Source organism: Oncorhynchus mykiss, chromosome 12, assembly GCF_013265735.2.
Source record: "Oncorhynchus mykiss isolate Arlee chromosome 12, USDA_OmykA_1.1, whole genome shotgun sequence".
Taxonomy (NCBI): Eukaryota; Metazoa; Chordata; class Actinopteri; order Salmoniformes; family Salmonidae; genus Oncorhynchus; species Oncorhynchus mykiss.
In genome coordinates, this window is record NC_048576.1 from 64,514,229 (window position 1) to 64,584,073 (window position 69,845).

General features: G+C 43.3%; 2 protein-coding genes across 3 annotated transcripts; one reads left to right on the top strand and one right to left on the bottom strand.

Annotated features, from left to right (window-relative positions):
- Positions 1-8,609: 8,609 nt before the first annotated feature.
- On the top strand, positions 8,610-23,171 carry c1qtnf6a (C1q and TNF related 6a). Of its 2 annotated transcripts, none has more exons than XM_021624561.2 (3): positions 8,610-8,685; positions 19,420-19,650; positions 20,375-23,171. In XM_021624561.2, the coding sequence occupies exons 2-3, from the start codon at positions 19,431-19,433 to the stop codon at positions 20,920-20,922; spliced, it is 768 nt and encodes a 255-aa protein (XP_021480236.1). In that variant the 5' UTR covers positions 8,610-8,685; positions 19,420-19,430; the 3' UTR covers positions 20,923-23,171. The 2 variants fall into 2 exon arrangements, with proteins under 2 accessions (XP_021480236.1, XP_021480237.1); XM_021624562.2 differs by having other exon boundaries at positions 8,632-8,685; positions 19,426-19,650.
- A 7,100-nt stretch (positions 23,172-30,271) lies between these two features.
- Positions 30,272-43,807, bottom strand: LOC110538027 (beta-1,4-mannosyl-glycoprotein 4-beta-N-acetylglucosaminyltransferase). Its single transcript, XM_021624563.2, has 3 exons — positions 43,440-43,807; positions 33,719-34,019; positions 30,272-33,617 (listed from the first exon to the last, which is right to left on the bottom strand). The coding sequence occupies exons 1-3, from the start codon at positions 43,463-43,465 to the stop codon at positions 32,301-32,303; spliced, it is 1,644 nt and encodes a 547-aa protein (XP_021480238.2). The 5' UTR covers positions 43,466-43,807; the 3' UTR covers positions 30,272-32,300.
- Positions 43,808-69,845: the final 26,038 nt, after the last annotated feature.

The following is a 69,845-nucleotide window of genomic DNA, read 5'->3' on the forward strand; positions in this document are numbered from 1 at the left end:
GTTTGGGAATGTTTTAATCGTTGCTATGAGAACGACATCATCAATGCACATTCTAATGAACTTGCTCACAGTGCCTCACCAAAGCCCTATATACTACCAACAACTGCGACCTGTATGCTTTCGTTGGCTGGTCCTCGCTACATATTCGTCACCAAACCCACTGGCTCCAGGTCATCTATAAGTCTTTGCTTAATAAAGCTCCGCCTTATCTAAGCTCACTGGTCACCATAGTAACACCCACCCATAGCACGCACTCCAGCAGGTATCTTTCACTGGTCATCCCTAAAGCCAACACTTCTTTTGGCCGCCTTTCCTTCCAGTTCTCTGCTGCCAATGAATGGAACGATTTGCAAAAATCACTGAAGTTGGAGACTTATATCTCCCTCACTAACATTAAGCATCAGCTGTCAGAGCAGCTTACCGACCGCTGCAGCTGTACACAGCCCATCTGTAAATAGACCATCCAACTACCTACAGTTGAAGTCGGAAGTTTACATACACTAAGGTTGGAGTCATTAAAACCTCTTTATCCTACCCCCTCCTTTTTCGAACATTCTGTTAAAAATCGCGCAACTTTTCAGCGTCCTGCTACTCATGCCAGGAATATAGTATATGCATATGATTAGTATGTGTGGATAGAAAACACTCTGAAGTTTCTAAAACTGGTTAAATCACGGCTGTGACTATAACAGATCGTGTGTTTCATCGAAAAGCGCAAGAAAAACTGCTCTCTGAAAGCTAAAAATTATTTCCATGCGTCACTTTCATGGGTTGTTAAAAGGTCACAAAATTAATTATGGACCTGCATGCAATTCCTACAGATTCCACACGATGTCGCCATTGTCGTCACTTTTTTCTTGGTAAATCCAACTAACTGGATTCAATTTCTTCCGGTCTCCACCAGGATGTTTTGAATGTGCACATTGGCAGCCATTGATTTGAAGACGAGGAGCTATTGAATATACATCGCCCTGTAATCATTTTGATAGATTATAAACGTTTACTAATACCTAAAGTTGGATTACAAAAGTATTTCGAAGTGTTTTGTGAAAGTTTATCGTCGACTTTTTTAATTTAAAAAAATGACGCAGCGTTTTAAAACTATGTTTTTTTTCTGAATCACACAGCTTCCATAGAAAGCTATTTTGGGTATATATGGACCGATTTAAACGAAAAAAAGACCCAATAGTGATGTTTATGGGGCATATAGGAGTGCCGGCTAAGCTAAATCTTTGTTTACGTCGCATTCAGGCATTTTGGGGTGTTGCATGCTATCAGATAATAGCTTCTCATGCTTTCGCCGAAAAGCATTTCAAAAATCTGACTTGTTGGCTAGGTTCACAACGAGTGTAGCTTTAATTCAATACCATGCATGTGAATTTTGATGAACGTTTGAGTTTTAACGAGTACATTTAGCATTTAGCGTAGCGCATTTGCATTTCCAGGTGCCTAGTTGAGACATCTGCGTCTCAAGTAGGAGCAAGAAGTTAAAACTCGTTCGTCAACCACTCCACAAATTTCCTGTTAACAAACTATAGTTTTGGCAAGTCGGTTAGGACATTTACTTTGTGCATGACAAAATGGATTTTTACAACAATTGTTTACAGTGTCACGATCGTCGTACGAACTGGAAATATACTCAGACCAACGTGCAGCGTGATTTTGGTTCCACATGTTTAATAAAAGGAAACTCACAAAACAAAAAACAGAAAATGAAACGTGTAGCAAATGCAGTGCTCCCAGGCAACTACACAAAAACAAGATCCCACAAAACACAGTGGGAGAAATGGCTGCCTAAATATGATCCCCAATCAGAGACAATGATAAACAGCTGCCTCTGATTGGGAACCTTACCAGGCCAACATAGTCATACAACAACCTAGATAACCCATCCTAGTCACACCCCGACCTAACCAACATAGAGAATAAAAGGCTCTCTATGGTCAGGGCGTGACATACAGACAGATTATTTCCCTTATAATTCACTGTATCACAATTCCAATGGGTCAGAAGTTTACATACACTAAGTTGACAGTGCCTTTAAACAGCTTATACAATTCCAGAAAATGATCTCATAGCTTTAGAAGCTTCTGATAGGCTAATTAACATAATTTGAGTCAATTGGAGGTGTACCTGTGGATGTATTTCAAGGCCTACCTTCAAACTCAGTGCATCTTTTCTTGACATCATGGGAAAATCAAAAGAAATTAGCCAATATCCCAGAAAAAATATCGTAGACCTCCACAAGTCTGGTTCATCCTTGGGAGCAATTTTCAAATGCCTGAAGGTACCATCTGTACAAACAATAGTATGCAAGTCTAAACACCAAGGGACCACGCAGGTATCATACCACTCAGGAAGGAGACGCCTTCTGGTTCCTAGAGATGAAAGTACTTTCGTGCGAAAAGTGCAAATCAATCCCAGAACAACAGCAAAGGACCTTGTGATGATGCTGGAGGATTCCGGTACAAAAGTATCTATATCCACAGTAAAACAGTATATCAACATAACCTGAAAGGCCGCTCAGCAAGGAAGAAGCCACTGCTCCAAAACCGCCATAAAAAAGCCAGACTATGGTTTGCAACTGCACATGGGGACAAAGATCGTACTTTCTGGAGAAATGTCCTCTAGTCTGATAAAACAAGGGTGGAGGTTTGCAAGCCGAAGAACACCATCCCAACCGTGAAGCATGGGGGTGGCAGCATCATGTTGTGGGGGTGTTTTGCTGCAGGGGGGACAGGTGCACTTCACAAAATAGATGGCATATGTATATATTGAAGCAACATTTTAAGACATCAGTCAGGAAGTTAAAGCTTGGGCGCAAATGGGTCTTCCAAATGGACAATGACCCCAAGCATACTTCCAAAGTTGTGGCAAAATGGCTTAAGGACAACAAAGTCAAGATATTGGAATGGCCATCACAAAGCCCTGACCACAATCCTGTAGAAAATTGGTGGGCAGAACTGAAAAAGTGTGTTCGAGCAAGGAGGCCTACCAACCTGACTCAGTTACACCAGCTCTGTCAGGAGGAATGGGCCAAAATTCACCCAACTTATTGTGGGAAGCTTGTGGAAGGCCACCCGAAACGTCTGACCCACTGGGGATGTGGTGAAAGAAATAAAAGCTGAAATAAATAATTCTCTCAACTGTTATTCTGACATTACACATTCTTAAAATAAAGTGGTGATCCTAACTGACCTAGGACAGGGAATTCTTAGGATTAAATGTCAGGAATTTTAGGATTAAATGTCAGGAATTGTGAAAACTGAGTTCAAATGTATTTGGCTACGGTGTATGTAAACTTCCGACTTCAACTGTAGCTAAGTCTGACTGTCCTTTAGCCATGTCTTTATGTTTTTTTGTGAGTGTGCGATAGGTGGTGCAGTTATTTGTCTGATGGCAGTGTTTTCCAGACACGGGAAGCTCCCACAGTGTAAGCAGTCTGACTAAATGTGTTTTTCCTTAATTACGGGAATTATTCATTCACTTCTCATGCCAGTCTAGTCAATCAGTATTTTAAGTAAGGGTATCATAGCATTTAAGTACAGTTTTGCTGCCTCTGTAGTCAAACAATTTCATATGTATCGGAAATTAGCTTGGTTCAATTTGGATATTTTAGTTACCTTCTTCACCTGCTTTTGTTTCTGGGGGTACTTTTACCACCTTTTTCTCCCCAATTGGTAGTTACAGTCTTGTCCCATTGTCCCAGAGCCATGCGTCCACCCGAAACACGACCCCGCCAAGCCGCACTGCTTCTTGACACACTGCTCGCTTAACCCGGAAGCCAGCCGCACCAATGTGTCGAGGGAGACACCGTACTGTACAGCTGTTGACCAAAGTCAGCATGCATGCACCCGGCCACCACAAGGAGTTGCTAGAGTGGGACAAGGACATCCCTGTCAGCCAAGCTCTCCCCTAACCCGGATGACACTGGGTCAATTGTGCGTCGCCTCATGGGTCTCCCGGTTGGCTACGTCACAACTCAGGATCGAACCCGGATCTGTAGTGACGCCTCCAGCACCGCCACGCCAATCGGGAGGCCCTTTCACCTCCTTTTTGAAAGAGAGGTTGGAATCAAGTATGATGTCAAGGTACTTAAAAACGGATACCCCCTGGAGCTTCTCCCTTGACACAGACCTCTGGCTCAGTAGCATCATTTGGCCTCTTTGTGAATAACATGCTAACTGTTGTTTTATTTCTCACATTTAAATGCAAACTTGAGTCACTGAGCCACTTTGTAACATGGACCATTGAAGTGGTGAGTTCTTCTGCAGCCTGTTGTTTGCTCTTTGCATGCACATCATTTTATGATTGACAGGGGGGTCATTTCAAACTGTAACCCATTGAGCAACAGGTTATTACTTTGGGATATCAGGGGATATTGGACAAGAGAAGGCTACTCGTAGGTAAACATACATTCATTGTCCGAGATATGAAACAGAAACAAATCTTTGTATCTCAGCAAAAATCTTTCTCAAGTTTGTTGAATGCCACAACCATATGAACTACTGCATTGATGTCCATGTTTCAGTAGACACTCCAAAGAACAAACACACAGACATAAGATCAAATAATGTTTGCCACCTCATAAAAAGGAATGAGTTCTGACTGGTGGAACACTGACTATGTCCCAAATGGCACCCCATTCCATATATAGTGCACTACATTTGGGATGCAGCCTCTACCTTCTGGTTATTGGTGGGCAATTCAGTTGAGCAGAGACAAGGAACGAGTATAGAGAGGGTTATGGAGGTTCTTATGAGATGAGAAAACGAGAGGTCAACTAGGGGTTAGTGGTTAAGGCCTCGGTGTTTCAGAACAAACTGTATAAAGGTCAATGATATGACTGAAGAGGCTCATGCTGAAGATTTTCATTTGCAATCTCACCATCCCCAAATATAAATAATTTATTGTACATCTGGTGTTTTTGTATTATTTATTCTTGTAGGCCTGGAATAAATCCGTATAGTCAATGAAAGAAAAATAATATTGAGGTAGTTTAAAACATGGTTTGATATGTGATTTATCAGTTATCCTCCCTTCAACACATTACATTTGTGGAACAATTATGTTTTCACAGCTGAATGTCTTTGGAACGTTGCAGTTTCCTCTATTAAGATTAGAAGTAGTGTTGACATTGGGAGAAAAGAAAGATACAGAGAAAGAGATGATGATGGTTGAGTAGCTTGCAGTTGAAAGGTCAATCAATAGTCTAAATGAAAGCATATAGAGCTACAAATAATATTTGTCTTTAAAATTTAGATTTTTCTTGGCACTTAAAAATTGAAAGAGGGAAAGAAAGAGGGGCAGACGACATGTGAAGCATGAGCCTTCCTTCCTGACTTATTTCCTCCCTCATTTCCTTCCTTCCTTATTTATTTATTTATTTATTTATTTATTTCCTTCCTTCCTTCCTTCCTTCCTTCCTAGATAGAAATAGACATACCGGTACTGTAGACACTGGTAGTTCAAGGGAGGACAGTCAATGTCTTAGAGTCAATAAAACCTGGGTCAGATGTGTCCGTTAATGGCATGGAGTTGGAAGAAGGAGAACACCCTTGACATGATTACATAACAGTCTGTGGAGTCTCTTTCAATCCTGGACCCCTAGGCGGTAATGCACTCCAGATGTGCTTGTGTAACACGTGTACACCAATCTGAAAGCAACTTCCGCTCTCACAGCAATGGCAATGACAGTTCATCCAAAAACTTGCGGAAGGTAAATAAAGATAAAAAATAAAAATAATAGGCCTATTCATTCTCACTGTGTAGTGCAGGTAGACCGTTGTGCCAACATGGTTATGCTGTATCTGCACCAACAGGGATGGTAAGAAAGTGTAAAAGACCCATTTCACATGCCTGTATAAATGTCTGTGTCTATTGTAATTGCCTTAAAAAATGACAATCATAAATGTGGTCTACGTTTCAGTGAGTCAGACATTCCAGTTAAAAACAGTAGTCCCAAGGGAACATGGAACAAAATCTGTCTGATTCAGCTAACAAAAACCATTGGGCCCCATAAATAGTCAAACATATATTGTCTCTGCTAAAAGTTAATGTCTGTGTGCGTGCGTGCGTGTGTGTGTGTGTGTACGTGCCTGCCTGCCTGCACATGGGCATGTGTGTGTTACTGTCCCCCCCCGAAGGTTTCTGCCACCAATTTCTCCCCAGCTCCATGTTCCTCCCTTCCAATCCTTTCCTTCCCTCAAGCTAGCCTACCTCTCCCCTCTGCCCCCCTCACCTCCCGTCTCCACCCCAACAATAACACTACCCCACCCTGTCTGTCCCTGACTCCATGTGTAAAACCCTGTGCCCCCTTTCTCCTCAGAGTGCTAGCTCCCCTCCAGGCCCTCCACATACTAACATCTGCCTCCTCCTCTCCTTTGTGGCTTGAGCTTTCACAGATGTGAAGCAGCAGAAAAAAGAGCAGGGGGAAGGAATTCACCACAGCAGAAATACAGGACTGGACTGGAAGGATGGCAGATAGTACTTGCAAAGGCAATGGGGTTTGTTCTCTTGAGTCTCCCACAACTATTATACAGATGTAGTGCAATGTAGTGTGGGGTTTGGGTAGGGTAGTGTGTGTGTGCGAGTGCGTGTGCGTGTGTGTGTGTGTGTGTGTGCGTGTGCGTGCGTGTGCTTGTGTGTCCACTGTTTGATTGGTTTTTGGGTATCAATAAAAGGTTCCTATATCTGTTCTAATTCATTTCTTTAACAGAATGTAATAAATTAGTGTTCTTAACCAAACAAAGATGTTCGATAATGAATCCTGCAAATGAGGGTCTGGTATAAATAGTGGAACTTAACAAAGAGAAAGAAAAATGATCCGACAACACTTAGCCTATTTGTTTGAATTTAATGTGATGCTAATAAAACTATTATTACTGCTCTTGATTGAGAAATACAAAAATAGTGTTCTGTTTATATATATATATATATATATATATATACACAAAATTGAATGTCATCCTGAATGTCTAAAGATTTGTTAGGCTTTATCATATGTTCAAACAGAACCTCCAGACATAGACAATACATTCCATCCGCTCTACATTGTCAGAGCCCTTAAACATTCCCATCCTTTTTCATGAGTTATCGACTTCGAATGATCACGGTCATGTCATAGCCTTACTTCTCACAAGCTATACATGTCATTTTACATTGCATGGAAAGACATTCATGGAGAAACAGCAGCCATTCAGTCAGAGTAAACAACATGCATGTGGGCAAAGTAGCCTTCTTACTGGAACTGTTGAGAGTCAATGTTGCTATTGTGTCCAAAAGAGAGAGAGAGAGAGACCTTCCATAACAAAGGCATCCCCTACAGAGAGATGAACCTGGAGAAGAGTCCCCTAAGAAAGCTGGTCCTGGGGCTCTGTTCACAAACACAGACCCCACAGAGCCCCAGGACAGCAACACAATTAGACCCAATTGTAACAATAATTACTTGACACATTGGAAAAAATTAACAAAACAAACAGAGCAAACTAGTATGCTATTTGCCCCTAAACAGAGAGGACACAGTGGCAGAATACCTGACCACTGTGATTGACCAAAACTTAAGGAAAGCTTTGACTACTGTATGTACAGACTCAATGAGCATAGCCTTGCTATTAAGCCGTAGGCAGACCTGGCTCTCAAGAGAAGACAGGCACACTGCCCACAAAATGAGGTGGAAACTTGTTGCACTTCATAACCTCCTGCCAAATGTATGACCATATTAGAGACACATATTTCTCTCAGATTACACAGACCTACAAAGAATTTAAAAACAAACCCAATTTTGATAAACTCCCATATGTATTTGGTGAAATACCACAGTGTGCCATCACAGCAGCAAGATTTGTGACCTGTTGCTACAAGAAAAGGGCAACCAGTGAAGAACAAACACCAATGGAAATACAGCCTATATTTATGTTTATTAATTTTCCTTCTTGTACTTTAAATATTTGCACAACATGACTTTTGAAATTTCTTTTTTCTTTTGGAGCTTTTGTGAGTGTAATGTTTAATGTTCATTTTTAAAAATGGTTTATTTCACTTTTGTTTATTATCTATTTCACTTGCTTTGGCAATGTAAAAATATGTTTCCCATGCCAATAAAGCCCCTTAAATTGAATTTAATTCAATTGAATTGAGAGAGCGAGAGAGAGAGAGAGAGTCATTCAATTTTCTTTGTGGAATTAGATTCTGGATATTTATTTGTTTTATTTGTTATGCTGTACATAGGATCTTAGTTTGATTACTCTTTTGTTTCTGAGAATATGCAAACTTGAAGTGTATTTGAGTTTTAAAAAGGCTTCTAAAGTTTGTAATTTCCACTTTGAAATGTAAGACTTGATTTGCAACAACTAGAAATGTATCAGCCCCTACATAAATGTCCATTCATTACAATCCACATAATAATTCACATTTCCAGTTTCTGCATGATTATTTTCGTGCTGGCTCAAATTAAGATCGGTTTACCAGTTTTTGATTAGTACTTGTAGCTATTCTTATTGTTGTCGATGTTGTTTTCATTGTTTTATGTGTATCACTTTGCTGTGGCAACATTGCATTTGAATTTTAGAGAGAGAGAGGCTGACTCAGGATTCTCCCCCTCCCCTTTCCTCCCCTCTCTCTCTCCTTTCTCTCTCCTCTCTCTCCTCAGCTGATCAACACCACTTGAAGAGACTTCTACAAGAGGTAAGTTACTGCATGCTTTACTATCAATCACATTATCTGTCATTCTGCGGTAGCTTCTGCACAATGCCAAGAGTGCACGTCTCACGCAGTTCCGCATCTTTAATTTGGCTACATTAAATGTAATGTCTAACTGATGGGCGTCGTCAGAACTTGCAGAGAGGAGGATAGAGCAGCACCAGAGGGCTGGTGAAGTTGCATATCAGCAGCCACAGCTAGTTTCAATAGTTGGCTGCCTCTCAACAGGACCGTACAGGCATGGCCGTAATTACACATGAGGACACGGAGTAGCTGACTGTTTTTTAGGAACTCAGTCAGGATCTCAAATTCTGGTGAGAGTTAGAATAGTGAATAGACAAGGTGCAATTTCGAAACTTGGTTGTGCATCAGCAGTTTTCCTCTTGCTATATGTCACTCACTGACAGTCACTCAATTAGCCCGTCATAAAACATTTTTGGATTAGTCTAGGGTATAATTACAATCTCAATTGCATACTCCTTGCGTCCTCTCTCCTTGCCTCCTTCTCAAAACCCATTGGAGGAGAAGGTCAGAGAGGAGGGATCTCTGCCTTTCTCAGTCAATCGGTTTCGGGAAGGAGAGAGGACGCGAGGAGTGCGCAATTGAGAATCTACCAAGTTAGTCTAGCTAGCTATCTAATTTTGTAGTGATCGGGCCGAATTACTGACAGGTAACGCTGGGCACGAGCCCAGGGGCCCTGACCTCCAATTGGCCCCCATTGATTTTGTGTGTCACTCTCACTCAGATATCATATTAACATGACATAAGTCATGGCAAAATAGGTAGAATTGCAAGGAATTAGCTTTAAAAAGGCAAAAATGTATTCCAACCCCATGGTAAAACATGTAGAATACCTCTGTCTGTATGTATTAAACTATAGTTTGTTATCCAGGTGCTGAGTTAATGTGTAGCGGCTAATTGTATAGCTAATAGGCTATGTGTTTGTTGGTCAACTGAGGTACATGAAGCTACAGCTACAGTCCTTTTTGCTTGTTTTTGCTGTTTTCTAAAGAGCATTTTAGACTTTTTAAATAGTATAGAAATGCAGTAAATGAGCTTCAACGGCTTAATATTTTCAAAATTTCACAGTATTTTTCCAACATCATTATATATATAAAAACCAAAAAAATGCACTATGCAGAAACCGCTCCGCCATTTCCTGGTTGCTAAAATTTGAATAGTTCGCCTAATTTCAGTTTATGTGACAAAACAAGCAAGTATAGAGTAGAGAATTATTGTACCATTTAAACCACTGTGAAATACACTATATACACAAAAGTATGTGTACATCCCTTCAAATTAGTGGTTTCGGCTATTTCAGCCACACCCGTTAATGACAGGTGTATAAAATTGAGCACACAGCCATGCAATCTTCATAGACAAACATTTGCAGTAGGATGGCTTTACTGAAGAGCTCAGTGACTTTCAACATGGCACCGTCATAGGATGCCACCTTTCCAAACAAGTTCCAAACTGCATCTGGAAGCAATGTCAGCACAAGAACTGTTCGACGGGAGCTTCATGAAATGGGTTTCCATGTCCTAGCAGTATCACACAAGCCTAAGATCACCACGCGTAATGCCATGCATCAGCTGGAGTGATGTAAAGATCGCCGCCATTGGACTCTGGAGCAGCGGAAACGCGTTCTCTGGAGTGACGAATCACGCTTCACCATCTGGCAGTCCGACAGACGAATCTGGGTTTGGCGGATGCCAGGAAAAGTCTTCCTACCCCAATGCATGGTGCCAACTGTAAAGTTTGGTGGATGAGGAATAATGGTCTGGGGCTGTTGTTCATGGTTCAGGCTACGCTCTTTCGCTCCAATGAAGGGAACTATTAACGCTACAGCATACAATGACATTCTAGACGATTCTGTGCTTCCAACTTTGTGGCAACAGTTTGGAGAAGGCCCTTTCCTGTTTCAGCCTGACAATGCCCCCGTGCACTAAGCGAAGTCCATACAGAAATGGTTTGTCGAGATTGGTGTGGAAGAACTTGACAGGCCTGCAAAGAACCCTGAACTCAACCCCATTGACCACCTTTGGGATGAATTGGAACTCCAACTGCGAGCCAGGCCTAATCGCCCAACATCAGTGCCCGATCTCACTAATGCTCTTGTGGCTGAATGGAAGCAAGTCCCTGCAGCAATGTTCCAACATCTAGTGGAAAGCCTTCCCAGAAGAGTGGCTGTTATAGCAGCAAAGGGGATACCAACTCCATATTAATGCCAATGATTTTGGAATGAGATGTTCGACGAGCAGGTATCCAATTAATTTTGGTAATGTAAGGTAAGGCCATATATGGCCATATTACTTTTCCGTTTGGGGCATCTTGCTCCGAGATGCTAATGTACATGATTTATCTAATGCAGATTAGTCTACTGATGCATTCCACTGGCTTTATTAACATGTTCTCAAGTCTAGCACACCACCAGATAATATAGCTTTAAACTATCAAACTATCCTTACTATCAAATTAATGTAGTTATTTCTTACCCTTCGGTAGTAACAAAACATTTGGCACATAGCTAGCCTGTACAATCCAAAAATGATCAAGATACAGTGCCTTGCGAAAGTATTCGGCCCCCTTGAACTTTGCGACCTTTTGCCACATTTCAATGCTCTCCATCCAACCTCACTGAGCTCGAGCTGTTTTGCAAGGAGGAATGGGAAAAAATTTCAGTCTCTCGATGTGCAAAACTGATAGATACATACCCCAAGCGACTTACAGCTGTAATCGCAGCAAAAGGTGGCGCTACAAAGTATTAACTTAAGGGGGCTGTATAATTTTGCACGCCCAATTTTTCAGTTTTTGATTTGTTAAAAAAGTTTGAAATATCCAATAAATGTCGTTCCACTTCATGATTGTGTCCCACTTGTTGTTGATTCTTCACAAAAAAATACAGTTTTATATCTTTATGTTTGAAGCCTGAAATGTGGCAAAAGGTTGCAAAGTTCAAGGGGGCCGAATACTTTCGCAAGGCACTGTACTTGTAACGCTTGTCGTCTGGGGAAGGAGAGGAGGACCAAGGTGCAGCGTGGTAAGTGTTCATATTTTAAATATTTTAATGAACACTGAAAAGAAAACAATAAACAACCAACGAACAGTCCTGTAAGGTGCACCGCACCACAACACTAAACAGAAAATAACCACCCACAAAACACAATGGAAAACAGGCTACCTAAATATGGTTCTCAATCAGGGACAACGATTGACAGCTGCCTCTGATTGAGAACCATACCAGGCCAAACACAGAAATAGAAAATCATAGACAAACTAACATAGACAACCCACCCAACTCACGCCCTGACCATACTAAAACAAAAGACAAAACAAAGGAACTAAGGTCAGAACGTGACATTACTGTACCTCGGTACACTTCACAAGTTTACATGGTTCACATATTTTGCGGAGTTGAAGCATTCCTTTCTACAGACAACTATGCTGTATCCCGTGCATATGACACTCAACTTTGATTCGATTTTGAATTGACAATCCCAGAAAAAGACCTTCAAGATCACTCAGATGTCTGCAGATCATGGACATTTATTCCAGGGACATTATGGAAGAAGCTATAGCATTGCTATACTTTTGGTTTGTGGATGAGAGCCACACTAGTGTTTCTTCTGTGGATTTTCATTGGACCAATGTTTTGTCACTGCAATGAGCTATGGATCTAAAATGGCACCTTAGTATAACAGCTGTGTTGCACTGTCTGTCTGAGACTAAAGGGCTGGCATCATTGAAAATGACCAATAATGGTCATGGTTTGAATCGAAGCTCCTGACAACAACAGTGGTTGCTGTCTCATGGATAGTTCATAGCTGGCTCGTGTTCACCATTCCTAAACTTTCCCCGCTCCCCTGCTCCCCTGCTCCCCCCTGCTTTCCCTGCTCCCCTATGCAAATATATGGTATGTTTTCTCTGGATCCAAAATCCTCTTTTTCCCACTCTCCTGGAACAGCAGTGGGACACGTAATAATTCAGTTACTAAGCAGACTGATATTTCAGGAATGTTTTTTTCCCATCTTATTTATGTGGATATTCATTAAACCACTATAGCAGGGTGTTTCCCAAACTTTTTTTGGCCCACGACCACATTTTGATAGCTGATAATGATTGCGACCCCAACCATGTGAAACAAAATGCATGTAATTAACAGCCGATGATTACTTTGTTTATTGGGGATATGGCAGTCCATTGTAAAACATTCTAACTGTATTTCTGATTGTGTTCTCAAATCACAATCACATACTTTTAATGTGGGGCTATGAAAGTCAATTGCAAATTAGTCTGACATAATTACTCTTATCTCACCACCCCTAATTAGATGGGTGTGCTTGATCCATGTCGTGTCGGAGCCTCTCAAAGTCAGGGGGTGTGGTGTACTGTGCGCACTTCATCTCTCCTGTCACATCCAACCTGGATCAAATGTATTTTCTTCTAATACAGAGGAGAGCACTGAATCAGCGTACCGTGAGTTTTAATATTCGGAGGGAGACGGCACAGTATTCCCTTTGAGTCATAAACCAAAACTCCTCCATAGTGACCCGTGAATGCCTTGCCTTGTCTTCAGCTCGATCAGCTGCTCAATTCCACTTACCGGCATGTCAACTGAGCCAGGGTCACAGTCAAATCAGCTAAATCTGATTGGTCACTCATCTGTAGAAATGTTTTGTATTTCCCCTTCATGCTTGCGTTCAGTTCGTTCAGTTTCACAAATATGTCTGTTACATAGGCAAGGAGAGAAATGTTATTTTCATTACACAGAAAGATTTACTTCCATTGCGAATGACAACAGTTCCTCTCTCAATTCCAATAATCTTTCCAACACTCCCCCTCGATAACCAACAAGCCTCGGTGTGAAATAGAACATTGTCAGGCTCTGATCCCATATCTCCACAAAGTTTTGCAAACAGGCGTGTGCAACGTAGTTTGCACTTGAAGTTACCTGCTGCTTAAATCTCAGAGTTCTGCGCTCAGCTCTTTTGCCACAAGTTGCTCTCGGTGTACCCATTATGGCCCAGTGGGTGTATCATACAATGCATCCATATGGCAGAGGGAGAAACATGTATAACTAGAGTGCAGAGGCCTGCCCACCATCCCGTGATAGATGGAGCCCCATCTGTGCAAAAATCCCACTATTCAATCGCATGGAATCTCTTTTTCGTCAATATAGCCACGCAGCACACTCATCATCCCCTCTGCCGTTTCATGCTCGGGAATACTGAGACAGAACAATATGTCCTCATGAAAAGCATCCGAGGACATGTAGCGAACAAAAGTCAACGAATGGGCATCTCGGCCCTCACAGTTAACATCCATTTGGAGAGGATAAAGTTGTTCAGTCAGTTTGCTTTTGATTGCTAGCTATAGCGTCAATTCTTAGTTTCACTGTGTTATCTGACAAAGGTATTGTGTTCACCATATCAATTGAGGCCGGCAATATCAAAGTCTCTGCAATAGTGTGTGGTTTCACAGGTTAGCAGGCTTAGCCAATGATTCAAGTGCAATGGTCAAGTGCGGCCTTTTCCCAGGATCTAAGGGCGCTCTCTGGTTTTAAGGTTAACCACATTACAATGATTTTGAGAGACAAAAACTATATAGTATATTTACAGTACCAGTCAAAAGTTTGGACACACCTACTCATTCAAGGGTTTTTCTATATTTTACTATTTTCTCCATTGTAAAATAATAGTGAAGACATCAAAACTATTCAATAACACATATGGCATCATGTAGTAACCAAAAAAGTGTTAAATAAATTCAAATATTTTTAATATTTGAGATTCTTCAAAGTAGCCACCCTTTGCCTTGATGACAGCTTTGCACACTCTTGGCATTCAACCAGCTTCATGAGGTAGTCACCTGGAATGCATTTCAACTAAAAGGTGTGCGTTGTTACAAGTTAATTTGTGGAATTTATTTTCTTCTTAATGTGTTTGAGCCAATCAGTGAAGTTGTGACAAGGTAGGGGTGGTATACAGAATATAGCCCTATTTGGTAACAGACCAAGTCCATATTATGGCAAGAACAGCTCAAATAAGCAAAGCGAAATGACAGTCCATCATTACTTTAAGACATGAAGGTCAGTCAATCTGGAAAATTTCAAGACCTTTGAAACTTTCTTCAAGTGCAGTCGCAAAAACCATCAAGCGATATGATGAAACTAGCTCTCATGAGGACCGCCACAGGAATGGAAGACCCAGAGTTACCTCTGCTGCAGAGGATATGTTCATTAGAGTTACCAGCCTCAGAAATTGCAGCCCAAATAAACGCTTCACAGAGTTCAAGTAGCAGACACATCTCAAAATCAACTGTTCAGAGGAGACTGCGTGAATCAGGCCTTCATGGTCAAATTGCTGCAAAGAAACCACTACTAAAGGACACCAATAAGAAGAAGAGACTTGTTTGAGCCAAGAAACACGAGCAACGGACATTAGACCTGTGGAAATCTGTCCTTTGGTCTGATGAGTCCATAGTTGAGATTTGGAGTTCCAACCGCCGTGTCTTTGTGAGACACAGTTTAGGTGAATGGATCATCTCTGCATGTGTGGTTCCCACCATGAAGCATGGAGGAAGAGGTGTGATGGTATGGGGGTGCTTTGCTGGTGACACTGTCAGTGATTTGTTGAGAATTCAAGGCACACTTACCCAGAATGGCTACAACAGCATTCTGCAGTGAAACGCCATTCCGTCAGTTATGTGCTTAGTGGGACAATCACTTGTTTTTCAACAGGACAATGATTCAACACACCTCCAGGCTATGTAAGGGCTATTCGACCAAGAAGGAGAGTGATGGAGTGCTGCATCAGATGACCTGGCCTCCACAATCCCCCGACCTCAACCCAGTTGAGATGGTTTGGGATGAGTCGGACAACAGAGTGAAGGAAAAGTAGCCAACAAGTGCTCAGCATATGTGGGAACTCCTTCAGGACTGTTGGAAAAGCATTCCAGCTGAAGCTGGTTGAGATAATGCCAAGGGTGTGCAAAGCTATCATCAAAGCAGCATGTGGCTACTTCGAAGAATCTCAATTCTAAGATATATTTTGATTTGCATAACATTTTTTGGGACTACATGATTCAATATGTGTTATTTCATAATTATGCTGTCTTCATTATACAATGTAGAAAATTTTAAAAATATATAAAAACCCTTGAATAAGTAGGTGTGTCCAAACTTTGACTGTTACTTTGTATATATTTACAGTGGAAGTCAGAAGTTTACACTTAGGTTGGAGTCAAGGTTGGAGTTAAAGAATAAGTTACAGGTCTGTGAGAGCCAGAAATCTTGCTTGTTTGTAGGTGACCAAATACTTATTTTCCACCATAATTTGCAAATAAATTCATTAAACATTTTCTGGATTTTTTTTTCTCATTTTGTCTGTCATAGTTGAAGTGTACCAATGATGAAAATGACAGGCCTCTCTCATCTTTTTAAGTGGGAGAACCTGCACAATTGGTGGCTGACTAAATACTTTTTTGCCCCACTGTATATCTACATAACCAGAAAGTCCGCTCAGCAAGGAAGAAGCCACTGCTCCAAAACCGCCATAAAAAAGCCAGACAATGGTTTGCAACTGCACATGAGGACAAATATCGTACTTTTTGGAGAAATGTCTTCTGGTCTGATGAAACAAAAATAGAACTGTTTGGCCATAATGACCATTGTCATGTTTGGAGGAAAAAGGGGGAGGCTTGCAAGCCGAAGAACACCATCCCAACCGTGAAGCACGGAGGTGGCAGCATCATGTTGTGGGGGTGCCTTGCTGCAGGAGGGACTGGTGCACTTCACAAAACAGATGGCATCATGAGGAAATAAAATGATGTGTATATATTGAAGCAAAATCTCACGACATCAGTCAGGAAGTTGCAAATGGGTCTTCCAAATGGACAATGACCCCAAGCATACTTCCAAAGTTGTGGCAAAATGGCTCGAGGACAACCAAGTCAAGGTAATGGAGTGGCTGTCATAAAGCCCTGACCACAATCCTATAGAAAATTTGTGAGCAGAACTGAAAAAGAGTGTGCGTGTAAGAAGGCCTACAAACCTGATTCAGTTACACCAGCTCTATCAAGATGAATAGGATAAAATTCACCCAACTTACCGTAGGAAGCTTGTGGAAGCCCCCCCGAAACGTTTGACCTAAGTTAAACAATTTAAAGGCAACGCTACCAAATACTAATTGAGTGTATGTATACTTCTGACCCACTTGGAATGTGATGAAAGTAAATGCTGAAATAAATAATTCTCTCTGCTATTATTCGGACATTTCACATTCTTAAACTGAAGTGGTGATCCTATCTGACCTAAAACAGGGATTATTTTACTAGGATTAAATGTCAGGAATTGTGAAAAACTTAGTTTAAATGTATTTGGCTGAGGTGTATGTAAACGTCCGACTTCAACCATATATATATATATATATATATATATATATATATATATATATATATATATATATATATATATATATAATATATATTTTTTACCTGATTTTGGAGATTCTCCCTTGACCGCATGTTCATATTAGGCGACCACACAATATGTCGTTACCCCTAGTTTGGGAACAGCTGCATACAGTGCCTTGCGAAAGTATTCGGCCCCCTTGAACTTTGCGACCTTTTGCCACATTTCAGGCTTCAAACATAAAGATATAAAACTGTATTTTTTTGTGAAGAATCAACAACAAGTGGGACACAATCATGAAGTGGAACGACATTTCTTGGATATTTCAAACTTTTTTAACATATCAAAAACTGAAAAATTGGGGGTGCAAAATTATTCAGCCCCTTTACTTTCAGTGCAGCAAACTCTCTCCAGAAGTTCAGTGAGGATCTCTGAATGATCCAATGTTGACCTAAATGACTAATGATGATAAATACAATCCACCTGTGTGTAATCAAGTCTCCGTATAAATGCACCTGCACTGTGATAGTCTCAGAGGTACGTTAAAAGCGCAGAGAGCGTCATGAAGAACAAGGAACACACCAGGCAGGTCCGAGATACTGTTGTGAAGAAGTTTAAAGCCGGATTTGGATACAAAAAGATTTCCCAAGCTTTAAACATCCCAAGGAGCACTGTGCAAGCGATAATATTGAAATGGAAGGAGTATCAGACCACTGCAAATCTACCAAGACCTGGCCGTCCCTCTAAACTTTCAGCTCATACAAGGAGAAGACTGATCAGAGATGCAGCCAAGAGGCCCATGATCACTCTGGATGAACTGCAGAGATCTACAGCTGAGGTGGGAGACTCTGTCCATAGGACAACAATCAGTCATATATTGCACAAATCTGGCCTTTATGGAAGAGTGGCAAGAAGAAAGCCATTTCTTAAAGATATCCATAAAAAGTGTAGTTTAAAGTTTGCCACAAGCCACCTGGGAGACACACCAAAAATGTGGAAGAAGGTGCTCTGGTCAGATGAAACCAAAATTGAACTTTTTGGCAACAATGCAAAACGTTATGTTTGGCGTAAAAGCAACACAGCTGAACACACCATCCCCACTGTCAAACATGGTGGTGGCAGCATCATGGTTTGGGCCTGCTTTTCTTCAGCAGGGACAGGGAAGATGGTTCAAATTGATGGGAAGATGGATGGAGCCAAATACAGGACCATTCTGGAAGAAAACCTGATGGAGTCTGCAAAAGACCTGAGACTGGGACGGAGATTTGTCTTCCAACAAGACAATGATCCAAAACATAAAGCAAAATCTACAATGGAATGGTTCAAAAATAAACATATCCAGGTGTTAGAATGGCCAAGTCAAAGTCCAGACCTGAATCCAATCGAGAATCTGTGGAAAGAACTGAAAACTGCTGTTCACAAATGCTCTCCATCCAACCTCACTGAGCTCGAGCTGTTTTGCAAGAAGGAATGGGAAAAAATGTCAGTCTCTCGATGTGCAAAACTGATAGACATACCCCAAGCGACTTACAGCTGTAATCACAGCAAAAGGTGACGCTACAAAGTATTAACTTAAGGGGGCTGAATAATTTTGCACGCCCAATTTTTCAGTTTTTGATTTGTTAAAAAAGTTTGAAATATCCAATAAATGTCGTTCCACTTCATGATTGTGTCCCACTTGTTGTTGATTCTTCACAAAAAAATACAGTTTTATATCTTTATGTTTGAAGCCTGAAATGTGGCAAAAGGTCGCAAAGTTCAAGGGGGCCGAATACTTTCGCAAGGCACTGTATATAGTATAATTTACCCTACTCATAGGATAACATAAATACCTCTTTGTCTTACTTGTTTTTTCTTCATGCTCGAGTCAATCTGTATCGCCAAAGTTCAGCACTATAGCCTGAATTACATTTAAAAGTAATTTCCGATTGAGCCTACATATGCAGAGTTTACGTGCTGCAGTCTCCACTCATGTGGGAACATTGCTTTTAAGTTTCTATTGCGTTACGCATTGAATCGAGCCTTTACTATTTGAGTTACGTAATAGACAACGATGTAGAATCTCATATGATACTGGAATTAAATGGTATTTCTCTCCACTACGAGTGCTTTATTTATTCTGTCAGCAGGACCAATTTACAACTGTACCTTCATGTTTATAATAGCAAACACCACTGTCAATTGGACTTCGGTATAAGCCCATCTTGGATATAATACCCTCAAATAACTCTCCTTGTTCAAAGATTTACAGCATTTACAGCACAAAGGTTGTGTCTAAATCTGCCTGTTGTCCTTCCTTGTCCTCTCAGGTGCAGCAACCATGTTTGACCACCTCCTCCTCCTGAGCCCCATCCTCCTGTTCCTCCCTCTGGTCATCACTGTCCCGTCCCCCGGAGGTGCCCCTCCTACCCCCTGCCGCCGCTGCTGTGACGACCTGGAGCTACAGAAAGGCCCCCCAGCCCCTCAGACGGGGGACCAAAAGAGTGGCCTGAACCAGATGCCTGAAGTCCGCACCTACATCAACATGACTATCCTCAAAGGTGCGCCTGGATTGTGCCTTTACACCTGCAATACACATAGCTTGATCCCAGGTCTCTTTGTGTTGTTTTGCCAACTCCTACGGTGGTTGTCATTCCAAAGACTAAACAGTTTGCCAAACATCACAAAAAGATCCGGGACCAGGCTATACTGTACCCACTGACTGAATTTGATTTGATTTGATTGGATTATGATTATGTGTATTCCAATCCAAGGCTTCCTTTCATTGCTGTAAGAAATGTTCTCCAGTCAGTGGACTAGAGGCTAAAATGTCTGCTGCTATTTCAGAACATTAACCTGGCACTGAACTTGCTTATGTGGCTGAAAACATGTCCAAAAACGTAACAGTTTGTGCGTGTGTGTGTGTGTGTGTGTGTGTGTGTGTGCTCACCAGAGAGTATGACCTGGCTTGGAAAAACATGCTGTGGCCTTCCAAAAATAAAGTAGCAGAAAAAAATATCCTGTGAAAGATAAGCATAACTCCGGAACCCTAAATTCTCATATACTGAATGGGCTACAATTATGAGAAGTCTGGAGTGACTCTAAGTTTACGTAACATTCCTATCTGGAGAAAATCATAAACCATATATCTACACATAGTCTTCTATGATCCATGTTGTACTGACTTTAATCTCAACATTACCCCATTTGGACCTTTAGTCTACATTACTGTGTCATAGCTCTCTAAGGACTCATGTGCTGTATATTCTCCATCTTGCCTCACAGGGGACAAGGGAAACCGCGGGGACAGGGGTACGCCTGGGAAATCTGGTGAGGAAGGCGCTACTGGATCCCGAGGGCCAATGGGCCCCAAAGGAACCAAGGGCCAGGTGGGCCCCCCAGGGGACCCCTGCAAGACCCAGGAAGCAGCCTTCTCAGTGGGGCGTCGCAAGTCCCTCCACAGCGTGGACTACTACCAGGCCCTGGTGTTCGACACAGAGTTCGTCAACCTCCATGGCCACTTCGACATGTTCAAAGGAAAGTTCAACTGCTATGTCCCTGGGATCTACTTCTTCAATGTCAACATCCACACCTGGAACTTTAAGGAGACCTACCTGCACATAATGAGGAATGACAAGGAGCAGGCCATCGTGTACGCCCAGCCCAGCGAGAGGTCCATCATGCAGAGCCAGAGCCTTATGTTGCCCCTTGAGCTCAATGACGAGGTGTGGGTCCGGCTGTACAAGAGGGAGAGGGAGAACGCTGTGTATAGTGACGATGTGGATGTCTACATCACCTTCAACGGATACCTCATCAAGCCCACCCTGGAGTGAGATGACCTGCTGGGACGTGTTCAGTAGGCACTAAAACAGGAAGAAAACGCTCTAAGCAGTGCCAAACGGGAAGGTATTATATGGACTTGTCCAGGAAGAAATGCTTGTTTTCTTTTTCCGTTGCAAAATGTTTAAAATGTTTTGATACGGTGTGCCCTAATGAACACCATCCCCAACTGACATGAAGGGAGGGGGCTAGAGGTCAGAGTTCAGGAGGTTCCGATTGGAAGAGGGGCCTCTTTATGCAGGGTTACTCATTGATGCACACACCTACTTTTAAGTGCCTTTATACGCTGCAAAGGGATACTGGGGGCTTGTAAGGTAATGACTCCATGTACATATCCATAGACTCCTTGTCACCTGTATTGAAAAATATATATTATTAGATGTATATGCTCACAAGGATGCTGGGAGGGAAAGACCTATGACACACGGAAAGAGATGTCCCCTTAAAGACACAAACCCCTTTATAAACATCTGGCTGTAATGGATTTCAATGTTGGTTGTTAGCTTTATTCGGAGTTGTCACAGTGAACTGACACACATTGAAGTGCTTTGAAACCATGAGTGATGCAAGAAAGCCTGGTTGTCTTCCCAAACTCCCAGATTGGTGCTATGCCTTAATACTGTCATTTGTCTCAGATGTTTTGTCTGGACACTAGTCTAGTTTGTATGCTGTTTTTTTTGTCTGGTAAATCTGTTCATAAGGTCCTGATATTTTCCAGCTGGATATCAGTTGCACAGTGGGTATAAATGAAAAAGACTACGGTAGTCATTACAGTAGGCACATTTGATCTCACAAGTCCAAATAAGAATAATATGATAATAGTTCAACAGGGATCCCTTGGTAACAGGATACAGAAATGTTATTTACAGTTTGGTGCTGTTTTTGTTTGGTCTTATCTAATCAGAACCTAATGTGGCAAACTAACAGTGCCAGCTGGAATAGGGTACCATTGCACCATTCAATTAGGGTTGACATGGATCAAGTATTCAATTGCACAAAGAAGTCCTCTGAAGTAGAAAGATGAATTGATTGATTCCAACAGTTCTCTTGGCAGTATTTCCTTCAATGACAGCAGCTGGGATAAGTCTTGTGAGATTTGGCGCCTTGCCAAATTCGCCTTGCTGAATTTGAATTTTTATGGAAATATCAGAGTTTCCTTGTGTGATACTATTTTGCCAGGTACTCTGAAAAGTGATGGCGGGAAACACAGTAAGACTCCAACAGTAACATTACTTCAGGAAATAGAGCATTTCTGAGGCTAAAGTCAACACAAGTCCTGTTGCCAGGAGTAGCCTTCAGCCTTTTGCTGAAATGACCTACATAATAGATGGTGCTAAAACATCCTTCAATCGTTTTAAAATCACACTGTAATGTGTGGTTTTACTGCAGGTTTATCAATGTCTGTGTGAGAGTTAGAGATGGGCTTTACAGGTATGTAAAAAGGAGGGGGGCTGTTTTTGTAAAGATTCAAAACAGGATGTCAGAGGGTGCAGGTGAGTTTCCTCTAGTCAGTCATCCAGACACAGCTCAACCCTCATATCACATGCAGAAGGGAGTCCAGAGATCAAACAAAGATAAACTGTTGATCAAAGGGCTGATTAAGTGCAAAGACACAGAGAGTGAATGAAGGACTAAGCAAGACTTTTATATTTGGAACTGAATTGCAAATATAATTCTATATGTGTTTAATGGTGTGACAGACGGTTGCTTTTCAATGGAATGGAAAAAAAAGTGCAAGCTTTCCAAAACCCTTCCAAGTTCTTACAGTACTGTGGCCCTCATAAACCAATTCCTAACCATGCAGGTCAATGCTTTTAACAACAGTTGCATCCTTCAGCCAAGTTCAAACCTCTTCTCACAGCACTTCCTTGAATGTTGTTTTTGTGTCAGAATGGGGAATGGTTTGATAGGAAGTTAGCTTTGAGAAGCTGGCCATTCAGGGGTGAACTTTTAATTTAGAAAGTTAGCTAGTAGACACAGGTGTAGAGATGTCACAATTCGAGAACTATTCTTCCTTTACTCATGACAAAATGCTCCAATGAATTCAAAGCTGTTTTGCTGTTCAAGTTACTTGATTGTTTGTCTCCTTATGGTGCTAAATAATGTACAAAAAGGTGCTACATTATATTTAGTTTTATAATTCAAATAAATGTACATATTCTGCTTGAACATGGATGACATATGACCAATACATATTTTACATGAACTTTGCAAACCTTTGTTAATAAAGATATTGACACATCTTTGTCTCAACCTCAAGCTTGATTGTTCCACACATCTGTCAAACAGTTGCAGTCGAGCAAGGAAAGGTACACAAGAGAAGAGGTCAACGCCCACTGTACATGTCTTCATAATTCAACAACCTCCATTGTTATATGACCTATCATCTGTTCTTATGAGTGTTGAGGGATTATTGTATCCTTCTGCCAAAGGCAATAAAAATATAATGGTTGGATGGTCCGGTTAGTACGCTAGAGTGGAGTTCATGTGGGCAACCTCCCAAATCTCTATGTCACAAGAACGCCCTTGAAATAACTAGGGCCTCCTTTGGACATAGACAACACAGCAATGACAACATATTTCATGATTGTTTTGATGACGCATTATGGAGCATTCATATCCTTCTCTATAGTTTAGTTGACTGAGACATTAGTGGTTTAAATGACACCCGACAGACCACACTGGGCAGGCGTTCCCTCTTTGGTCTGGTTTTCTATGTGTTGTCCCAAGGAGCACATACTTTCCTCTTGCCTTAATACAAGTCTTCCACCACACCACAACACTCACTCAGCCAAGACACACACAATAAGCATTTTAGGGGGTTTTCTTGGTTCAATCTGCAGTGTTGGCCAGCTACACCCTGTCCTCAAACCACAGCCCATTCCACTGCTGTTGTAATGGGGGCTATAAATTTGCCTAATATGTACAAACTCACTGCTTGGCAATGGCATGCTATGGTGTCCATCTGCCACACAGACTCCTCTCAAGCAGGACTCCACCTGACTTGATCTTCTGTAGTATAGTTGGTAGAGCATGGTGTTTGCAATGCCAGGATAGCGGGTTTGATTCCCGGGACCACATACGTGAAAGGTCTTGGCCATAGTACTGTAATCTAAGTGCATGTGATAGTCAAATGTATGCTGTAAATCCCATGTCTACGGTAACCACAAGTAGAGCTCATAAACAGGTGCCAGACCGCAATTGTAGTAAGGCGACATCCCAAATGGCAGTGGTGTAATGTACTTAAGTAAAAATAGGGTGTATCTGTACTGTACTTAACTATTTACATATTTTTAAATAATAATAATAATTCGAGTTTACACCACCTGGTATTCCCAGGCGGTCTCGCATCCAAGTACTAACTAGGCCCGACGGTACAGCCACAAGCGTATTATTTTTTCCACCATTTTCTCCACCTTTATTTAACCAGGTGGGCCAGTTGAGAACAAGTTGTCACTTACAACTGCGACCTGGCCAAGATAAAGCATAGCAGTTCGACACATACAACAACACAGAGTTACACATGGTATAAACAAAACATACAGTCAATAATACAGTAGAAAAAAAGGAAACAAAATGTCTATATACAGTGAGTGCAAATGAGGTTAGACAAGGGAGGTAAGGCAATAAATAGGCCATGGTGGCGAAGTAAATTACAATATAGCAAGTAAACACTGGAATGGTAGATGTGCAGAAGATGAATGTGCAAGTAGAGATACTGGGGTGCAAAGGAGCAAGATAAATCAATATATACAGTATGGGGATGAGGTAGTTGGATGGGCTGTTTACAGATGAGCTATGTACAGGTGCAGTGATCAGTGAGCTGCTATGACAGCTGGTGCTTAAAGCTAGTGAGAGAGATATGAATCTCCAGCTTCAGTGATTTTTGAAGTTCGTTCCAGTCATTGGCAGCAGAGAACTGGAAGGAAAGGCGGCCAAAGGAGTAATTGGCTTTGGGGGTGACCATTGAGATATACCTGCTGGAGCGCGTGCTACGAGTGGGTGCTGTTATGGTGACCAGTGAGCTGAGATAAGGTGGGGCTTTACCTAGCAGAGACTTGTAGATGACCTGGAGCCAATGGGTCGGCGACGAGTATGAAGCGAGGGCCAGCCAACAAAAGTGTACAGGTCACAGTGGTGGGTACTATATGGGGCTTTGGTGACAAAACGGATGGCACTGTGATAGACTGCATCCAATTTGTTGAGTAGAGTGTTGGAGGCTATTTTATTAATGACATCGCCGAAGTCGAGGATCGGTAGGATGGTCAGTTTTACGAGGGTATGTTTGGCAGCATTCTTTGTGGTGAAATAGGAAGCCGATTATAGATTTAATTTTGGATTGGAGATGCTTAATGTGAGTCTGGAAGGAGAGTTTACAATCTAACCAGACACCTAGGTATTTGTAGCTGTACACATACTCTAAGTCAGAACCCTCCAGAGTAGTGATGCTGGATGGGTGGGCAGGTGCGGGCAGTGATCGGTTGAAGAGCAGGCATTTAGTTTTACTTGCATTTAAGAGCAGTTGGAGGCCACGGAAGGAGAGTTGTATGGCATTGAAATTCATCTGGAGGTTTGTTAACACAGTGTCCAAAGAAGGGCCAGAGAAATACAGAATGGTGTCGTCTGCGTAGAGGTGGATCGGAGAATCACCAGCAGCAAGAGCGACATCATTGATGTATACAGAGAAGAGAGTCGGCCCGAGAATTTAACCCTGTGGCACCCCCATAGAGACTGCCACAGGTCCGGACAACAGTTTGACACACTAAACACTATCTGAGAAGTAGTTGGTGAACCAGGCGAGTCAATCAAGTCTGTTGAGTCTGCCAATACGAATGTGGTGATTGACGCAGTCGGAAGCCTATGCCAGGTCGATGAATATGGCTGCACAGTAATGTCTCTTATCGATGGCGGTTATGATATCGTTTAGAACCTTGAGCGTGGCTGAGGTGCACCCAGTACCTTGCACTTCCCATAGTCTGTTCTTGACTTGGAGATTGTGAAGAGATCTTTGGTGGCATGTCTTGTGAGGTATGTATGGGTGTCCAAGCTGTGTGCTCGTAGTTTAAACAGATACTTCGGTGCATGTAGCATGTCAACACTTCTTACAAAATGATGACGTCAATCTCTCCTCCACTTTGAGCCGTGAGAGAGTTACATGCATATTATTAATGCTAGCTCTCCGTGCACATTTTAAGGAAAGCCGTGCTGCACTGTTCTGAACCAATTGTAAGGTTGGGGTCCCCCGCAACAAAACTAGAGCCTGTAGGACCTACCTTGTTGATAATTTTGTTAAAAAGGCAGAGTAGTGCTTTAGTATGGACAGACTTCTCCCAATCTTAGCTACCATTGTATCCACATATTTTGACCATGACACTCTACAATTCAGGGTTACTTCAAGCAGTTTAGTCACCTCAACTTGCTCAATATCCACATGATTTATTACAAGATTTTGTTGAGGTTTATGGTTTAGTGAATGAATTGTCCCAAATACAATGCTTTTAGCTTTTGAAATATTTAGGACTAACTTATTCCTTGCTACCCATTAAGAAACTAACTTCAGCTCTTTGTTAAGTCTTACAGTGATTTCATTCACTGTAGTAGCTGATGTGTATAGTGTTGAGTCAAGGCTATACACGTCAAGGCCAGTGGCACGTCATTAGTAAAGATTGAAAAAAGTAAGGAGCCTAAACAGCTGCCCTGGGGAAATCCTGAATCTACCTGGATTATGTTGGAGATGGTTCCATTAAAGAACACCCTTTGTGTTCTGTTAGACAGGTAACTCTTTATCCACAATATAGCAGGGGATGCAAATCATAACACATACGTTTTTCCATCAGCAGACTATGATCAATAATGTCAAAAGCAGCACTGAAGTCTAACAAAACAACCCCCACAATCTTTTTTATCATGAATTTCTCTCAGCCAATCATAAGTCATTTGTGCAAGTGCTGAGCTTGTTGAATGTCCTTCCTTATAAGTGTGCTGAAAGTCTGTTGTCAATTTCTTTACAGTAAAACAGCATTGTATCTGGTAAAACACAATTTTTCTCTAAAAAGTTTACTACGGGTTGGTAACATTCTGATTGGTCAGCTATTTGAGCCAGTAAAGGGGGCTTTACTAGTCTTAGGTAGCGGAATTACTTTTGCTTCCTTCGAAGCCTTAGGGCACACACTTTCTAGTAGGCTTAGATTGAAGATATGGCAAATTGGAGTGGCAATATCGTCTGCTATTATGCTCAGTAATTTTCCATCCAAGTTGTCAGAACCCGGTGGCTTATCATTTTTGATAGACAACAATCATTTTTTCACTTCTTCCATACTAACTTTACGGAATTCAAAATGACAATACTTGTATTTCATAATTTGATCAGTTATTCTTGGATGTGTAGTGTCAGCGTTTGTTGCTGGCATGTCATGCCTAAGTTTGCTAATTTTGCCAATGGTAAAAACATTGAAGTAGTTGGCAATATCAGTGGGTTTTGTGATGAATGTTTTGAATTTTGAATCTGATTCAATGAATGATGGAGCTGAGTTTGCCTTTTTGGCCGAAATTTCATTTAAGGTGCTCCAAAGCTTTTTACTATCATTCTTTATGTGTTTTACCTTTGTTTCATAGTATAGTTTCTTCTTCTTGTTATTCTGTATAAATGTTTAAATACCCCATCAATCCACGGGGATAACAGTTTGTCAATGGGTGCATGTTTATTACAAACTGTGATAACTAATTTCATAAATGTGTCAAGTGCAGCGTCTGGTGCTCCTCAGTACACAGCACGGACCAACAAATAGTCTTTACAATACATCAACAACATAGGAATCACTACAAAACGTATTGTATGACCACTTATACACTATGTTAGGCCCAGCCTTTGGAACTTTGGTTTTCGTAGATATGGCTACTATATTGTGATCACTACATCCGATGGATTTGGTTACTGCTTTAAAGAAAATGTATGCAGCATTAGTAAAGATGTGACCAATACATGTTGATGATTTCATTCCTGTGCTGTTTGTAACTACCCTGGTAGGTTGACTGCAGGCACTAGTTACAGTTTTAACTTTTTCTTTGAGTGGGCATCCTGATGAAAGCAAGTCAATATTTAAATCAGCCAGAAAATATAAAACTCTGTTGATATCACATACATGATCAAGTATTTCACACATGTTATCCAGATACATACTGTTAGCACTTGGTTGTCTATAGCAGCTTCTCATCAGAATGGGCTTTAGGTGAGGCAGATGAAACTATAGCCATATTACTTCAACAGTATTTAACATGAGATCCCCTCTAAGCTTTACACGAATGTGGTTCTCAACATAAATGGCAACACCTCCACCTTTGGCATTTCTGTATTTTATGTAGATGTTATAACCATCTATTGCTACCACTGTATCATCAAAGCTATTATCTAAGTGAGTTTCAGAAAGTGTCAGAATATAAATGTCATATGTTACTAGCAAATTATTGATTTCATGATCCTTTTTCCTAAGTTACAATTGTTAACGTGGGCAATTTTTTTTTAGCACTTTTCTGTGATGCTTGATTGTTTTCATTGCTTTACTGGGAAGCTTAGCAGAAGTAGACATGCTCATGTTAGTTATGTAAGTGCAGGGTGAGCTACACACAGTGGACTTTTTACTAGGGCACACCGGCTCAGTGCTAACAGTATAACTCTGGTTCATAGGCACTTGATTACTGCATACAATAGCTGTGGGGTCAGCAGAGGCATTCAGGACAGTAAGAGGGACATACATTAGGTTACATACATTGTGTCTTCCAGCGCCCCTGGGATAATGTACATGTGCTTTGGCATTATGACAACTCAGCAACACAATGGTAGGGATTAACTGAGCTGGGATTGGGTCATTGATAAATCATTGTCTTAACGCAGCCTTATATTGCTGTGAAATGATCCAGGAACCAAAATGATTTGGTTGCATCCCATCCTCCTTAAAAAACAAGCTTTGTTTCCAGGAGGTATCAAAATTGTCAATAAATGTTACACCCACAGAGCTGCAATAGTCTCGTAGGCAGTTATGGAGGGATAAATGTTTGCTGAAACATTCAATACCACGATTTAGGGAGTGTTTGAAGGGAGTGTTTGTGCTACAGAATAAACACCTCCTCGCCATAAATCAACAATGACACACATAATTGAAAAGTTTCACCGAAGACCTATAAGACCTATATAGACATTATCAAATGTTTTGTTCAAACAGAAAATACTGTACAGTAAATGGGATAAGGCTATAAGTAACTTGTTTTTTTCATTATTTTATTGTTCATCCTTTGTTAGGAATAATGGAGTTTCAATTGCATAAGACCCAATATCCAAAGCACCCTGAGAGAAATGTCATTTTAAGAATTAACATTTGTCTTTCTTCCTCAAATAATCCACCAGAAGTATTTCTTCAAATTCAGATTTTGCTTCTAGACTGCCATCTAGAGTTCAGGCATGGTATCCAGTCTTGCTCTACAATATTTTATTAAAGAAAGACCTAACCTAACCAGAGTCACTGGCAGTGTGGTATTTCTGTCTAGACTCTAAATGTAACGTAATAATGCCTTTCCTGATAATCACTTATTGACGTGAAACTAGTTGATGAAACAAAAAGTGTCTTTAATGAATACCTGTGTCTTTACATGGTCGTTAGGCAGGCACAGTTGTAGTGTAGTGAAAAAAAGTGCATTGAAATGTGTTGTTTTACAGGGTCAGCCATAACAGTACGGCACCCCCGAAGAAAATTGGTGTTAAGTGCCTTGCTCAAGTGCACATCGACAGATTCTTCACTTGTTAGCTCTGGTATTCAAACCAGCAACCTGTAAAGACTGACGCTGGAGATGAGAAGCAGGTACTAGGAGTCAACATTTATTCAGGAACAGACAGGTAACAAAACAGGAACAGCGTCAGCACACGGGTAAACAACAACAAACGACAATGCTGAAGCGGGGAACAGAGCGGGGGAACAGACAAATATAGGGGAGGTAATGACAGAGGTGACTGAGTCCAGGTGATTCCAATAATCGATGGTGCGTGCGACGGGGGGAAGGCAGGTGTGCGTAATGATGGTTGCAGGAGTGTGTAATGCTGGGGAGCCTGGTGCCCTCGAGTGCCAGGGGGGAAGAGCGAGAGCAGACGCGACACAACCTTTCTGTTACTGGCCCAACAATCTAACTTCCAGGCTATCTGCCACTCTAGTAGGTAGGTAATCCTAGGTAATAAACACATTCACTTTCATTATGGCTGTTAATCAATTCGTTTTTGTCAGTCAACTGAACAGCTATTTCTTACAATAACATATGTAGCGGAATGATTGATAAAGGAAGAGGAAAGATTCAAAATGAAGTCACCTTAGTTCTTGATTTATTTAAACAATATGTTAATGAAGTTAGAACACAGGAGCTATACTTCATAGTTGCACAAAAATTATTGGACACCATCCAGAAATTATAAATGACAAAAGACCATGCAGATGTCTAAATCCCCCTAAAAACATAAAGTCAACAACATCCAAGGCTTTTTTTGTTAATGTGAACATGCTGCCTCATTAAACAACAGTTCGGATGCCATTCTTTAAGGTTCCTGAGATTCTGGTCTTTAAATGTAGACACGGTGGCTGAGAATGTGTGCAAACTGCAAGTCAGAGCATCAATTCACAAGTATCAGATTCCCAAGAGAAACATTGTTTATTACACTAATCAATTATTATTATCTCCTTATTCCCAAAGTCATTCTCCCAAGACAAGGAAGTGCTAAAGCTAAAGCTACATTGACATGACATGATTTAACAACAGTAAACAGCAGTCTTAACCTTCCTAACATTGTACGTTTATTTGGAAATAAAGATGCATGATTAATAAAGTAATACATGTAATAAATGACTCAAAATGTAAGTTAAAGTATACTAATAAATGACTCCTTTTTATGCACCTTTGTCTGTCTTCATGTCGTCCAGTAGGTTTGGGTTCATATAGCTACTCAACAAAACGTGGTCTGCAGTGCGAAACAAGAACAAACTAAGATATTCACAACATAAACATTTTGCTTTTGTTTTGTTGACAGACTGGTTTCTGTTGAATAGGCCTCTCAGTGTACTCTATTGTAATTCAGGTAGGAACAAATGACTTGCAGCGTATCGAAGGCTGAACCAATTGATGGCAGACAGTCTGTTGTTTCTTAACTAAGCATGAATACATTCATAATTGTCATTGCTATACATCCTATTCACAGGGGATATGTCCCTATGAGCTGTAGGAATAGTATTCTCATGGTGAATGGTTTTAAATTGGGAAGAATTCAAATGCATTTTTAAGGACAAAACCAAGGAAACCATAATGTTTGCTATTATAAATGTAAAGCTGACTGTCTAGAACAGATTGAAATACCAGACGTGATGTGAATCACGAGACCATAGCAGAAGAAGAACGATTTTGTTTCTCAAGAAATGTCTCTCTCGATGAACAATGCATACAGATGACAAAAATGCCTAAAAGCATTGTGACAACTGTTTGGCAGGATCACATGGTTCTAATTGCATATGCTTTTTGGCCTCAAATTCATTCACCTGAACACCATAAATGATCTGTTTACAAGAAGGCTATGAGATAGTTATGTAGTCATGCAAGCGACAGCTAAGATAAACCCATAGTGCATTGGTGAGGGATACCTGAGTTTGTATTTAACAATATAAAACTGACTTTCCCTTCCCCTCTATATTTCCCTGTGTTGTTCGAACAACCATTTCAGCACAGTAACACAGTTTTACCACCACCACAGAAAAGTGCACGGATAATTTTTCAGGTCTCTTTCTTCACAAAGGTCTCTGGAAACTCAAAACTGGTGGCACTAGAAGCACATTGTTGATCTGACTAAGGGAAAACTACAGTATCACTGGTCATTGGCCATCATCAGATAGATATTCTATACATATATACCTGTCTGCCATCAGGTCTACAGTTAGGAACTGCACAAAAGTCAACAGTCATCATGTCCCAACTGGAATCCAGTCTTTGAATGATCTGGAGCAGAAGAGGCCTTTGTCTTTGAGCAATGTTTAACTATTAATATTGTGATCGAAAAGGGACAGAGTTGAATAGAACGAGTCTAATAAAAACCGTGCAAAACCCTCACAAGATCAACAGCAGTTAAATTACCCTCAGATGTCCTTCATCATCCGTCCTCTCACCTGCTAGTTACTTCATCTTTAGACAGGAAGTGGACAGCCTGAACCTTCAATCAGAAGGGAAGGTGGAGGTTTCATAGATCCAAATTCAGAGAGATGTTGTGTTCAGGAAACATCCCTTGAAATTAATAATCCTTCCATTGAAATCAACAATGAGAATATAAATCCTCACCAGTTTTCTACAAGATTCAGGCATATGGGTTATCAAGTATGTAACGATACAGCTGAAAGTACTTTAATAGATATTTGGGTGCGTACATAGGCTCTTTAGGGTCTGTGGGTGGGTACTCCCCCACCGAGCCATCAAACCATCCCCCAGTCCGGATCAAGCCCTTGATGTAATTCAGGTCTCGTTTTTCCACGTAGTCGCCCCAGCGGGGGAAGTCTCCATTCTGGGCAGAGATTAGCTTTTGGGAGATTCCCTCTGGTCTGAAGCACCAGGAACAGTGCCAGCCTGCGTAGTGGACGGGGCTCCCAATGGACCACTGCACCAGGATGTGTCCACTCTCCCTCTGATAGTTCCGGAAACCCGGCATGGAGAAGTATTCCCTGCGCCTCAGTAATATCCCGTCTCCATTGTAGACAGTGAAGAGCATGGCGACGGTGCAGACGGAGAGGACTTCCAGTGTCCCAGGCTGCCTCCAGAAGAAACCATAAAGGGACTTCCTCATGTGGATGGACACAGGTTCCGTCCAGCCGTCGTAGAGTTTGAGGAAGAGGATGCCCTCGCGGGCAGGGATCTCGTCTGCATCGTTGATGAGGAAGACATCATCTGGCCTGGCGCCTTGCACCCTGGACATACCGTCACGGCTTAGAAATGTTCGCAGGTAGTCGTCAGCAATCCACCCGTTCTGCTGGCCACCTTTAGGGAAGTGATCGAGGAATACATAGAGGATCTTGTGGTGCACATAGTTGTAGGTTCCGTTAAGCAGAAGGTGCAGGAAGTGCAGTGGCTTGGAATTTCCGTAGGCTGTGAAGTTTGACTCACACACCAGGAAGAGGTCCACGGCATCGGCCAACTCGTGAAAGCGGGCGTGGAGGAGGTCAAACTCGTGGTTGATATTAATGGCATTGATGACCCTTCGAGGAACCTTTCTCAGTGTCAGACGAGCCTTAGTGGGCAGGTTGGAGTGTTGCACCGTGGTGGGGATGCCACAGTGAGGGCCGTGCCAGCCTGGGCGACACATACACTTCACCAGCCTTTTCCCCCATGCTGTTTTCTCCTGGGCTGACTTGGGTTCCTCTTGGTGTGCATGCAGGATCTTATCCTGGCCCTCTCCGGGTTCCTGGACCTTTTGTCCTAAATGGTCTTTGAGATAAGTAATTTCCGTCCCCTCTATGAAGCAGTATGCTCCAGACTTGGTGCGCACAAAGAACTGGGTGTGGTCATCGCTAAGATGGAAGCTCCGTTTGTGAAGTTCCTCCAATGATCCTTTGGGGTCTGGGAGAGTGACCGTCATTCTGTTTACATTCCCTGAGTCAGGCTGCTCCTTCCGCCACGGGTCCTGAGTGGGAGAACAATAGGAGTCAAATTAAACATATCAATGACAATGTCATATAGACCCAAAACAATGTATGGGGAAAGTCATGTCATCTGCCCCCTCACCTCACTGCCACGTTCAATCTTTCTCCCCACCTCTGCGTTTCCCTGGTCCTCCCGGTATGCCTCTGGTTCCCACAGGCCAGTGTCGGAGGGTACAGGCCCAGGCAGAGGCCTCCTCTCTGGGTGAGCATTGTTTGAAGGGTTCCCCTTCCCTCTCCAGAGGAAACTCAGGGCATTGACAGAGGAGGCATACAGCTCACTCAGTATAGGCATGTGGTGGAGGGCCTTGTAGTTGTGAAGCTGGGAGAAGACACACAGAGCCAATGCGCAGAAGAAAAAAAACGTGTGCCTTTGCATCTTCATCCTGAAAAACAAACACACACATATACAACTCTTTACCTAAACCGAAGTTTACAAACTCCTTAATTAACTGTAACTCAGGCATGTGCACATAACTGGTTCTACCTGTACAGAGCACATGCCCCTTACAGTCTCCAAAGTTCCCTTTTAGGTGGTGGTATAACTTCCCACCAAAATATATTTTTTTGTATACATTTTTTGTCATTGTTATTCGCCACCCCTCAACCCGTCCATTGGTTCCCCGTCCTTTGTAGCTATCTACCTTGCCAGAAGATTATACCGTTACGCTTGTTTAAACTGAGCTGCACTGGGGTCAGAACGCAATAATTTTTACATTAAAACCCATTCTAACCCATAGCGGCCATCAACGGCCTTTCCTTAAATTACTATAGCTGACGCGAATGGCCTTGTTTTTCTAACAATAATATCTGTGTCAATTTCGGAAAATTAACCTGTTGTTGTATCCACATGGTTGTTGTCAACAACCAGGAACCAGAAATATGAATATGCTGTAATTTTACTTTTCAAAGTTTTTTTTAAACTTCATTACTCAAAATGACAGTGTCGAAGCATGCATTACTTTTGAAAGAAACTGTGAAAGAGGCTTTATCTATTTTGGTTGCAGATACGGATGTGATATGGATTTGCACATGTCCTTGCACTTGATGCGATGATGTCGAGGTGAGTGAAATAAGTAAACAGCAGATATATGTTTGATGTTGTCGATGTTTGATGCTGTGAAATTTGGGGAATAGCTCACAGATTAGCAAGTCATGTCATGATACTTGGTTGGTTCAGGCAAGCACATCAGAGGTGGAGCTCGAGTGATTGGCTAGAGTCATTTGTGTTTATGTTTGGGCTTAGATTATGGTTTCTCGTGTTTACTAGGTTTGACAGCTTTGACAGCTTAGTTGTCCTGTTTGGGTAGTAGATTCCCGCGCAGTGGAGTGAGGGCGAGGGCGAGGCTTCAAACATAAAGATATAAAACTGTATTTTTTTGTGAAGAATCAATAACAAGTGGGACACAATCATGAAGTGGAACGACATTTATTGGATATTTCAAACTTTTTTAACAAATCAAAAACTGAAAAATTGGGCGTGCAAAATTATTCAGCCCCTTCCAGTGCAGCAAACTCTCTCCAGAAGTTCAGTGAGGATCTCTGAATGATCCAATGTTGACCTAAATGACTAATGATGATAAATACAATCCACCTGTGTGTAATCAAGTCTCCGTATAAATGCACCTGCACTGTGATAGTCTCAGAGGTCCGTTAAAAGCGCAGAGAGCATCATGAAGAACAAGGAACACACCAGGCAGGTCCGAGATACTGTTGTGAAGAAGCTTAAAGCCGGATTTGGATACAAAAAGATTTCCCAAGCTTTAAACATCCCAAGGAGCACTGTGCAAGCGATAATATTGAAGTGGAAGGAGTATCAGACCACTGCAAATCTACCAAGACCTGGCCGTCCCTCTAAACTTTCAGCTCATACAAGGAGAAGACTGATCAGAGATGCAGCCAAGAGGCCCATGATCACTCTGGATGAACTGCAGAGATCTACAGCTGAGGTGGGAGACTCTGTCCATAGGACAACAATCAGTCGTATATTGCACAAATCTGGCCTTTATGGAAGAGTGGCAAGAAGAAAGCCATTTCTTAAAGATATCCATGAAAAGTGTTGTTTAAAGTTTGCCACAAGCCACCTGGGAGACACACCAAACATGTGGAAGAAGGTGCTCTGGTCAGATGAAACCAAAATTGAACTTTTTGGCAACAATGCAAAACGTTATGTTTGGCGTAAAAGCAACACAGCTGAACACAACATCCCCACTGTCAAACATGGTGGTGGCAGCATCATGGTTTGGGCCTGCTTTTCTTCAGCAGGGACAGGGAAGATGGTTAAAATTGATGGGAAGATGGATGGAGCCAAATACAGGACCATTCTGGAAGAAAACCTGATGGAGTCTGCAAAAGACCTGAGACTTGGACGGAGATTTGACTTCCAACAAGACAATGATCCAAAACATAAAGCAAAATCTACAATGGAATGGTTCAAAAATAAACATATCCAGGTGTTAGAATGGCCAAGTCAAAGTCCAGACCTGAATCCAATCGAGAATCTGTGGAAAGAACTGAAAACTGCTGTTCACAAATGCTCTTCATCCAACCTCACTGAGCTCGAGCTGTTTTGCAAGGAGGAATGGGAAAAAATGTCAGTCTCTCGATGTGCAAAACTGATAGAGACATACCCCAAGCGACTTACAGCTGTAATCGCAGCAAAAGGTGGCGCTACAAAGTATTAACTTAAAGGGGCTGAATAATTTTGCACGCCCAATTTTTCAGTTTTTGATTTGTTAAAAAAGTTTGAAATATCCAATAAATGTCGTTCCACTTCATGATTGTGTCCCACTTATTGTTGATTCTTCACAAAAAAATACAGTTTTATATCTTTATGTTTGAAGCCTGAAATGTGGCAAAAGGTCGCAAAGTTTAAGGGGGCCGAATACTTTCGCAAGGCACTGTAATTAAAGATACACTGGTTCTTAATGCAACCGCTGTGTCAGATTTAAAAAAAAAAACGTTACGAAAAAAGCATACCATGCAATAATCTGAGACGGCGCTCAGACGTAAATATATTTATCCGCCATGTTGGAGTCAACAGAAATACGAAATTACATCATAAATATTCCAGTGCAAGGAATCCTAGTTCTGCAATAAATTGTTGTTTTGTTCCATAATGTCCATTACTAGTGTTCAAAAGCTGGCGCTGGTCCAGGCGAACTCGGATGAAAACTTCAAAAAGTTATAGTCCAGGTCAAATAAACTGGTCAAACTAAGTAGAGAATCAATCTTCAGGATGTTATTATCATATATATCCAATAACGTTCCAACCGGGCCATTCGTTTTGTCTACAGAGTAATGGAATGCAAGGCGATATAATGACTACTGCATAACCAGGAACTGGCATTCTGCCAGACCAGTGACTCAAATAGCTTCCATCCAGTCCCACATCACACTAGAGGCTTCCATGTTCTACTGACTGTTGACATCTAGTGGAAGGCGTAGGAAGTGCGACCAGATCCATATCTTATTTGGATGTGAATAGGCGATGCGTTGAAAATCAACCAGCTCCAGAATTTCCACTTCCTGTTTGGAGGTTTGCCTGCCCTATGAGTTCTGTTATACTCACAGGCATAATTCAAACAGTTTTAGAAACTTCAGAGTGTTTTCTATCAAATAGTAATAATAATATGCATATATTAGCATCTGGGACAGAGTAGGAGGCAGTTCACTAGGGGCACGCAATTCATCCAAAGTGAAAATGCTGCCCCCTATCCCTAAAAGGTTTAAAAGTACATTGTGGAATTTCTTTCCTTAATGCATTTGAGCCAATCACCTGTGTTGTGACAAGGTTGGTTTGGTATACAGAAGATAGTCCTATTTGGTAAGACTAAGTCCATATTATGACAAGAACAGCTGAAATAAGCAAAGAGAAATAACAGTCCATCACTTTAAGACATGAAGGTTAGTCAATGCGGGAAATTTCAAAAACCATCTATGTCGCAAAAACAATCTATGATGAAACTGGCTCTCGTGAGGACCACCACAGGAAAGAAAGACCCAGAGTTACCTCTGCTGCAGAGGATAAGTTCATTAGTTACCAGCCTCAGAAATTGAAGCCCAAATAAATGCTTCACAGGGTTTAAGTAACAGACACATCTCAACATCAACTGTTCAGAGGAGAATGCGTGAATCAGGCCTTCATGGTTGAATTGCTGCAAAGAAACCACTACTAAAGGACACCAATAAGAAGAAGACTTGCTTGGGCCATGAATAATGGTCAATGGACAGTAGACTGGTGGAAATCTGTCATTTTCGGTTTCATCCGCCTTGTCTTTTGTGAGATGCAGAGAAGGTGAACGGATGATCTCCGCGTGTGTGTTTCCTACCGTGAAGCATGGAGGAGGAGGTGTGATGGTGTGGGGGTGCTTTGCTGGTGACACTGCCAGTGATTTATTTAAAGTTCATGGCACACTTAACCAGCATGGTCATCTGGTTTGCGCTTAGTGGGACTGTAATTTGTTTTTCAACAGGACAATAACCCAACCCACCTCCAGGCTGTGTTTGGGCTATTTGACCAAGAAGGAGAGTGATGGAGTGCTGCATCAGATGACCTGGCCTCCACAATCACCCGACCTCAACCTAATTGAGATGGTTTGGAATGAGTTGGAACGCAGAGTGAAGGAAAAGCAGCCAACAAGTGCTCAATGTGGGAACTCTGTCAAGACTGTTGGAAAATCATTCCAGGTGAAGCTGGTTGAGAGACTGCCAAGAGTGTGCAAAGCTGTCAAAGCAAAGGGTGGCTATACTTTGAAGAATCTCAAATATAAAATATTTTAACACTTTTCTGTTAACTACATGATTTTATGTCTATTATTTCATCGTTACTCTACAATGTAGAATATAGTAAAAATAAAGAAAAACCCTTGAATGAGTAGGTGTGTCCAAACGTTTTACTTTTACTGTATACTCATAACGAACCAAATTCATAAACTCAGAATGAACTCAATAATTAAGCATCAGAAGAAAAACAAATCAATAGAAGTAAAACCGGTTCCAACCTTTAAAAACCTACCTAGATTTGAATTTAGTTCAACTACCATCAAGCTACTGAAAAATGTTGTAGTTCATATAGTTCACAACTTCCCAACACTGGTACTCTTCCTGCATCGTTAATACATTTTGAAGTTCATAACTGTGCACTCTCCTCAAACAATAGCATCCCATTCTTTCACTGTATTAAGAGTGGTCCACTCAGTGTATACTGTGCACAGCATGTAAACGGTCATGGATATCAGTGCAATGTATCACTCTCACAAACCCTGCGTGGGGTAGCATGCGTATACTGTCACATACATTTGTTGACCCATTCCACCATTATTGGCCTGGTTCCATTTCTGCCTTCCATGGAAACTTCTGTTGTTGACAGTTGCTGTTAGACAAATACCTAAGAACATGTCAGAGCAAATTAACTTATTTCCATTGCTCAACACTGCAACCTCTAATCTTTTGTGTGTATGTGGGTGGAGATGTTATCAATTAAGATAGTTTTTCTCAGACACAATACGAGCACTGTGGGACTGCGGAGATAGCCTATCCCTACACCTATCCCTACATAAGAATTTGTTCTTAACTGACTTGCCTAATTAAATAAAGGTAAAATAAAAAAAATAAAAAATAAAAACTTTATAATGAAGCAGGGTGGCAGGTAGCCTAGCGGTTAGAGCCAATGCTCTAGTAACTGAAAGGCAGATTGTTCAAATCCCCAAGCCAACAAAGTAAACAACATGTGTCAGTCAGCAAGGCACTTAACCCAAATTGCTTCAGGGTTGCTGTTGATAATGGCTGATCATGGCCATGATCCCACTCTCCTAGGGTGTCTTTGGGATATGCATCAACAAAAAAACATTTCCAATTAATACACACTTGTACATGTGTGAAATAGGACAAATAAATATAGACACCCACTTAATCCATTGTGCACACTTTGCAACTTCCTACCTTTTATTTATAGCTTATAAGAAATCATGCTATGCCTTCCAACGAACCATCAACCAAGCAGAGCGTCAATACAGGACTAAGACGCTCATTGGATGTGTCAGGGCCTGCAAACCATTACAGACTACAAAGGGAAGCACAGCCGAGTGCTACCCAGTGGCACAAGCCTACCGGACAAGCTAAACTACTTCTATGCACTCTTCGAGGCAAATAACAATGAAACAGGCATGAGAGCACCAGTTGTACCGTAAGACTGTGTGATCACGCTCTCCGTAGCCGACGTGAGTAAGACCTTTAGAAAGGTCAACATTCACAAGGTTGTAGGGCCAGACAGTATTACCAGGATGTGTACTGCGAGCATGCACTGACCAACTAGCAAGTGTCATCATGGACATTTTCAATTTCTCTCTGTCCGAGTCTGTAATACCAACATGTTTTAAGCAGACCACCACCGTGCCCAAGAACACTAAGTGCCTTCCTAAATAACTACCGACCCGTAGCACTCACGTCTGTAGCCATGAAGTCCTTCGAAAGGCTGGTATTGGCTCACATCAACACCATCATCCCAGAAACCCTAGACACACTCCAATTTGCATTCTGCCCCAACAAATCCACTGATGATACAGTCTCTATTGCACTCCACACTACCCTTTCCCACCTGGACAAAAGGAACACCAATGTGAGAATGCTATTCATTGATTACAGCTCAGCGTTCAACACCATAGTGCCATCAAAGCTCGTCAATAAGCTAAGGACCCTGGGACTAAACACCTCCCTCTGCAACTGGATCCTGGACTTCCTGATGGGCCGCCCCCAGGTGGTAAGGGTAGGTAACAACAACACGCTGATCCTCTCAGTGGTGCGTGCTCAGCCCCCTCCTGTACTCCCTGTTCACTCATGACTGCACGGCAGACTGGTCCATGCGATTACAGAATGGAAGAACAGCGTGATAAGTTGGGTTGCCCTCCCCCCTTGGGTTGTGCCGTGGCGGAGATCTTTGTGGGCTATACTCTGCCTTTTCTCAGGATGGTAAGTTGGTGGTTGAAGATATCCCTCTAGTGGTGTGGGGGCTGTGCTTTGGCAAAGTGGGTGGGGTTATATCCTTCCTGTTTGGCCCTGTCCGGGGGATGTCATCGGATGGGGCCACAGTGTCTTCTGACCCCTCCTGTCTCAGCCTCCAGTATTTATGCTGCAGTAGTTTGTGTCGGGGGCTAGGGTCAGTTTGTTATATCTGGAGTACTTCTCCTGTCCTATCCGGTGTCCTGTGTGAATTTAAGTATGCTCTCTCAAATTCTCTCTCTTTCTTTCTCTCTCTCGGAGGACCTGAGCCCTAGGACCATGCCTCAGGACTACCTGACATGATGACTCCTTGCTGTCCCCAGTCCACCTGGCCGTGCTGCTGCTCCAGTTTCAACTGTTCTGCCTGTGATTATTATTATTTGACCATGCTGGTAATTTATGAACATTTGAACATCTTGGCCATGTTCTGTTATAATCTCCACCCGGCACAGCCAGAAGAGGACTGGCCACCTCACATAGCCTGGTTCCTCTCTAGGTTTCTTCCTAGGTTTTGGCCTTTCTAGGGAGTTTTTCCTAGCCACCACACTTCTACACCTGCATTGCTTGCTGTTTGGGGTTTTAGGCTGGGTTTCTGTCCAGCACTTTGAGATATCAGCTGATGTACAAAGGGCTATATAAATAAATGTGATTTGATTTGATGATAAATTGACCTGAATAAACCTTTAGCCCTGCTGCATAGGAGCCCTTACTAGAGAAGGGCAGGCAGAACTGCATACACACAATTGATCCTCCGGTGAGCTGCTTTGTTAAAACGGGTGGGGACAGGCTACTTCTGCAGTCTCACAGTGCTCGTATTGTGTCTGAGAAAAACTATCATCATTGATGACATCCACAACCACACACACACGCAGAGGCTGCAGTGTGTTGAGCAATGGAAATAAGTCAGTTTGCTCTGACACGTTCTTAGGTTTTTAGGAACACAAGGTTCGGTGGAAATCAGAAATGCAGCCATGCCAATTATGGTGGAACGTTACCAAAGGGAACAGACTTCATATGGGCCCTGGTCAAAAGTAGAGCACCATAAAGGGAATAAGGTGCCATTTGGGATGCAACCTTAAAGGAAGGTCACAGCTACATAGTTCACATAAAAACAGATAATTAACCCCACCTCCTGGTCCACAATATACTGTGAGACTGAATGACCCGCAGTATCAGTTCACGGACTATATTCATTTCCTGACCAATGGCTCTTTGCTCTCGTCAATACACCTGCCGTAAGCAACATGATCCTAAATATCCCCATGACAAATCCAAATCAGAAATCATGGTCTCACAGTATAATGGGAATTTTCATGTGAACCAAAAGGAGAGCAGTTGTTGATAATATCCAAGTATATTACAAGAATTCAGCAAGAACACCTCCAGAGCAGAAGCAAAGAACATTTGTAACGAGGCCGCCCTTGTACATTAATCACACAGCATATTCAATGTTCTGTAAACATCAACCCGAGAAGCTTGTAGGAAGTCACAACATCAGCTGCTACATAATCACACAGTGTCATAGTTAAACTATCAGTGTGTCCTCGAATCCCGTCTGGCGTCAAGCCTCAATCACACTTTGATACTGACAATTAAACAGGTAAGAAAATCAGTACTCAGTTACAACAGATAATCATAAACCAACAAGTGACAACTACTGAATTAAATATGGTACTTAAGCATATATGGTTAACCCCTGTTTCCCTTCCCCCAAGGAAATATGTATCTGTCTGTGTCTATCAATTCATAAACACAGTAAATAAAATACAGGAAAAATACGAATCAAATAATGTCCTATTGCACACAGCCTTTGAGTAATTGCGACAGATGAAATGTGGAAATGTGACAATGCCTATCAGGGGTTGACATTAAGGGTTGCCCTAATACCCAGAGCAAGGGAACGGAAGTTGAACTCAGCAGTCAGGCAAGTTGAGTTCTCTGTGGGTGACATTTTTGTCTGAAAACAACTGCAGAAAATAACAGAAGCCTAACACTGAAAAATAAATTATAGTATTTTTGCGTGTAAATAGATAATTTATAATTTCGAGGAAAGTGATTATAATATTCCAGCAACCATAAAATACTCCTGACTTTCCTGATTGGCAAGTGCATTTCTATCCCTGCCTATGAACATGAAATATAGATGTTATAACAGAGGAATTGACTGAAAAGTTGACTCACTTATACCTTAAGTATACTATGTCCCAATATCAACTTCCCCACAACACTTCCCCATGATACTATAATAGCTGTCATCATTGACTCTATATAATGAGTGCCAGTCTGTTTGTGCCACCATGCCAACTCATTGTCACACATTGTCATGACAAATGTAAGTGAACTATGTAGCTTGCGGAAGGCCCAAGTTAAACAATTTAAAGGCAATGCTACCAAATACTAATTGAGTGTATATAAACTTCTGACCCATTGGGAATGTGATGACAGAAATAAAAGCTGAAATAAATCATTCTGTCTACTATTATTATTATGACATTTCACATTCTTAAAATAAAGTGGTGATCTTAACTGACCTAAGACAGGGAATTTTTACTTGAATTAAATGTCAGGAAATGTGAAAAACTGAGTTTAAATGTATTTGGCAAAGGTGTATGTAAACGTCCGACTTCAACTGTAAGTACATGAAAGTGAAAATTAATTGCAACAAATCTAGAGAGGTATCTTATTAATAATTAACTCCAAACAGAACAAAATCCATTGAAACGTTCACAAATACTGTAAAAAGAGAGAGGGAGAAAAAACAGAGAGAGAGTGAGAGAAAAAAAAACACTAAAGGTGATTAAACATACCTCCCATGCAGGAAAAGTCTAGCCATGCTGGTTTGTTGGCAAGTGGAGCCCAACTGTTATTTCAGATTTATTTTACATTGTACGGTAGGTCTCCAAAACTTCCTTAGTTACTCTATTTGAACTAGTCGGTAGAGCTTCCATGCAGCAACATGTGGTAGGTGGCATCATTCATTCAGGCCATCAAACTGGATTTACAACAGCGCAGAGAGATAAAGAAAGAAAGCGTGAAATAGAAAAGCAGGGTGGAGCCCTTGGTGGAACAGTTACACATCTTTCCTGTACTCTGCCTCTGGGGTCTTCATGTCCGTCACAAGTAAGTGCACGCACATGCACAGTACTCACACAAACAAGGGCACACACACTTACACACCCACCCACCCACACTCACACAAAAACACACAGGTACGTGTGCACACACACACAGATGCAGGCACGCAAGCATAGAAACACAAGCATGCACACAAAAAAAACACACGCATGCACACACGCACACACACAGGTGGCCATTCCAAAACAAATAAGGAACAGCTTTACATATCACTACACATTCACTCTTACCAATCTGCAGCACAATGAATGAAGACTGTCTGTTCACTGTGTTGCATAAGATTTGTGAGAATGGGGAAATATGACAACAAGAAAGCAATGGGCTGACAAAGTATCCAGGCTTCATTCCACCATACATGCATGTGGTAATGTTGTGCAACACTAAATAAGGAACAATTAACTTATTCATAACCTACTCTACACTTCCTCTCCACCCTCCTCTTACCTTCGACTAGATGTTCTCATGAGTGCTTGGCAGTTACCAGGGCAGAACCAGAGGACCATGTAAGCATAGGACCATCAGACTGAAGGGGCATCTGTAATCTCCTCAATGCCCACTGAGCAAATATGTTAGCTGGGATTTGTTGGGAATGAACTAGGTTGGAACCTCCCTCCCGCCCCACACACACACACACATACAGTACAGGCACGCGTGCACACACAAAGATGCACGATTACAAGTACACACACACACAGATGCATGCAAGCACAGACACACAAGCTTCCACATAAACACGCACGTACACACACACATAAACAAAAACAAAAAAAAGCACACATTTTGTACCTACACATGTAACACGCATGGACATCAGTGGAAGCTGGTGGGAGGAGCTATGGGAGGACGGGCTCATTGGAATGGTTGAAAAGGAATTAATGGAACGGTGTCAAACACATCAATCATATGGAAACCACATATGTTTGACTCATTCTCCTTTTATTCCATTCCAGACATTACAATGAGCCCATCCTCCTATAGTTCCACCCACCAGCCCCCACTGATGAACATGCATCAAGCCAAACTCTGGATTAAAGAATATATCCCAAGTGTTTTAATTATTTGATAATCCTATGAAAAACACCAACAATAAAGCTTATAATACTAGTGTACTACTACTACTACATTATAAACCAATTATTTAACAATGGGAGAGAAATGTATGTTTGACACCCTTGCTTGACACTGCTGAGTTGCCTGAGTGACTTAATTGACAAGTAACAATTGCCAAAATGTAGACATTCTCTTCAGAGCACAAGCACTCAGGGCATGTGTTGCCACTTCCCAGGGCTGGTGTTAGCCAACAGGCGGCCCAGGGCAAATTACAATTAAAACAGAAAATATGCACAAAAAAACATGCCTTACTATCGACCTCCAGTGACTGCTCCTTGTTCTTGTAAGGAGATGTGATACAGTATTTAAAAAATAAAGTGATAACCATGTTAGTCTGTAACAGGAATTTCCAGCAGAACAAAAGGAGAGCAGTCGTTGATCATATGAATCAAAGATCAATACACTTTAATACAAGAATTCAAGGAGACACCTCCAGAACAGAGACATAGAAAATGTCTAACATGCGTCACAGGACCTTTAGTCAGATAGTACCATATATTCTCTAAACATCAGCCAGAGAGGGTTGCATGAAGTCAAAACAAAATACAGTGAATTTGCCAGCTGCTACAGAACCACACAGTGTTTATAAATGTCATCGACAGGTACAATGTCCTTTGGTAAAAATCATGTAAGCATATACTTACACATAATCTTAAAACAAATACCAACACAACAGCATGTGTAAAATAAGGAATATTAAGTAAAGAATGCACATAATAAAACAGCACATTAAAGTCTTGGACAACAGCAGTGCGTGGGTAAAATCACTTGGGAAGCTAAGCCAGAAATAAAAGCCATATTACAACCTGTGTTGTGATAATTGCATTGTTTGCTCTATAACCTGTTAGTTAATATGCCTTCACAACCATGATATAAAGGCCTAAGGCTGAGACACAGTGGCAGAATAAATTCAACCACACCTTTGTTTCATCACAAAACCGGAGAGTCCACAAAAGATATTGCATGTAACAAACAGTTAGATAAACCTACAGCCTGGTCAAGCAAGTTAATGTTTCCAACATTTTCAGACTTATAAACAACTATTGATTTAGGACCACGGAGAGTTAAAGTAAGTCGCAAAGAAAACAGACCCTGCTTAGTCAGACAGTGCCAAATGTTCTCTAAACATCAGCCAGAGGGGGTTGTACGAAGTCAAAACAAAACACAGTGAATTTGACAGCTGCTACAGAATCACACAATGTTCATAATTTTTTTTATTTGGCCTTTGTTTAACTAGGCAAGTCAGTTATAAACACATTCTTCTTTACAATGACAGCCTAGGAACAATGGGTTCAGGGGCAGAACGGCAGATTTTTACCTTGTCAGCTCAGAGATTTGATCTAGCACTCTAACCACTAGGCTACAATAATAATTAGTGTGTCCTTTGGTGAAAATCATGTAAGCATGAACTTACAACAAATACCAATACAACAACATATGTAAATCAAGGAATATTAAGTAAAAAAATGCACATAATAAAACTGCACACTCAAGTCTATTCCGGAGCGGGGAAGCCAAGCCAGGACAAAAAAAAAACATATAACAATCGATGTCTTGTCTCAGCCTCCAGTATTTATGCTTCAGTAGTTTATGTGTCGGGGGGCTAGGGTCAGTTTGTTATATCTGGAGTACTTCTCCTGTCCTATTTGGTGTCCTGTGTGAATTTAAGTGTGCTCTCTCTAATTCTCTCTTTCTCTCTTTCTCTCTCTCGGAGGACCTGAGCCCTAGGACCATGCCTCAGGACTACCTGACATGATGACTCCTTGCTGTCCCCAGTCCACCTGGCCGTGCTGCTGCTCCAGTTTCAACTGTTCTGCCTTATTATTATTCGACCATGCTGATCATTTATGAACATTTGAACATCTTGGCCATGTTCTGTTATAATCTCCACCCGGCACAGCCAGAAGAGGACTGGCCACCCCACATAGCCTGGTTCCTCTCTAGGTTTCTTCCTAGGTTTTGGCCTTTCTAGGGAGTTTTTCCTAGCCACCGTGCTTCTACACCGGCATTGCTTGCTGTTTGGGGTTTTAGGCTGGGTTTCTGTACAGCACTTTGAGATATCAGCTGATGTACGAAGGGCTATATAAATAAATTTGATTTGATTTGTGGTAATTGCATTGTTTGCTCTATAACCTGTTAGTTCGGAGAAAGGCAGCGAAAGAGAGGCCGGAGGGAGGGCTGCCTTTTGAGGAGTCGGAGGCGATCAAATAAATCCCCACTCCTTAAATTCTGCTAGCAAACATGCAATCTTTGGACAATAAAATGGACACGGTATTGGGAAGTTTAAACTACCAATGTGACATTAAAAACTGTAACATCTTATGCTTCACTGAGTCGTGGCTGAACGACGACAATATCAACATACTGCTGGCTGGTTATACGATGTACCGGCAGGATAGAACTGCGACGCCTGGTAAGACAAGTGGCGGCGGTCTATGTATTTTTGTAAACAACAGGTGGTGCACGATATCTAAGGAAGTCTCGAGCTATTGCTTGCCTGAGGTAGAGTTTCTCATGGTAAGCTGCAGACCACATTACCTACAGAGAGAGTTTTCATCTATATTCTTTGTAGCTGTTTACATAGACACCACAGTCAGAGGCTGGCACTAAGATACCACTGAATGAGCTGTATTCCGCCATAAGTAAACAAGAAAATGCTCTCCCAGAGGTGGCGCTCCTAGTAGCCGGGGACTTTAATGCAGGGAAACTTAATCAGTTTTGCCAAATTTCTATCAGCATGTTAAATGTGCAACCAGAGGGAAAAGAACTCTGGACCACCTACACTACACACACAGAGATGCATACAAAGCTCTACCTCGCCCTCCATTTGGCAAAGCACCAGTGACTAGAGGACTGGTGACTAGGAAGCACCAGTGACTAGATCAATAAAAAAAATATCAGATGAAGTAGATGCTAAGCTACAGAAATGTTTTGCTAGCACAGACTGGAATATGTTCTGGGATTCCTCCGATGGCATTGAGGAGTACACCACATCTGTCCTTGGCTTCATCAATAAGTGCATCGATGACGTCGTCCCCACAGTGACCGTACGTACATACCCCAACCAGAAGCCATGGATTACAGGCAGCCTCCGCACAGAGCTAAAGGCTAGAGTTGCCGCTTTCAAGGAGCGGGACTCTAACCCGGAAGTTTATAAGAAATCCCGCTATGCCCTCCGACGAACCATCAAACAGGCAAAGTGTCAATACAGGACTAAGATCGAGTCATACTTCACTGGCTCTGACGCTTGTCGGATGTGGCAGAGCCTGCAAACCATTACAGACTACAAAGGGAAGCACAGCTGAAAGCTGCCCAGTGACACAAGCCTACCGGATGAGCTAAACTACTTCTACAGTGGTTCCTCCTTTAAAAATTGTGTCATATTGCGGCAAACCCTGAGTGCTGCTGCAGCATTCTGTGGCACGTCATTTAATTAGCAAGTTATTGCTAGTTTGACCACCAGAGGCATCTTTGAGAAGTATTTGATAGTATTCCGTATTGGCATTGCCAGAGAATTTAAAACATTTTCTGTAATAACATAGTACATGGGATAGATTTGAGAAAATTTGTGTTCATTAATTTGATTAATATTATGGTGTTATTATTCAGAGAAAAATTGTAAATTCAGACCGTTTCGCTCTCGGAGTGCACACTGGACTTTCGGGCGAGGAGTAGGGTTGGCTAGCTACGTCCAGACACAATTGAGACCCCGCTGACCATTTTACTCACCCTAGCAGAGCTGTTAAGGCAGTTTTAGTGTTTACCAGAGAGTTGGTGATTGTAAATGTGCTGCTGGAAACAATTTAATTACGCTTTTTTTACCAACGTTTACTGACACCGGCCATATTCAACGGGTGTTGAGCGCTAGTAAAGAAATTATTCTGCACTCAGACGAGAGTGCTCTGAAATCCGTGTAGATATTAGGCTTTTGTGGAGCGATGGGTAATGATGCTTCGAGGGTGGCTGTTGTCTGTTTGCAGAGGGTTCAAGCCCAGGTAGGGGCGAGGAGAGGGACAGAAGCAAAACTGTTACACGGGTACCATTTTAATCAGTTTAATCAGTTTTTATTTTTTCCCTACTTTTTCATTACGCAGACATAAGCACAGTTGACACCATCGAGGTGTGGATGTTAACTTTCTACATCCTCCGTGGAGCCCAGTGTCATAAGATGACCATATTTCCCAGCTGTCGTTTTGAAGTAATCGCGAAAAAACAGGCCGTATTTTCCTGCATTTTTCACCCTGCCAGCTCCTATTAGTTCTATTGAGTACTGTGGCGCCAGCTCCTATTAGTTCTATTGAGTACTGTGGCACCAACTCGCCTTTCGAACACTCTATTCCCAGCGTATTGTTCAACGTCACAATGCCTGCTTCGCTATTGTTGGCAATGAGAACTGCTCACGTTGTTTTATAGTTAAAATGTAAACAACAAATATAATATTGGAACTCTGCGGCCTTCCCATTGTTTCCAATGGGGGAAATATAGGCATTTCTGTCTATTTCGCCAAATATCTCGCAATGTGTAACCGGTGTCAAATGGCTAGCTAGTTAGCAATGTGAGCGGTAATAGCGTTTCAATCAGTGACGTCACTCGCTCTGAGACATTGCAGTAGTTGTTCCCCTTGCTCTGCGATGGGTAACGATGCTTCGAGGGTGGCTGTTGTCTATGTCTTCAGAGGGTCCCTGGTTCGAGCAAAACTGTTACACGTGCACCATTTTAATCAGGAGAATCTTCTATTTGTAATTCTGAAAGTCTGGGCAGCGAGCTCGTTTGTCATCAATCGCTAGACCAGAAATAGTCTAAGTTAAAAAAATTCCCCACTTTTCTATTACGCAGACATAAGCACAGTTGACACCATCGATGTGCGGATATTTACTTTCTACACAAGTTGTTTTTTTCCAATGTCGTCCGACGAACAGATTGTAGTGGTAAAATAAAAAGAGATACATTTTTAAATGGAATTCTAAGCATCACTCCAGTCAAAACAGGCTCTGCGAACGTTCGATTCCATTAATTTGCTATGAGCACTTGCTAGTGTTCCAGTTTAGCCAACGTTCTTAAGCTGTTTTTCAGCCTTGGGTGAATTTTGACTTGTTCTATTGTCCAGCCTGTAGATAGCCAGAGTGAATTTACGAAAGCACCCGAATGTCCATTGAGAAATTGCAACGACTATACCATTTAGCTAAGCTAAGAATGACCAGAATAATAAATAATGGGTAGTTAGCCTATAGTTAATATACTGGCAAGTTTGATGTATAACTACTAACGTTAGGTAGCTAGCTAACATACCAGTACATACTGTTGTAATGATATGCTATGTGGGTCGTAAGGACAGCGTAGCTAGCAAATTGTCAGCCAACATAACGTGTAAGGTAACTTATTTGAAAAGTTATTACTTTATTACATTGAGTAACAAGCTACCCCTTGGTCATTAGGGCAAATCTGGTCTGTGTTAGGAGGGGAGGTTTTCACATCTAGCTTGGCTATTAGTGTCACGGTCTTCCTCCTCTTCATCTGAAGAGGAGAGGCGAGAAGGATCAGAGGACCAAAATGCGGCGTGGTATGTGTTCATGGTGAATATTTAATTAAAGAAAGTACTGAACACTGAATACAAAAACAATAAACCAATAACGACCGTGAAGCTATAAATGAGACCTGTGCTGACACAAGCAACTAGCATAGACAATCACCCACAAACAAACAGTGCAACCCAGGCTACCCCCCCCCCCCCCCCCCCCACCCCCAAAGGTGCGGACTCCGGCCGCAAAACCTTAACCTATAGGGGAGGGTCTGGGTGGGCGTCTGTCCGCGGTGGCGGCTCTGGCGCGGGATGCGGACCCCACTTCACCATCATCTTAGTCCGCCTCATTATCTGCCTCCGTGGCTTCCTAACCATGGCAACCCTTCTAAATGACCCCACTGGACAGAGGGGCAGCTCGGGACAGAGGGGCAGCTCGGGACAGAGGGGCAGCTCGGGACAGAGGGGCAGCTCGGGACAGAGGGGCAGCTCGGGACAGAGGGGCAGCTCTGGGCTGAGGGGCTCTGGCGCCTCTGGGTTGGGAGACTCCGGCAGCACCGGACAGGCGGGAGTCTCCGGCAGCACCGGACAGGCGGGAGTCTCCGGCAGCACCGGACAGGCGGGAGACTCCGGCAGAGCCGGACAGGTGGGAGAGACAGGAAGGAACACCTGTAGGGAGGAGACAGAGAGACAGCCTGGTGCGTGGGGCTGCCACAGGACCCACCAGGCTGGGGAGACCTCCAGGAGGCCTGGTGTCAGGAGGAGGCACCTGAAGGACCGGGCTGTGGGGGAGCACTGGAGCTCTGGTGCGCAGCCTTGGCACCACTCCCCCAGGCTTGATCACTACTCTAGCCCGGACCCTCCAGAGTGCAGGCACAGGTTGAACCTGGCTGTGGGTAAGCACGGGAGATCTAGTGCCTACTACTCGCACCTCTCCCTTAGGCTCCACTCCCACATTTGCCCTGCACGAGCGGAGCACAGGCATAGGACGCACTGCACCCTCCCAGCACCCCAGAGACACAGCACGCAGAGCCGGCGCAGGATACCCTGGCCCGAAACGGCGTACCGTGCCCATACTCGCATGACACTCTCGGGGGGCTGCCCTATAGCGCACCGGGCTATGATCACGTACTGGCGACACTGTGAGCTTAACCGCATAAAACATGCCTGACCAGTAACGCGCTGCTTAAAATAAGCACGAGGAGTGAGCTCAGGTCTGCTAACTTGTATTTATAATATTACAATTATTGTAACAATGTGCTGGATTCGTTGTCTGAGTCAGGCGCAGGACACAGGTTTGAGGAAAAACACAAAAGTCTTTACTCAAAATATTAATACAAAAAAACGGAATATCTCCAACAAGGAAACATCACGTAATGAGAAAACCCTCCAACACACACGGTAACCCCAAAAAATCACGGACAAAACAGAAAGGTAGACGAGAGGTGAAATAACGAACATAATAAGGGAATAGAAATCAGGTGTGCGTAATCAAGACAAAACAAAAGGAAAAAGGAAACATGGATCGGTGATGACTAGAAAGCCGGTGACGCCGACCGCCGAACGAGTGGCGGGAGTTTTGGGCCATCTCCGCCCAGGGGATGAACACCGCCCACTCTCCCGGACGGTCCTGGCAATAGCACAGCAGAAACCTACCCACATCCTGGTTGACTCTATCCACCTGCCCGTTACTCTCAGGTGGAAACCTGAGGTAAGACTGACCGAGACCCCCAGGCATTCCATAAACGCCCTCCAGACTCTTGACATAAATTGGGGACCCCGATCAGAAACTATATCCTCAGGCACCCCGTAGTGCCAGTATACATGGGTGAACAGGGCCCCCGCAGTCTGTAGAGCCGTAGGGAGACCGGGCAATGGATGAAGACGGCAGGACTTAGAAAACCGATCCACAACGACCAGGATCGTGGTGTTACCCCGCGACGGGGGAAGATCCGTCACGAAATCCACCGATAGGCGTGACCACGGTCGTTGCGGAACTGGAAGGGGTTGTAATTTCCCTCTGGGCAGATGTCTAGGTGCCTTGCACTGTGCGCATACCGAACAGGAGGAAACATAAACCCTTACGTCCTTAGCTAACGTGGGCCACCAGTACTTCCCAGCAAGAAAGCGCACTGTCCGACCGATGCCAGGATGACCAGAGGAGGGTGAAGTGTGGGCCCAACAGATCAAACGTTCGCGAACATCAAACGGAACGTACAAATGCCCAACTGGACACTGTGGGGGGGGGGGGGGGGGGGGTTTGTAGGCTCTGCACGTGACACCCGCTCGATGTCCGCGTCCACCTCCCATACCACCGGTGCCACCAGGCAAGAAGCTGGAATTATGGGAGTGGGATCCGTGGACCGCTCCTCTGTATCATACAGTCGGGACAGTGCGTCCGCCTTAACGTTCTGGTAACCTGGTTTGTAGGACAGGGTGAAAACAAAGCGGGTAAAAAACATGGCCCACCTTGCCTGGCGAGGGTTCATTCTCCTCGCCGCCTGGATGTACTCCAGATTTCGGTGGTCAGTCTAAATTAGGAAAGGGTGTCTAGCCCCCTCAAGCCAATGCCTCCATGTCTTCAGGGCTCCGACAACAGCCAACAACTCCCTATCCCCCACGTCATAGTTTCGCTCTTACCAGGCTAAGTTTTAGTGGCCTACCCGAGCGCTGAGATAGCACAGCTCCTATTCCAGCCTCGGACGCTTCCACCTCAACTATGAACGCTAAGGAGGGATCCAGATGCACCAGCACGGGAGCCATAGTAAACAGAGCCTTCAGGTGACCAAAAGCCCTGTCCGCCTCAGCTGACCACTGCAGTCGCGCCGGTCCCCCATTCAGCAAGGAGGTAATGGGAGCCCAAACCCTAAAAACCGCTGCAACTCCGTTGGAGTCGGCCAATTACACACGGCCAATTACACACGGCTGAAATGCGGTCATTCTCCATCTCCACCCCTGATGCGGAAAAGCTGTAACCTAGGAAGGAGACGGACTGTTGGAAGAACAGACATTTCTCTGCCTTGAAGTATAGGTCATGCTCCAACAGTCGACCAAGCACCCTGCGCACAAGGGACACATGCTCGGCGCGGGTAGCGGAGTGTATTAGAATGTCAACTATATACACCACTACCCCCTGCCCGTGCACGTCCCTGAAAATCTCATCAACAAAGGATTGGAAGACTGATGGAGCATTCATTAACCCATACGGCATGACGAGGTACTCATAGTGCCCAGAAGTGGTGCTAAATGCCGTCTTCCACTCATCCCCTCCCCGGATACGCACCAGGTTGTAAGCGCTCCTGAGGTCCACTTTTGTGAAGAAGCGCGCCCCGTGTACTGACTCTGTCATACTGGGGATAACAGGCAGCTGGTAACTATATTTTACGTAATCTGGTCCAAACCTTGATAGTCTATACACGGGCGTAAACCTCCCTCCTTCTTCTTCACAAAAAAGAAACTCGAGGAGACAGGTGAAATGGAATGCCAAATGTATCCCTGTCCCAGAGATTTGGTGACATATGTCTCCATAGCCGCTGTCTCCTCCTGTGACAGAGGATACAGGTGACTCCTGGGGAGTGCAGCGCCTAACAGGACATTTATCGCACAATCCACCGGTCGATGGGGTGGTAATTGAGTCGCCTTCTTTTTACAGAAGGTGAGTACCAAATAAGTGCCAAGGACCTGTCAATAAAGTGCGTCTGAATCTACAAGCGCCTTATGCTGGGAATGAGGGGAAAATCCAGGAAATTCAATAGGTAACCACAGGTGAGCAACAGGGGGCTCTGGGTGAGTTGTGTGCCTACTAACCTGGGATGAACCACCAGTGTTCCGCCTGCTACCTCAACCTCCCTGAGGACCCCCCCAGCACCGACCTGCAGTGTACCCTCTGCGGCCACAGCTAGTACATGGAATGGTCCCCCCTCCCAACTCCATAGGTGTTGGGTCAACGGAGCTGGGAGATGGATCGAACGGACCACGATCTGGACGTCCGCGGGAGGCCAACAGGTTATCCAGACGGATAGATAAGTCCACGAGCTGGTCCAGGTTGAGAGTGGTGTCCCTGCAGGCTAGCTCCCTACGAACATCCTCTCGCAAACTACACCTGTAGTGATCGATCAGGGCCCGCTCATTCCATCCAGCGCCCGCCGCCAGAGTTCTAAAGTCCAGCGCAAACTCCAGTGCGCTCCTCATCCCCTGCCTTAAATGGAACAGACGCTCCCCCGCCTCTCTCCCTTCTGGTGGATGGTCAAAAACAATTGTCCAGGCTTGGGCCCTCCCTTCCCCAGATGGCGTTGGCCCACTCCAGGGCTTTACCCGTTAGGCAGGAGATGAGGGCGCTCACTCTCTCGCGTCCCGAAGGGGCCGGCTGAACAGCTGCCAGGTAGAGCTCAAGCTGGAGTAAGAACCCCTGGCACCCGGCAGCTGTTCCGTCATAAGCACACGGGAGCGAGAGCCGAATCCCACTGGACCCTGATGACTGATGGGTGGGCATCGGTGCAGGCGGAAGTGCGTTAGGAGATTATTGGTGTGAAGCCAAATCCAAACAGGCTTCCCTTGACACTTTTTTTGGTGCTCCAGGACCATTCACAGCTGAGCTCACTTAGTTTAGGTCAATGCTGATTGGCTATTATTTTATAACAATCAATGCTATGGGTGGCAACAAAGTCATACTCTTTTTGACCAGACATCTATACTGAGAAGCAATGTTCCCTCTAAACTCAGAGAAGCATGAGATTGTACTTCAACCAACTTTCTAGAGTTTTACCCGTTAGTTAACACTATCAACGTTTCCCTTTACTGTGGGAATTGTGATCGAATCAATGCAATAGTAGCCACTTTCAATGCAACATACTGAAACAAAGCTAACCATACAAGAGGTTTTGTTGAAGACAGAACGCATTGGAGTAGGATTCTACTGCATCGACAGGCACATGCTCTACACAGACCAGTGCGTCATAACCAATCAGAGCTGCTATATGCAAATAGACCATTGCTATATATGGATCTGTGCCATTCACTTTGAACTGGACTGTTTTTACAGCATCAGCGGTTGTGGGTAAATGTGCTTGTTTTGAGATCAAGAGAACTACGTGTGCACATTTGTACATTTGTACATATCCTTTGCTAGTTAATGGGTTATTAGCCCAGTTATATATAATTTGTAGTCAGCAATGATGATTGTGATTGCTTCCTACAAGAGCACAAAACGTGTATATTTCTAGACATCTTTGAAAAGCGAGTCAGGTAAAGAGTTTTTTTTTGTCTTACAAGGGCAGGCTTGAATAAGCTGTTTGCACTCAGCAGACCTGAAATTTGCTCAGTGATGAAAAACATTACAGGGAACATTGCTGAGAAGGCATCATCGAATGCGCAATCACGCTTGTTCCCCACCATGAATGGAACTTATTAAGGATTTTGGGCACTGGCTAGTCGGGCTAGTCGACCACCATTTTTTACTAGCCCATCTGCCCTGGTGTAAAATCTGTGCCCTGAGATATTAGAAAATACGAAATGCCACTAGCAAGCGGGCTAGTTGGGCCCATTTTCAACTAGCCCGGCCTGAACAGGACTAGCCGCTAGCTTAATTTCAATCTCTGTTCCCCACGATTCGTTCATTTTTGTAGAGAACGTCACCTGTTTTCAAACAAACGTGGTTTTGAACAAATGTTTCTCTTCTTCAATAGTTTGCAAGGAATTCTGCTAGAAATTAGTATGACATTCGGGCATTAAAAGTCTTGATTTTCCTAATGTCACATACTATATAACTACATTTTTTTTGCCTACTTAAAAGGCCTCCTATTTAGGACACAAGTATGGGTATTCGAACATGGCTTGTATGTTGGGTCAACTATATGCCCAAATGTTAAGCCAATTATATGTTGATTCAACAAACTTTCCTCGAAGGGAGCTGAATTTGAACAAACTTGTTGAGTAAAATTACAAATGTATGTTTGTTGAAAAGCACTCCCATCATCGTAATATTTCCCAGCATGCTCTATTTCAGAATATTTATTTTTGCAATATGTTTGTACATGTACATTGATTGGTTGATTAATCCTATTCCACACAAACATAAATAACATACATTTTTCTAAACTATTCCAACCTGTTAGGAGTTGAACTTTTTGAGATGGCTGTTCCAGTTTATATGATTTACGAAGTCTCAAAATTAATTATTACTACCATGGCAGTCATTATCAAAGTTTCAATTGTTGGTTTGCCCACTCTTGGTGGATTCCAATAGGAAACGTACACTTCCCTTTGTAAGCAGTGAGGTTGATTCAATGTACAATTTTAAGGCAACCAGCTGCAATAGGATTGTGAGTTTGCTCAATAAAATGGCATTGAGGTTGATTCAAAGTACAAATAAAAGGCAGCCAGCTGCAATAGCATTCTTCCAAAGGCTTTGAGGAGTATGCCACATAAGTCAGGGGCTTCATCAATAATTGCATCAATAACATATCCCAACCTGCCACTTTCAAGGAGCGGGACTCTAAGTTTAGCTTATAAGAAATCCTGCTATGGCCTCCGACTAACCATCAAACAGGCAAAGCGTCAATATAGGATTAAGATTGAATCATAGTACACCGTGCTCTAATGCTCATCGGATGTGGCAGGGCTTGCAAACTATTACAGACTATTACGTCTGTCCGCGGTGGCGGCTCTGGCGCGGGATGCGGACCCCACTTCACCATCATCTTAGTCCGCCTCATTATCTGCCTCCGTGGCTTCCTAACCATGGCAACCCTTCTAAATGACCCCACTGGACAGAGGGGCAGCTCGGGACAGAGGGGCAGCTCGGGACAGAGGGGCAGCTCGGGACAGAGGGGCAGCTCGGGACAGAGGGGCAGCTCGGGACAGAGGGGCAGCTCTGGGCTGAGGGGCTCTGGCGCCTCTGGGTTGGGAGACTCCGGCAGCACCGGACAGGCGGGAGTCTCCGGCAGCACCGGACAGGCGGGAGTCTCCGGCAGCACCGGACAGGCGGGAGACTCCGGCAGAGCCGGACAGGTGGGAGAGACAGGAAGGAACACCTGTAGGGAGGAGACAGAGAGACAGCCTGGTGCGTGGGGCTGCCACAGGACCCACCAGGCTGGGGAGACCTCCAGGAGGCCTGGTGTCAGGAGGAGGCACCTGAAGGACCGGGCTGTGGGGGAGCACTGGAGCTCTGGTGCGCAGCCTTGGCACCACTCCCCCAGGCTTGATCACTACTCTAGCCCGGACCCTCCAGAGTGCAGGCACAGGTTGAACCTGGCTGTGGGTAAGCACGGGAGATCTAGTGCCTACTACTCGCACCTCTCCCTTAGGCTCCACTCCCACATTTGCCCTGCACGAGCGGAGCACAGGCATAGGACGCACTGCACCCTCCCAGCACCCCAGAGACACAGCACGCAGAGCCGGCGCAGGATACCCTGGCCCGAAACGGCGTACCGTGCCCATACTCGCATGACACTCTCGGGGGGCTGCCCTATAGCGCACCGGGCTATGATCACGTACTGGCGACACTGTGAGCTTAACCGCATAAAACATGCCTGACCAGTAACGCGCTGCTTAAAATAAGCACGAGGAGTGAGCTCAGGTCTGCTAACTTGTATTTATAATATTACAATTATTGTAACAATGTGCTGGATTCGTTGTCTGAGTCAGGCGCAGGACACAGGTTTGAGGAAAAACACAAAAGTCTTTACTCAAAATATTAATACAAAAAAACGGAATATCTCCAACAAGGAAACATCACGTAATGAGAAAACCCTCCAACACACACGGTAACCCCAAAAAATCACGGACAAAACAGAAAGGTAGACGAGAGGTGAAATAACGAACATAATAAGGGAATAGAAATCAGGTGTGCGTAATCAAGACAAAACAAAAGGAAAAAGGAAACATGGATCGGTGATGACTAGAAAGCCGGTGACGCCGACCGCCGAACGAGTGGCGGGAGTTTTGGGCCATCTCCGCCCAGGGGATGAACACCGCCCACTCTCCCGGACGGTCCTGGCAATAGCACAGCAGAAACCTACCCACATCCTGGTTGACTCTATCCACCTGCCCGTTACTCTCAGGTGGAAACCTGAGGTAAGACTGACCGAGACCCCCAGGCATTCCATAAACGCCCTCCAGACTCTTGACATAAATTGGGGACCCCGATCAGAAACTATATCCTCAGGCACCCCGTAGTGCCAGTATACATGGGTGAACAGGGCCCCCGCAGTCTGTAGAGCCGTAGGGAGACCGGGCAATGGATGAAGACGGCAGGACTTAGAAAACCGATCCACAACGACCAGGATCGTGGTGTTACCCCGCGACGGGGGAAGATCCGTCACGAAATCCACCGATAGGTGTGACCACGGTCGTTGCGGAACTGGAAGGGGTTGTAATTTCCCTCTGGGCAGATGTCTAGGTGCCTTGCACTGTGCGCATACCGAACAGGAGGAAACATAAACCCTTACGTCCTTAGCTAACGTGGGCCACCAGTACTTCCCAGCAAGAAAGCGCACTGTCCGACCGATGCCAGGATGACCAGAGGAGGGTGAAGTGTGGGCCCAACAGATCAAACGTTCGCGAACATCAAACGGAACGTACAAATGCCCAACTGGACACTGTGGGGGGGGGGGGGGGGGGGTTTGTAGGCTCTGCACGTGACACCCGCTCGATGTCCGCGTCCACCTCCCATACCACCGGTGCCACCAGGCAAGAAGCTGGAATTATGGGAGTGGGATCCGTGGACCGCTCCTCTGTATCATACAGTCGGGACAGTGCGTCCGCCTTAACGTTCTGGTAACCTGGTTTGTAGGACAGGGTGAAAACAAAGCGGGTAAAAAACATGGCCCACCTTGCCTGGCGAGGGTTCATTCTCCTCGCCGCCTGGATGTACTCCAGATTTCGGTGGTCAGTCTAAATTAGGAAAGGGTGTCTAGCCCCCTCAAGCCAATGCCTCCATGTCTTCAGGGCTCCGACAACAGCCAACAACTCCCTATCCCCCACGTCATAGTTTCGCTCTTACCAGGCTAAGTTTTAGTGGCCTACCCGAGCGCTGAGATAGCACAGCTCCTATTCCAGCCTCGGACGCTTCCACCTCAACTATGAACGCTAAGGAGGGATCCAGATGCACCAGCACGGGAGCCATAGTAAACAGAGCCTTCAGGTGACCAAAAGCCCTGTCCGCCTCAGCTGACCACTGCAGTCGCGCCGGTCCCCCATTCAGCAAGGAGGTAATGGGAGCCCAAACCCTAAAAACCGCTGCAACTCCGTTGGAGTCGGCCAATTACACACGGCCAATTACACACGGCTGAAATGCGGTCATTCTCCATCTCCACCCCTGATGCGGAAAAGCTGTAACCTAGGAAGGAGACGGACTGTTGGAAGAACAGACATTTCTCTGCCTTGAAGTATAGGTCATGCTCCAACAGTCGACCAAGCACCCTGCGCACAAGGGACACATGCTCGGCGCGGGTAGCGGAGTGTATTAGAATGTCAACTATATACACCACTACCCCCTGCCCGTGCACGTCCCTGAAAATCTCATCAACAAAGGATTGGAAGACTGATGGAGCATTCATTAACCCATACGGCATGACGAGGTACTCATAGTGCCCAGAAGTGGTGCTAAATGCCGTCTTCCACTCATCCCCTCCCCGGATACGCACCAGGTTGTAAGCGCTCCTGAGGTCCACTTTTGTGAAGAAGCGCGCCCCGTGTACTGACTCTGTCATACTGGGGATAACAGGCAGCTGGTAACTATATTTTACGTAATCTGGTCCAAACCTTGATAGTCTATACACGGGCGTAAACCTCCCTCCTTCTTCTTCACAAAAAAGAAACTCGAGGAGACAGGTGAAATGGAATGCCAAATGTATCCCTGTCCCAGAGATTTGGTGACATATGTCTCCATAGCCGCTGTCTCCTCCTGTGACAGAGGATACAGGTGACTCCTGGGGAGTGCAGCGCCTAACAGGACATTTATCGCACAATCCACCGGTCGATGGGGTGGTAATTGAGTCGCCTTCTTTTTACAGAAGGTGAGTACCAAATAAGTGCCAAGGACCTGTCAATAAAGTGCGTCTGAATCTACAAGCGCCTTATGCTGGGAATGAGGGGAAAATCCAGGAAATTCAATAGGTAACCACAGGTGAGCAACAGGGGGCTCTGGGTGAGTTGTGTGCCTACTAACCTGGGATGAACCACCAGTGTTCCGCCTGCTACCTCAACCTCCCTGAGGACCCCCCCAGCACCGACCTGCAGTGTACCCTCTGCGGCCACAGCTAGTACATGGAATGGTCCCCCCTCCCAACTCCATAGGTGTTGGGTCAACGGAGCTGGGAGATGGATCGAACGGACCACGATCTGGACGTCCGCGGGAGGCCAACAGGTTATCCAGACGGATAGATAAGTCCACGAGCTGGTCCAGGTTGAGAGTGGTGTCCCTGCAGGCTAGCTCCCTACGAACATCCTCTCGCAAACTACACCTGTAGTGATCGATCAGGGCCCGCTCATTCCATCCAGCGCCCGCCGCCAGAGTTCTAAAGTCCAGCGCAAACTCCAGTGCGCTCCTCATCCCCTGCCTTAAATGGAACAGACGCTCCCCCGCCTCTCTCCCTTCTGGTGGATGGTCAAAAACAATTGTCCAGGCTTGGGCCCTCCCTTCCCCAGATGGCGTTGGCCCACTCCAGGGCTTTACCCGTTAGGCAGGAGATGAGGGCGCTCACTCTCTCGCGTCCCGAAGGGGCCGGCTGAACAGCTGCCAGGTAGAGCTCAAGCTGGAGTAAGAACCCCTGGCACCCGGCAGCTGTTCCGTCATAAGCACACGGGAGCGAGAGCCGAATCCCACTGGACCCTGATGACTGATGGGTGGGCATCGGTGCAGGCGGAAGTGCGTTAGGAGATTATTGGTGTGAAGCCAAATCCAAACAGGCTTCCCTTGACACTTTTTTTGGTGCTCCAGGACCATTCACAGCTGAGCTCACTTAGTTTAGGTCAATGCTGATTGGCTATTATTTTATAACAATCAATGCTATGGGTGGCAACAAAGTCATACTCTTTTTGACCAGACATCTATACTGAGAAGCAATGTTCCCTCTAAACTCAGAGAAGCATGAGATTGTACTTCAACCAACTTTCTAGAGTTTTACCCGTTAGTTAACACTATCAACGTTTCCCTTTACTGTGGGAATTGTGATCGAATCAATGCAATAGTAGCCACTTTCAATGCAACATACTGAAACAAAGCTAACCATACAAGAGGTTTTGTTGAAGACAGAACGCATTGGAGTAGGATTCTACTGCATCGACAGGCACATGCTCTACACAGACCAGTGCGTCATAACCAATCAGAGCTGCTATATGCAAATAGACCATTGCTATATATGGATCTGTGCCATTCACTTTGAACTGGACTGTTTTTACAGCATCAGCGGTTGTGGGTAAATGTGCTTGTTTTGAGATCAAGAGAACTACGTGTGCACATTTGTACATTTGTACATATCCTTTGCTAGTTAATGGGTTATTAGCCCAGTTATATATAATTTGTAGTCAGCAATGATGATTGTGATTGCTTCCTACAAGAGCACAAAACGTGTATATTTCTAGACATCTTTGAAAAGCGAGTCAGGTAAAGAGTTTTTTTTTGTCTTACAAGGGCAGGCTTGAATAAGCTGTTTGCACTCAGCAGACCTGAAATTTGCTCAGTGATGAAAAACATTACAGGGAACATTGCTGAGAAGGCATCATCGAATGCGCAATCACGCTTGTTCCCCACCATGAATGGAACTTATTAAGGATTTTGGGCACTGGCTAGTCGGGCTAGTCGACCACCATTTTTTACTAGCCCATCTGCCCTGGTGTAAAATCTGTGCCCTGAGATATTAGAAAATACGAAATGCCACTAGCAAGCGGGCTAGTTGGGCCCATTTTCAACTAGCCCGGCCTGAACAGGACTAGCCGCTAGCTTAATTTCAATCTCTGTTCCCCACGATTCGTTCATTTTTGTAGAGAACGTCACCTGTTTTCAAACAAACGTGGTTTTGAACAAATGTTTCTCTTCTTCAATAGTTTGCAAGGAATTCTGCTAGAAATTAGTATGACATTCGGGCATTAAAAGTCTTGATTTTCCTAATGTCACATACTATATAACTACATTTTTTTTGCCTACTTAAAAGGCCTCCTATTTAGGACACAAGTATGGGTATTCGAACATGGCTTGTATGTTGGGTCAACTATATGCCCAAATGTTAAGCCAATTATATGTTGATTCAACAAACTTTCCTCGAAGGGAGCTGAATTTGAACAAACTTGTTGAGTAAAATTACAAATGTATGTTTGTTGAAAAGCACTCCCATCATCGTAATATTTCCCAGCATGCTCTATTTCAGAATATTTATTTTTGCAATATGTTTGTACATGTACATTGATTGGTTGATTAATCCTATTCCACACAAACATAAATAACATACATTTTTCTAAACTATTCCAACCTGTTAGGAGTTGAACTTTTTGAGATGGCTGTTCCAGTTTATATGATTTACGAAGTCTCAAAATTAATTATTACTACCATGGCAGTCATTATCAAAGTTTCAATTGTTGGTTTGCCCACTCTTGGTGGATTCCAATAGGAAACGTACACTTCCCTTTGTAAGCAGTGAGGTTGATTCAATGTACAATTTTAAGGCAACCAGCTGCAATAGGATTGTGAGTTTGCTCAATAAAATGGCATTGAGGTTGATTCAAAGTACAAATAAAAGGCAGCCAGCTGCAATAGCATTCTTCCAAAGGCTTTGAGGAGTATGCCACATAAGTCAGGGGCTTCATCAATAATTGCATCAATAACATATCCCAACCTGCCACTTTCAAGGAGCGGGACTCTAAGTTTAGCTTATAAGAAATCCTGCTATGGCCTCCGACTAACCATCAAACAGGCAAAGCGTCAATATAGGATTAAGATTGAATCATAGTACACCGTGCTCTAATGCTCATCGGATGTGGCAGGGCTTGCAAACTATTACAGACTACCCCCAAGCCATAAGACTCCTGAATGGCTAATCAAATGTCTACCCAGACTATTTGCATTGTCCTGTTGCCCCCCACCCCCCTAAACAAAAATATTTGTTTAACAAAAGTTGAGCAAACGTACAGCCCACTGCAATAGGATTGTGAGTTTGCAAAAAATTTGATTAACAAAAGTTGAGCAAACTCACAATCCTATTGCAGTTGGTTGCCTTACAATTGTACGTTGAAATCATATCTTTTCAAAAAGAAATTACAGCGCAGGTAATTCAAATGAAGTCAAATACATTCAAATTGTTATTCAAAACAGTCAGCAGAAGTAGGCCTACCACTGTGCAATTTTGTGTGTGTGTGTTTGCTCGCAAACTGTAAAACAGAAAATATTTATCTATTTTTTACGCTGAATTATGTAATTATTCAGATTGACAGAACTTGTGATTTCAGTGTAGTCTGCACACCACTGGAACATTCACCTCAAAGCTCTGATACCATCTAGTAGAGATAAGGGAATATTTCTGTTGTGAATCATTAGAAACTAAACTGAGAAACCGTGAAGATTTTGTGACTTTAAGGCAGGGCTGCCCAACCCTCTTCCTGGAGATCTACCCTCCTGTGGGTTTTCAGTCCAATCCTAATTTAACACACCTGATTCTACTAATTAGCTGCTCAACAAGACCTTAGCTAGCTGAATCAGATACGCTAAATTAGGGTTGGATTGAAAACCTACAGGACAGTAGATCTCCAGGAAGAGGGTTGGGCTGCCTGCTTTAAGGTGATTGATTTCCCTAATGGGTTCACACCTTCTTATTATAGCTCATTGTCTGTGTTATGGTGAGCAGTCTAATCACAACATCAATGTGAACGCACAGGACCAACACTTAGGTTTTGAATATTGAAGTCACAAAGGCAATATCGCCATATAAATAGAATTCTAGATTGAGTGGCATGAACTGCATTCTTATAGGTTTATCAATCCATTTTCTCACATCCGCAGATTTTGTTATCTGTAGACTACACGTTTTCTGTTGTGGTTTCATGTATTTTAAGTACCTTTTTTAAAGGTGGATTTCACCCTGGGGGAATCTGCGCTTGTTTTCATCATGTCCAAGGCATTTCTAGGACAGTGAGGTGTTTCACGCATAATTGCCCAGGAGCCAGGAAGAACTATTGGATATCAGAGCGACGTCAACTTACCAGCACTACAACCAGGAATACAACTTTCCCGAAGCACATCCTTTGTTCAAACCACCCAAGCCATTCGAACTGATTCCAGAGGCTAACCCAAAACAACTTCTCCACAGAAGAGGTAGACGGAGCAGCCTTCTGGTCAGACTTTGGAGGCGCGCACACCACCCACCGCTTCCGAGTATATTACTTGCTAATGTCTAGTCTCTAGATAACAAGGTAGATGAAATTAGGGCAAGGGTTGCTTTCTAGAGAGACATTCGGGATTGTAAGATACTCTGTTTCACGGAAACATGGATCTCTGGGGACATTCTGTCGGAGTCGGTACAGTCACCGGGATTATTTGTGCGTCGCGCCGACAGGAATAAACATCTCTCCGGGAAGAAGGGTGTATGTTTCATGATTAACGACTCATGGTGTAATTGTAACAACATACAGGAATTCAAGTCCTTCTGTTCACCTGACCTAGAATTCCTCACAATCAAATGCCAACTGTATCATCTCCCAAGAGAATTCTCGTTGGTTATTGTCACAGCCATGTATATCCCCCCTCAAGCCACAACGGTCCTCAAGGATCTCAACTGGACTCTATGCAAACAGGAAACCATTTATCCTGAGGCTACATTTATTGTAGCTGGGAATTTTAACAAAGCAAATTTGAGAACAAGGCTACCTAAATTCTATCAGCATGTTGATTGTAGTACCCGGGCTGGCAAAACACGGGATCACTGCTACTCTAACTTCCGCGATGCATACAAGGCCCTCCTCCACCCTCTGTTCTGCAAATCTGATCACGACTCCATCTTGCTTCCAATAGGAATCCATGCTTTAAGATTGTTTTGATCACGCGGACTGGGACATGTTCCGGGTAGCCTCAGAGAATAATATAGTTTTATACACTGATTCGTTGAGTGAGTTTATAAGGAAGTGCATAGGAGATGTTGTACCCACTGTGACTATTAAAACCTACCCTACCCAGAAACCGTGGATAGATGGCGGCATTCGCGCAAAACTGACTGCGCGAACCATCGCATTTAACAATGGAAAGATGGCCGGGAATATGGCAGAATACAAACAGTGTAGTTATTCCCTCCACAAGGCAACAAAACAAGCGAAATGTCAGTATAGGGACAAAGTCAAATCAAAGTTTATTTGTCAAATACGCCAAATACAACCTTACAGTGAAATGCTTACTTACAGGCTCTAACCAATAGTGCAAAACATGTGTTAGGTGAACTACAGGTAAGTAAAGAAATAAAACAACAGTAAAAAGACTAGGCTATATACAGTAGCGAGGCTATAAAAGTAGCAAGGCTACATACAGAGACCGGTTAGTCAGGCTGATTGAGGTAGCATGTACATGTAGATATGGTTAAATGGAGTCACAATTCAATGGCTCAACACAAAACGTATGTGGCAGGGTCTACAGACAATCACGGACTACAAAAACAAAATCAGCCACATCACGGACACCGACGTCTTGTTTCTAGACAAACTTAACACCTTCTTTTCCCGCTTTAAGGATATCACAGTGCCACCGACGAGGTCCGCTAACAAGGACTGTAGGCTTTCTTTCTCCGTGACCGACGTGAGTAAAACATTTAAACGTGTTAACCCTCGCAAGGCTGTCAGCCCAGACAGCATCCCTAGCCGCTTCCTCAGAGCATGCGCAGACTAGCTGGCTGGTGTGTTTAGGGACATACTCAATCTCTCCCTATCCCAGTCTGCTGTCCCCACATGATTCAAGATCGCCAACATTGTTCCTGTACCCAAGAAGGCAAAGGTAACTGAAAGGAATAACTATTGCCCAGTAGCACTCACTGCTGACAACCATGAAGTGCTTTGAGAGATTAGTCAATTATCATGTCACCTCCACCTTACCTGTCACCCTAGACCTACTGCAATTTGCATACGGCCCCAATAGGTCCACAGATGATGCAATCGCCATCACCCTGCACATTGCCATATCCCATCTGGACAAGAGGAATACCTACACTACTGTTCAAAAGTTTGGGGTCACTTAGAAATGTCTTTGTTTTTGAAAAAAAAGCAATTTTTTTGTATATTAAAATAACATCAAATTGATCAGAAATACAATGTAGACATTGTTAATGTTGTAAATTACTACTGTAGCTGGAAATGGCAGATATTTTATGAAATATCTACATAGGTGTATGGAGGCCCATTGTCAGCAGACATCACTCCTGTGTTCCAATGGCATGTTGTGTTAGCGAATCCAAGTTTATCATTTTAAAAGGCTAATTTATCATTAGAAAACTCTTTTGCATCATTACGCTTGAGGACCTGGGTCTCAACCCCGCCCTGTGCGATTGGGTCCTGGACTGTATGACGGGCCGCCCCCAGGAGGTGAATGTTGGAAACAACATCTCCACTTCACTGATTCTCAACACTCGGGCCCAACAAGGGTGCATGCTCAGCCCCCTCCTGTACTCCCTGTTCACCCATGACTGCGTGGCCATGCACAGTAGCGCCTTCTTGTCTATGCCGCTCAGTCACTGCTCATCCATATATTTATATTACATCCCTTTACTTAGATTTGTGTGTATTAGGTAGTTGTTGTGGAATTGTTAGATTAGTTGTTGATATTGCTGCACTGTCAGAACTAGATGCTAGATGCTAACCATGTGTATGTGACCAATACAATTTGATTTGCTTTGATTTGAAGAGTAAATGGTTATATGTCCCTTATATAGTGGGAGGTGATATTACAATCATATTGTTTACGCAACAGTTATTATATACAAGCAAAAGTTCCAGAACAGAATGGCCTTGTGTTAGGGTGCAGACATAACATGAGTCTACGAAATGCATAGCATCACAGTTCAATACAGAACAGAGCATAAACCTTGAGCAGCTACAACAGCTCACCCCAATTTTGCCACCATAATTCCAAAGGCCTGGGAGGACGGGACACTACCACTCAATACAACCTTTCATTCTTCCAAAGTCAAATCTCATACACCCAAATATTTCTCTGCAGCTGCCACCACAACATTTATTGTCAGTGATTTATGTCCCATTTCTGAGGTACAGTTGATGACCATTGCTATGAACGCTAAGAAGCCAAACTTACTGAAGCATATATCACTCTTTGGCCTATGCCTCTGTGCTGAAACAGAATTACTACTCACAGGGATCCTCACCCTTGACCCATCCTCCTCTACTTCCTTTACTGCCTCAGCATACGACACCTTCTGCACTACTCTGACTCTAGCCACCTCAACCTGTCTTTCTTACACCTGACACTTCCGATCCCCAGATAAATGGTCACCCCTACAGTTTACACACATCTTTATTCGCCGAAACTACACAAATCCCATCCTGCACATTTACCACATATTGGAATCTCCCTCCTACAAACTGCTGCAACATGACCATAAACGTTGCTCCTGAAACAGGGGAGTTTATTCGGCACAAAAGCTCTAACAGGATAACTGATATATCCTAACATGACTTCATCTGGAAAAGACTCAAAACTCAAAATGACTGACAGTTACTCCTCTGTTTCGCCACGCTCAACCACCGGGTCTGCGTCTCACCAAACGGCAGGCATCGCAAACACCAAGAATCTTCTACTTCAATTTCTCCACACTTAACGCTACACCCAAAAATCCCTACTTTCAATAGTGCCCTGTTCCTAAGAGCAAAGCAAGAAACAGATCTTGACCCCAGTTGCATGACACGGAGCACTCGCTCCCTCTGGTCAGAAGAAACACAAACAAATATCAGCAAGTCCACTACAGGTTACCTTCACTGATTCAATTGCACCCAACTCCTGAATTACTTCATGGAGCAAAAAAAGTGTTTATTTTAACAAAGGACAAAAAGTCTGCTAAAATCTTTGGGTAAATCACATTATCTGGTGAAATAATCTGTAGTTACAGTTCTCTGTACTTGTGTGTCTCTACACTTGAGACACAATTGGACACACTGAACTGTACTACACTGTTCATACAATTTTTTTGTATGTTACTTTTACCATATAACATTATTGTTGAATACCCAGTTCTCTATTTTGAGTTAGCATTAAATAGTGTACACTCCTCTGTATTTTAGATTTTGACAAATAAACATTCTTTGTACATATCTGAATGTCTAGCATCGGTATGAAGCTAGAGATCCCTGTACACGTTATATAAATATCTTCTGTGAATCCATAAAGGCAGACAATTTTAGAAGATTGATAGAAAATATCAGTATTTATTTTATGGTGGTTCTACATGGTCTTATTCAGATATTTTTTTCTAGTAATTGGTTTAAATCACATCAGATATTTTCATATCAGATATTTTGCAGAACCAATTTGTGAAAAAAAGACTAGAATTGGACTGCCTGTGTAAACGCAGCCATAGTCCTTTATCCGGCTTCGGTACACTGGTAATGGTGTTCGGCATGGTGGGCTGGGGAAGCTGAAACTCTTTGTGCCTATGGCGAATGGTCTTGTCTTCTCTGCGGTGAACGGCCAGCTAAATTAGACTCTGACAAAACCACCAACTGTTTGGTCCTCTTGCAGAAGATTTGCTGGTACTGCACATGTCCTGGAAAGACATGGTTGCGGTGTTAGCATTTTACACTTTTTGTGGAAGGGACTTAGGGCAACATACCTTTGTTGGTAAAGATGTCCACTGTATGGGAACGGCTAGCATATTGTTTAGGGACAATGAGGGACACTGGGAGCTGCTTTTGAGAGGAAAGATCAGTCAACAAAGTGAATGGGCTGGAGGGCTAAAGAAGATGTGAAAAGTCTTAGGAGGGAAGTTCTTACACAGTAGGAATGATTGTGTATGGGAGATTAAAGAGAAATGGTACCTCTTAATCACTCTCATACTCAACAATACATTTACTGTCTCTAAGCACAACCCTGCACAACCAAAACTCCCTTCCTCATCTCAAAGATCTGTCTGTAAACCTCCCCCGTCCCCTTTGTCTTTGACAGATCATTCTTATCAATAGTAGACCTTTGCAGGGGAATTTGCATTTAGTTTTAATTGCATTTAAGAGCAGTTGGAGGCCAAGGAAGGGGAGTTGTATGGCATTGAAGCTCATCTGGAGTTTAGTTAGCACAGTGTCCAACGAAGGGCCAGAAGTATACAGAATGGTGTCATCTACGTAGAGGTGGATCAGAGAATCACCAGCAGCAAAAGCAACATAATTGATATATACAGAGAAAAGAGTTGGCCCGAGAATTGAACCCTGAATTGAACCCATATCGACTGCCAGAGGTCCAGACAACAGGCCCTCTGATTTG

Bases quoted from the DNA above. Each gene is read 5' to 3' on its own strand.
- c1qtnf6a (XM_021624561.2), top strand. From the start codon at position 19,431: ATGTTTGACCACCTCCTCCTCCTGAGCCCCATCCTCCTGTTCCTCCCT. The intron at 19,651-20,374 runs GTGCGCCTGGAT...CTTGCCTCACAG, and splicing joins CAACATGACTATCCTCAAAG to GGGACAAGGGAAACCGCGGG.
- LOC110538027 (XM_021624563.2), bottom strand. From the start codon at position 43,465: ATGGCTAGACTTTTCCTGCATGGGAG. The intron at 34,020-43,439 runs GTATGTTTAATC...TTTGTTTTTCAG, and splicing joins AGACTTTTCCTGCATGGGAG to GATGAAGATGCAAAGGCACA. The intron at 33,618-33,718 runs GTGAGGGGGCAG...TCTCCCACTCAG, and splicing joins AGATTGAACGTGGCAGTGAG to GACCCGTGGCGGAAGGAGCA.